This window comes from Stegostoma tigrinum, chromosome 44 (genome assembly GCF_030684315.1).
Source record: "Stegostoma tigrinum isolate sSteTig4 chromosome 44, sSteTig4.hap1, whole genome shotgun sequence".
NCBI classification, from domain to species: domain Eukaryota; kingdom Metazoa; phylum Chordata; class Chondrichthyes; order Orectolobiformes; family Stegostomatidae; genus Stegostoma; species Stegostoma tigrinum.
This window is the reverse complement of record NC_081397.1, coordinates 1,265,198-1,337,286: the sequence shown is the minus strand read 5'-3', so window position 1 is coordinate 1,337,286 and position 72,089 is coordinate 1,265,198. Positions and strand designations below refer to the sequence as shown.

Here is a 72,089-nt window from a genome sequence, read left to right as displayed (position 1 = left end):
TTGATGAGATGGGCTTTCTCTGAGAGCTGACGGTGCTAACTGTGACAGGTGGCGGACTGTTCTCTCTTTCAGATGGCAGTTGGCTGTCCCAGTTTTCCAAATGCCCCCATCTTATCTACCCATAATGACATCATCACATTCTTATACCAATATTAGTTTCAGGTTGTCAACACCATCAGGTTTAAATTTGATTGGCTTTGAATCGCTGTGTTTGTGTTTAAACATTTTTGGCCGAATACAACCTCGTTGCCACAACATCCGAACAAGACTGTTGTTTTGCCTGCCACCTGTAAGGCATTTTTAAAACACCCTTGTTTCACTTTTTAAGGCTGTCTTTACTGGCAACTTCAGCTGCTTCTTACAGACAATCATTTTTGTTTTAAATTTCTAAGCATAAAGCGCAAATCTCTTAAAGGAACCATACATTTTAGCTCAGAGATAATGGCAACTGCAGATACTGGAGAATCCAAGATAATAAAGTGTGGAGCTGGATGAACACAGCAGGCCAGCAGCTTTTGTGCTCCTAAGATGCTGCTTGGCCTGCTCTGTTCATCCAGCTCCACACTTTGTTATCACACATTTTAGCTTCTGGCTTTCCACCTCACAATTATCCACTCAACTTCGTAACATTTGTAGCAGAAATGTCTCAAACTTCGATCTTTCTATATGTCTTGCAATCTTTGAGATGTGAACCTCAAGGCTCCAATGAGTAAAGGGTTATTTCCAAACAATAAACTGAAAACCTACGAATTATGTGATTGTCAGTCTATTTCTCATTGAACTGATTTCCAATCTGGTTGAAGCAAACACGAGAAAACTTTATTATGTTACAGAAAAATCAAGCCAAATCAAACCAGCCTCACCCTAACTGGATTTGTTGTACAGATCAATATTTTCAGCTATGTTCCTGAATCGTTTGAATCAATGTACATGGAACTTCCATTTAACTCTACTTTCTGAGCCCAAATGCTGAGTCTCTCCACGAATAAGAGGGGTTCAGTTGATCGATTCTGTGCTGTTAATAAAAAGAAAACAATTCAATTCTAATCCATTTTCAACCAATTTACCCATCTGCATGGTCTGATTTCTTTTTATGCTTTAATTGTTATGATTCTACCACGCTGTAGGGATCTATGGTTCTATGATTCTAACTGAACAATTTAGTCTCAACACTGAACATTATTTGTCTCATCAGGGAATTAACTTCTTGACTTCATTAGCTGCGACATTTTGTTTTCAAGAATTCAAACTTCGTTGAACGATGTAACCTTTGCATCCCCACCGTAATCTCAAAGGGGAGAACATAGAACATTGTACATAGAACAGTACAGCACAGAACAGGCCCTTCAGCCCACAATGTTGTGCCGACCATTGATCCTCATGTATGCACCCTCAAATTTCTGTGACCATATACATGTCCAGCAGTCTCTTAAATGACCCCAATGACCTTGCTTCCACAACTGCTGCTGGCAACGCATTCCATGCTCTCACAACTCTCTGCGTAAAGAACCTGCCTCTGACATCCCCTCGATACTTTCCACCAACCAGCTTAAAACTATGACCCCTCGTGCAAGCCATTTCTGCCCTGGGAAATAGTCTCTGGCTATCAACTCTATCTATGCCTCTCATTATCTTCTATACCTCAATTAGGCCCCCTCTCCTCCTCCTTTTCTCCAATGAAAAGAGACCGAGCTCAGTCAACCTCTCTTCATAAGATAAGCCCTCCAGTCCAGGCAGCATCCTGGTAAACCTCCTCTGAACCCTCTCCAAAGCATCCACATCTTTCCTATAATAGGGCGCCCAGAACTGGACGCAGAAATTGAACTTTTCAAGAAAGTATCATTTTGGGACTTGGTACAGAGAGATTGAGAACACAGGGAAGGGACAAATGAATTAATGCTGAAAATGCATTTTGTAATTTAACAGCTGGTGAAGGTATACTATGTGATTCTTGCTGTCATTGGTGCTCCTGCTAAGTGACTGGAATAACTAAAAGTATGTGCAGTTGTGCATGAACTGCTCTGTATGTCCTCATTCTTCAAGGACTGCAAAATCCCCCCTGCAGTGATCGAAAACATCCTTGATGTATCTCCCGCATTTCCCGCCCCTCACCCCTAAGACCCCGTCCCCGCAATAACTGCCAAAAGAGAATCCCCCTTGTCCTCACACACCACACCAGCAACCTCCAGATACAACGCATCATCCTCCGACACTTCCGCCATGTACAATCCGACCCGACCACTGAAGACATTTTTCCAACCCCACCCTTGCCTACCTTCTGGAGAGACCACTCTCTCCACGACTCCCTTCTCCACTCCACACTCCCTTCCACCTCACCCCACCTGCCGCATTCCCCTGCAACCGCAGGAAGTGCTGCACTTGCCCCCACACCTCCCTCACCCCCATCCCAGGCCCCAAGATGACCTTCCAATCAAGCAGATGTTCACCGGCACATCCGCCAATGTTGTATACTGCATCCGCTGTACACAGTGTGGCCTCCTCTATATCGGGGAAACCAAGTGGAGGCTTTGGAACCACTTTGCAGAACACCTACGCTCGGTTCTCAATAAACAACTGCGCTTCCCAGTCGCGGAAGTGGCAACTCCCCTCCCATTCCTTGGCCGAGATGTCCATTCTGGGAGTCCTGCAGTGCCATAATGATGCCACCCGTAGGTTGTTGGAACAACAACTCATATTCTGCTTGGCAACGCTGCAGCACAATGGTATCACTGTGGATTTCACCAGCTTCAAAATTTCCACTCCCCCCACTGCATCCCAAAACCAGAGCAGCCCGTCCCCGCCTGCCTAACCTGCTCTTCCTGTCACCTATCTCCTCCTCCCACACAAGCCGCACCTTCATTTCTAAACTAGAAACCTCATCCCGCCTCCTTGACCTGTCTGTTCTCCCCGGACTGACCTATCTCCTCCCTACATCCCCACCCATACTCTCCTCTCCACCTATCTTCTTTTCTCTCCATCTTCGGTCCACCTCCCCATCTCTCCCTATTTATTCCAGTTCCCTCTCCCCATCCCCCTCTCTGATGAAGGGTCTAGGCCCAAAACGTCAGCTTTTGTGCTCCTGAGATGCTGCTTGGCCTGCTGTGTTCTTCCAGCCCCACAATTTGTTTTCTTGGATTCTCCAGCATCTGCAGTTCTCATTATTTCTGCTCTGACGCTTCATGCTGATATCGTAGTCAGTGTTTTACAAATAATTGATCAATGATATATTTTAATTTGACTATGTATGCTTGAGTTTTTCTGTGGTTTTGTAACTAATACTGAACTTCGCAAGTTCCCTGAGTGATGAAGATTGCACGTGTAGTGGAATATTGTATTAACATGTCACAGAAAATAGGAAATCATTTCTGGAAATAATGCGAGGCAGAAAGAAAAACGTCATGTGAAGAATTAGTCAGTCAACAGAGTAAAGTTTGCTTGTTCATTCGTCAGGGCAGTACAATTTTAGAGAGTCAACATGTCCAGTTATTTTTTTAAAACAGCAGATAGGATTATGAAGGGTCTTGAAGTGGGAAGTGCTGAGAGGATATTCCCTTCAAGGCTGTGCCTGGGGCAAGACGGGAAGGCCACAGTATTAAATAGCAGTAATACAAGACTGCAGTGAAGTGGAATTTGTTTGTGGTTACATCGTTCACATTCTGAAGCTGCTTGTGAGCCAGAGACATATTTCTTGGCAGGCAGATAGCTTTTGGAATAAATAATTTGTCACACATCACAGATCGCGCTACAGGCCTAATCAGGGAAATAGGAACTGGACCACGCAAAAGCAAATATTTTGGTGGAACAGATGCGATGGGTGAATCCTCACTGTGTCCCTCATCATTCAATGATACTATGATTAAAAACTGCTTGTTGTCAGCAAATCTTGACTTCTACAGACAGCACGTTCAGAAGTTCATTTGTGAAGATTCTGGTGAACAAGCAGCTGAGTAAACAGCACCTACAACATACGACAGGTAACTTTTTTTAAAATAGTGAAGCAAGCAATCTGTCACAATCAATGGCTTTTGGAAACAGTCCTTTTTCATGTCAGCCAAGGACCAACGCTAAGAAATGACATGGGGAAATTAGTGAAGCCAGAGATTTAGATGTTCTGTGTCTTGGATACTCCTAAAGATGATTGCTGAAAATGTTTGGGAGAATTTTGGGCCCTGTTCACCTCTTCCTCGTTCGTGTATGAAAAAAAGAAACTCAAAACATGCCCAAAATCTCTGAGTTGTAAAGATTAATCAGACAGACTAGAAATGATAATAAAATGTGAGGCTGGATGAACACAGCAGGCCCAGCAGCATCTCAGGAGCACAAAAGCTGAGGTTTCGGGCCTAGACCTTTCATCAGCGAGGGGGATGGAGTGAGGGTTCTGGAATAAATAGGGAGGGGGGGTAGGCGGACCAAAGATGGAGAGAAAAGAAGATAGGTGGAGAGGAGAGTAGAGGTGGGGAAGTAGGGAAGGGATAGGTCAGTCCAGGGAAGACGGACAGGTCTAGGAGGCAGGATGAGGTTAGTAGGTAGGAGATGGAGATGCGGCTGGGGTGGGAGGAAGGGATGGGTGAGAGGAAGAACAGGTGAGGGAGGCAGAGACAGGTTGGACTGGTTTTGGGATGCAGTGGGTGGAGGGGAAGAGCTGGGCTGGTTGTGTGGTGCGGTGGGGGGAGGGGATGAACTGGGCTGGTTTAGGGATGCGTTGGGGGAAGGGGAGATTTTGAAGCTGGTGAAGTCCATATTGATGCCATTAGGCTGCAGGGTTCCCAAGCGGAATATGAGTTGCTGTTCCTGCAACCTTCGGGTGGCATCATTGTGGCACTGCAGGAGGCCCATGATGGACATGTCATCTAAAGAATGGGAGGGTGAGTGGAAATGGTTTGCGACTGGGAGGTGCAGTTGTTCGTTGCGAACCAAGTGGAGGTGTTCTGCAAAGTGGTCAACAAGCCTCCGCTTGGTTTCCCCAATGTAGAGGAAGCCACACCGGGTACAGTGGGTGCAGTATACCACATTGGCGGATGTGCAGGTGAACCTCTGCTTAATGTGGAATGTTATCTTGGGGCCTGGGATGGGGGTGAGGGATGAGGTGTGGGGACAAGTGTAGCATTTTCTGCGGTTGCAGGGGAAGGTGCCGGGTGTGGTGGATTTGGAGGGCAGTGTGGAGCGAACAAGGGAGTCACGGAGAGAGTGGTCTCTCTGGAAAGCAGACAGGGGTGGGGATGGAAAAATGTCTGGGTGGTGGGGTCGGATTGTAGATGGCGGAAGTGTCGGAGGATGTTGCGTTGTACCCGGAGGTTGGTGGGGTGGTGTGTGAGAACGAGGGGGATCCTCTTTGGGCGGTTGTGGCGGGGGCGGGGTGTGATTATCACAGACTAGAAATGATAACTTTATTTCTTTCACCACAAGTGTTACCAGAAATATTGAAATTATCCAGCAAATATTGTGTTTCTTAGAGATTGCTTGCATCGGCAGTGCTTTGAATTTATTTCATTCGAATGCTTAGGTATAGAATTAAATGTTTTAACACTTCTAAACTCAGAAATCAATGTATTCCCGATGTTTTAGGATTAGAGCAGAGATGTTTGTTAAGAAAAAGCGTTTTCTTTCCTTTTGACTGTCCTCTCCCCCCAAAATGTGCATAAGCAGTTTGTTTGCTGACATTTTGGATTTACTGCCTAATACAGAAGAGTATAAAACTAGGTTATTAACGAACTGTCATGTTTTCCCTTCTCTCCTTTTCAGTGAATTTGCTATGAATTGTGATCCTGTCTCATGGGAATTGTAAGCTTTCTGCATGCATCACACAATATCTCATGGCCATGGCAACGGCAGATCTACTTGTCATTATCACAGAAGCCATATTGAGCCAAATTAGTAATTATTATTTCCAGTGGACTTTCCTGGACTTCCCTCCCAATTGCAGTTTTATTTCTGTCCTCATATTGACAACTACAGACTGCTCTGTCTGGTTCACTGTTCTATTCTTCTTTGATCGCTTTGTTGCCATTTGTTGCCAGCAGATGAAAACCAGGAAAATGGCTGCTGTGGTTCTAGCAACAACCTGAATTCTAGTCTGTGTGAAAAACATCCCTTTCTACTTTATATATAAACCTTGGCTAATATTTGATAATGTAGCTTTGTTCTGTTCTGTCAAGCCCAGTTATTACACTGATTCTGTGTGTGTGTGCGAGCGCGCGCGCACGTATACGTGTGTGTGTGTGTGTGTGTGTGTGTGTGTGTGTGTGTGTGTGCGCGCGCGCTCGCTTTTGTATGTATGACTCAGTGTGTGCATATGCCTGTGTGTGTTAATTATTCATCTGTGTATCATATGGATATGAATGCTGCTCCATCTGCTTGTCTGGATATGTGCTTGTTTAAAATTCTTTGCTTCCATGACAACCCAGGATATGAATCCCAAATTGAATATTGGGGAAGTGAAAATCCTCTGTCATTACCAAATTACTTTCACTATTCATTATAATTTACCCACATATCTATTCTGTTCCTCTGAGAATGTTGGCTGTCCTATTATATACTTCAAACAACATGATTGCTCTTGTTTTGATGTTTAAGTTCTATCCATATGATTTCATTTGAGGAAACTACTATAATAAAGTCTTTCCTCCATTCCTGAACCGATTTCATGACCCATATTGCAACACAGCTCCCTTCTCTGTCCGGCCTCAAGATCATGTGTCCTGGAGGATTGAGTATGTGCTTTGAACCATGTATCAGTGATAGCATAGACATCATGCCTCCGTCTTTTAATTTGTGCACTGAGCTCATTTATCTCTTTTCACAGTCTCGTCTGTTAAAGTAAACACTCTCCAACCTTATCAAACTCCCAGTATGTTACAAGTGTGCAGACTGATCAACGTATGTTAGATCTGTGACAGTATTTCCTTCAAAGTTCGAGATTTCATGCAGTCTGCTCCAGGAACATGCTTTGACTGTTAAGTTTTTGTTTTATTCTGTCTCATCCTGCAAGACTTCTCTTTCCCAAATGTGAGATTACACTTTCATAGCTTTCCTTCACTATCCTCCCTGAAAAGATCCAGTGGTGGTCCATTTGACCCCATGAGCATTATTACCCCTTTTCGAATGAGCCCACATATTTCTTTACTCCATCTTCAGGAAAGAAAGGAACAGGCAATGGCTATTTTTATGATAACTAATCTGTGGGGAGTAATCCACACATCAACTGAATAATGAGATTTTCATTAAGCTGATAGCTGAGACCATAAGACACAGGAGCAGAAATTAGGCATTTGGCACAACAAGCCTACTCTGGCATTCAATCATGACTGATAAGTTCCTCAACCCTATTCTCCTGCTTTCTCCCCGTAACCCTTGTTTTGCTTGATAATAATGAACCTATGCATCTCAGTGTTAAATGTACTCAATGACCTGCCCTCCACAGCCTTCTGTAGCAGTGAATTCTGTAGATTCACCACTCTCTGGTTGAAGACGTTTCTCCTTACCTCTGCTCTAAATGGTCTTCCCTTTACTCTAAGGCTGTGCCCTCGTGTCCTCGCCTGTCCTACCAATGGAAGCATATTCCCAACATCCACTCTATCCAGGTCATTCAGTATTCTGAAAATTTCAATTAAATCCCACCACCCCATCCTTCTAAACTCCAATAAATATAGTCCTGGAGTCCTCAAATGTTCCTCATATGTTAAGCTTAACAGAAAGGTTAAGTGGACAGCGTTAAATAAGACAAACCACAATTAACAGCCTGAGTCAATGACATCAGTTGCTTATTCATGAACGTACGGGAGAGTTCGATGGCTCTCTGCAGAGTCGCAAAGAATCACAACTTCTGTACACAAAGTAAAATTATACACCCATTCTAAATGTGCAATCGATCTATCAGTCTGACTGTTTGATGTAGTAGCAATTGCCTGATACACTTGTATACCTGGTTGCCCAGGAATCCGGAAAACATTAAACCAAACACGAATTTACGGCAATGAAGAAAGATAAACATTCACAGGTGTCCCTTACACGATATGTTGCCACCTAAACGCCCAACTTAGTAGTTAGTTATCCCAAAATATCATGCCCTGAAATAGAACAAAGAACTGATACTGATGGAGATCTGAAAGTGAATAAGCATTGGCTGTGAATCACAACAGGTCTAGCAGCTTCTGCAGTGAAAAGAAGAATACATGTTTCGAGCACAGCTTCCTTCTGAAGAAGAGCCACAGGTCTTCAAACGTTAATTCTGTTGCACCCACACACACAGATATTGTTAGGTCTGCTGAGATTCGCCCGCAATTTCTGTAATTTTCTGATGTGTCAGAAGACACAAGCATGAACCATGGCCTCATGAATTTGTCTTGACTTACCATAAACTTCGCCCTTAACAGAAACTCTCCTAGCTACCATTTGTATGATTTTGAGTTATGGCATGAAACAATGTATTGATATGCTCACCTCCGACACCAACACTGCACCTAACGTTATGTTTGAGAGAGCTTTGTGCCAAATTGCACCTTAGTACAACCAAATACAAACTCAGAGACTTAATTTCTTCCATCCGATCCTATGCATCCGTCAAATTGGGAAGGATCATTTATTGTGAATTGTAAAAAAAAAGTAAAAAAATTTGAAAACAAAACACACTGAATTGTCCAGCTGTGATCATAGCAGGATGGTTAAGAGGTACGGATATTACCTTGTTTGGAGGACAACAAATGTTTACCTCTGTTCCTTCAAATTGATGCAGAACAGCAGCTGGATTGTCCCTCAGGCCTGGCCACATTCTGGATCATAATGCAAATACTTGTACCTCATGTTACCAGATGTTAAATAGCCATTCACCAAGACGACCTCTCCAAAGCATTTTCTCTTTCCATCAGAGGCAACATTCGTTGTGAATGGCAGGTCTGCAAAGTCAGTGATCACAACGTGTTATCCCTATTTTGTTTTTGTTTGAGCAGAGGTAAGGTGTGCAGTGTTGAATCGACTGAGTGGAAGCGTCTGTCGCTGATTTGCTGCTGTTCCCCAGCCTGGAGGCTCGCTCAGCATGCCACCACCCCCACCCCGGCTCATAGCCCATTCCCATCATTGCTTCCTCTCTCTTCATTCTGGATGCGTTACTTAGATCTAAAATCAGACCTTACTTCGATTGGTTGAGGAGTGGAAACACAGGAGCAGGCAGCTTGCTATTTACAATACGATGTCTTTATTGGTGAATTGCTGTCAGTGGATATTTCACCGCACTTTTGACCTGTTTTCTGAGCTATGACAGGGTCCCTCCATAGATGAATGTGTTTGTGCAGCAATTTAGGGTACGCAGCATCCAACAGACTTTTCCAAATATATATCAAAACAGAACATAATTACTCCTTTCAACGCCTGTGATTCTGTAATATATGAAAAATATAACATAGGTCAGCCACAGCCGTATGAAGCTGCCAGATATAGTGAAGAGTAAAACCACAGATCTCCTTCTGCTCTCCAACTCTGGGTCTCTGAGACACCCGCTCTTGCTCTGCCCCTTCAGTTCCTTCCGAACCGGACTAGCCAATAAAATATGTCTGACTGTAAGGGTGTTAAGGAATAGAATGAGAACAAATGGGAGAATCGGTGTTTAAATGGTATCGAGTCAGTCCAAGACCAACCTTCCAGGATCAGTATAAAAGCTTGGCTTTGTGTAACAAAACCATGGTACATTATCAACAATCTTTCCAGGTTCGAACACAACATAGAAGGGAATATTCTTTAAAAAGAGGAGACTGCAGGTTGTTGAGCAAACCAGAACTGCTGTGGTCTTGGTGCAATATTTAGTCTTCAGTTTCTGGCAACAAATGGCCATAAATTGATCAATGGTAAAAGTGACAGTGAACCAGATGGAACAGTCTGCTGCTTCACGAGCCAGGAAGTATGTAATGCTGCACGTGGGAGTGATGTGCAGGAAGCATAATGGATAATAAAAAAATTGGAACTGTATCAATATGACCTCAGTGATGACGACCATAAGATCTGCCACTGCCATAGCCAATAGGTAATAAGTCGTGCAAATCGAGAGACTGCAGTTTCCTTGGGAAAGGATCACAATGGCCGCCAGATTAACTGCAAGACATGGATGAGGAAAGAGCAAGAAAATTGCTAGTCACAATGGTTTTCAAGTGGGTGAGATCTGCCTCATTTGGTATGTAAATTCTAGAGTTTTAAAAACAATGTCATCAAGTCAATCAACATCTCAACAGCTTCATGACGTGCCCACATTCATGATTCATATCTTACACACTGCTTGGCAGTTTTGTGAAGCCAGCAACAGAAAGCTGCAAGTGGCATCAGAATGTCAACTGTTGTAATGAGGCTGCCAAAAATAATTTTTGTGGAATTTCTAGTTTACCCACTACTTGGCTGATTTTCCCCAATCTCAAGAAAGCCCAGTGCTGAAGAATATGAGCACTAAATAAGGGATGCCTTTACTGGGCTGCTCGTAGGCCAGTCAGGGTTAGAGCGGGCCTGGACCCTCTGCTGAATCCATTTGGAAGCCTGAGGCAATGCTTCAAAGTCTATCTGAGCAATTCGACGCCCAGTTTTCTGAATAGGAAGATCCTGCCACCAGAAATAGAACATAGAACATAGAACATAGAACAGTACAGCACAGAACAGGCCCTTCAGCCCACAATGTTGTGCCGACCATTGATCCTCATGGATGCACCCTCAAATTTCTGTGACCATATGCATGTCCAGCAGTCTCTTAAATGACCCCAATGACCTTGCAACCACAACTGCTGCTGGCAACGCATTCCATGCTCTCACAACTCTCTGCGTAAAGAACCTGCCTCTGACATCCCCTCTATACTTTCCACCAACCAGCTTAAAACTATGACCCCTCGTGCTAGCCATTTCTGCCCTGGGAAATAGTCTCTGGCTATCGACTCTATCTATGCCTCTCATTATCTTGTATACCTCAATTAGGTCCCCTCTCCTCCTCCTTTTCTCCAATGAAAAGAGACCGAGCTCAGTCAACCTCTCTTCATAAGATAAGCCCTCCAGTCCAGGCAGCATCCTGGTAAACCTCCTCTGAACCCTCTCCAAAGCATCCACATCTTTCCTATAATAGGGCGCCCAGAACTGGACGCAGTATTCCAAGTGCGGTCTAACCAAAGTTTTATAGAGCTGCAACAAGATCTCACGACTCTTAAACTCAATCCCCCTGTTAATGAAAGCCAAAACACCATATGCTTTCTTAACAACCCTGTCCACTTGGGTGGCCATTTTAAGGGATCTATGTATCTGCACACCAAGATCCCTCTGTTCCTCCACGCTGCCAAGAATCCTATCCTTAATCCTGTACTCAGCTTTCAAATTCGACCTTCCAAAATGCATCACCTCGCATTTATCCAGGTTGAACTCCATCTGCCACCTCTCAGCCCATCTCTGCATCCTGTCAATGTCCCGCTGCAGCCTACAACAGCCCTCTACACTGTCAACGACACCTCCGACCTTTGTGTCGTCTGCAAACTTGCTGACCCATCCTTCAATTCCCTCGTCCAAGTCATTAATAAAAATTACAAACAGTAGAGGCCCAAGGACAGAGCCCTGTGGAACCCCACTCACCACTGACTTCCAGGCAGAATATTTTCCTTCTACTACCACTCGCTGTCTTCTGTTGGCCAGCCAATTCTGTATCCAAGCAGCTAAGTTCCCCTGTATCCCATTCCTCCTGACCTTCTGAATGAGCCTTCCATGGGGAACCTTATCAAATGCCTTACTGAAGTCCATATACACCACATCCACAGCTTGACCCTCATCAACCTTACTAGTCACATCCTCAAAAAATTCGATAAGGTTTGTAAGGCATGACCTACCCGTCACAAAGCCGTGTTGACTGTATTTGATCAAGCCATGCTCTTCCAGATGGTCATAAATCTTATCCCTCAGAATCCTTTCTAACACCTTGCAGACGACAGACGTGAGACTTACCGGTCTATAATTGCCGGGGATTTCCCTATTTCCTTTCTTGAAGAGAGGAATTACATTTGCCTCTCTCCAGTCCTCAGGTACGACTCCAGTGGAGAGCGAGGATGCAAAGATCTTCGCAAGTGGCGAAGCAATTGCATTTCTCGCTTCCCAAAGCAGCCGAGGACAAATCTGATCCGGGCCTGGCGACTTGTCAATCTTAATGTTTGACAAAATTTTCAGTACATCAGCTTCCTCTATCTCTATCCATTCCAGCATGCACACCTGCTCTTCAAAGGTTTCATTCACTACACAGGTCGTTTCTTTCGTAAAGACAGAAGCAAAAAACTCATTTAGGGCTTCCCCTACCTCCTCAGGCTCCACACACAAGTTCCCTATGCTATCCCTGATCGGCCCTACTCTTTCTTTGACCATTCTCTTATTCCTCACGTAAGTGTAAAATGCCTTTGTGTTTTCCCGGATTCCTTCTGCCAAGCCTTTCTCGTGCCCCCTCCTGGCTCTCCTCAGACCATTTTTGAGCTCCTTCCTTGCCTGCATGTAATCCTCTCTAGCTGAACTTGACCCTAGCTTCCTCCACCTTATGTAAGCTACCTTCTTCCTTTTCACTAGAAGCTCCACCGCTCTCGTCATCCAAGGTTCCTTTATCTTACCCCTTCTTGCCTGTCTCAGAGGGACATATTTACTCATCACTCCCAACAACTGTTCCTTAAACCATCTCCACATGTCTATAGTTCCCTTACCATGGAACAACTGCTCCCAGTCCATGCTTCCTAACTCGTGTCTAATCGCATCATAGTTTCCTCTTCCCCAATTAAATATCCTCCCATTCTGCCTAATCCTCTCCTTCTCCATAGCTATGTAGAATGAGAGAGTGTTATGGTCACTATCACCAAAATGCTCTCCCACCACAAGATCTGATACCTGCCCCGGCTCGTTTCCGAGCACCAAGTCTAGAATGGCCTCTCCCCTCGTCGGCCTGTCAACGTACTGCGTTAGGAAACCCTCCTGAACACACCTTACAAAAACAGCTCCATTCAAATCTTCTGCTCGAAGGAGGTTCCAATCAATATTAGGAAAGTTAAAGTCACCCATTACAACAACCCTACTGCGTCCACACGTTTGTCATGATCGCTAATTCCCGAAATTAAAAGAAAAATCAGAACTGAAGCATGCCATTCAGCCTGAAGAGCTTGATCCAAACAGCACTTACCCATCCTCTGTGATCTCTACTGCGCTATTAATCCGAAATCCATTTGTCACTGGGGAGGGGATCATGCCAGGGACAAATAAAAGAAACCACAGTGCAGCATAAAATGAAACTTGGGCTTTTAGATAACACTGTCAATGCACCCTACACAGATGCAGGAAATGCTCTCATCAGATCCAGGTTAAATTATTGACCAGAAGTTGAACACTGGAATTGCTGTCTTTTTCATAAATAAAAAAAAAAGAAAGTTCAAGAAAAAAATGCTATCATGTACAGTCAGAACTGTGAGTTGGATGCAAGTCCTGTCATACTAAATTACAACCATTGTTTCGTTGCCACAAGCCACGTCCGCGATAGTATTCTGCCCACTTCTTTGGATGAGTGAAGCTCCAACAAATATCAGAAAACTCCACACATGATCGAATAAAGTAGCGCACTAAAGAGACAGTCCAGTGACCAGGATAAGCATTCTCTCACTCTGCCGCCGATACAATGACAGCAAAATTAGCATCAATACAATTCACTCCTTCTACAGCAGGTTTGAAGCGTTTTCCATCATACATGAATATGCACGGATTGCAGATGCTTGGCAAAACCACGAAATCTGTTCCCAACTAAGGCAACATTCTGAACATTTCATCATTGTCAAGGGATAATGGGAACGGCAGATGCTGGAGAATCCAAGATAATGAAATGTGAGGCTGGATGAACACAGCAGGCCCAGCAGCATCTCAGGAGCATAAAAGCTGACATTTTGGGGCTAGAGCCTTCATCAGAGAGGGGGATGCGGTGAGGGTTCTGGAATAAATAGGGAGAGAGGGGTAGGCGGACCAAAGATGGAGAGAAAAGAAGATAGGTGGAGAAGAGTGTATAGGTGGGGAGGTAGGGAAGTGATAGGTCAGTCCAGGGAAGATGGGCAGGTCAAGGAGGCGGGATGAGGTTAGTAGGTAGGAGCTGGAGGTGCGGCTTGGGGTGGGAGGAAGGGATGGGTGAGAGGAAGAACAGGTTAGGGAGGCAGAGACAGGTTGGACTGGTTTTGGGATGAAATGGGGGGAGGGGATGACCTGGGCTGGTTTTGGGATGCGGTGGGGGAAAAGGAGATTTTGAAGCTGGTGAAGTCCACATTGATGCCATATGGCTGCAGGGTTCCCAAGCAGAATATGAGTTGCTGTTCCTGCAATCTTAGCGAGGCATCATTGTGGCACTGCAGGAGGCCCATGATGGACATGTCATCTAAAGAATGGGAGGGGGAGTGGAAATGGTTTGCGACTGGGAGGTGCAGTTGTTTATTGCGAACCGAGCGGAGGTATTCTGCAAAGCAGTCCCCAAGCCTCCGCTCGGTTTTCCCAATGTAGAGGAAGCCACACTGGGTACAGTGGATGCAGTATACCACATTGGCAGATGTGCAGGTGAACCTCTGCTTAATGCGGAAAGTCATCTTGGGGCATGGGATAGGGGTGAGGGAGGAGGTGTGGGGGAAAGTGTAGCATTTCCTGCGGTTGCAGGGGAAGGTGCTGGGTGTGGTGGGGTTGGAGGGCAATGCGGAGCGTACAAGGGAGTCACGGAGAGAATTGTCTGTCCGGAAAGCAGACGGGGTGGGGATGACGAAATGTCTTGGGTGGTGGGGTCGGATTGTAGATGTCAGAAGTGTCGGAGGATGATGTGTTGTATCAGGAGGTTGGTGGGGTGGTGTGTGAGAACGAGGGGGATCCTCTTTGGGCGGTTGGATCCTCCAACACTTCCACCATCTACAATCCGAACCCACCACCCAAGACATTTTCCCATCCCCACCCCTATCTGCTTTCCGGAGAGACCACTCTCTCCATGACTCCCTTGTTCGCTCCGCTCTGCCCTCCAACCCCACCACACCCAGGACCTTCCCCTGCAACCACAAGAAGTGCTACACTTGCCCCCACACCTCCTCCCTCACCCCTATCGCAGGCCCCAAGATGACTTTCTGCATTAAGCAGAGGTTCACCTGCACATCTGCCAATGTGGTATTATGCATCCACTGTACCCGGTGTGGCTTCCTGTACATTGGGGAAACCAAGCGGAGGCTTGGGAACCACTTTGCAGAACGCCTCCGCTCGATTCGCAATAAACAACTGCACCTCCCAGTCGCAAACCATTTCCACTCACCCTCCCATTCTTTAGATGACATGTCCATCATAGGCCTCCTGCTGTGCCACAATGATGCCTCGCGAAGATTACAGGAACAGCAACTCATATTCCGCTTGGGAACCCTGCAGACCAATGGTATCAATGTGGACTTCACCAGCTTCAAAATCTCCCCTTCCCCCACCGCATCCCAAAACCAGACCAGTATGTCCCCTCCCCCCACTGCATCCCAAAACCAGTCCACCGTGCCTCTGCCTCCCTAACCTATTCTTACTCTCACGCATCCCTTCCTCCCACCCCAAGCCGTACATCCATCTCCTACCTACTAACCTCATCCCACCTCCTTGACCTGTCCGTCTTCCCTGGACTGACCTATTCCCTCCCTACCTCCCCACCTATACTCTCCTCTCCACCTATCTTCTTTACTCTCCATCTTCGGTCCGCCTCCCCCTCTCTCCCTATTTATTCCAGAACTCTCACCCCATCCCCCTCTCTGATGAAGGATCTAGGCCCAAAATGTCAGCATTTGTGCTCCTGAGATGCTGCTGGGTCTGCTGTGTTCATCCAGCCTCACATTTCATTATCATTGTCAAGGGATTTACTTTCTGGAACATCTTTCCTGAGCACTTTGGGTGTCGCTGCATCACTCTTGCTGCTATGGATCAAGAGAGAATCTCACCTCTCCCTTCGTAAGGTCATGTCTGCATTGGCTGCACATCCCAAAATCAATGTTGCAGTTTTGAGCGCACTTTCTGACAACGATATCCATGAAAGTACTAACTGACAATAACTTGAAACATTTGAACTCTGCAATCATCTGAACACTGCAGATGGCCCAAATTTAAATGGACAGCAGAAAATTTCAGGAAAATTCTATTGGACAGTCAGCAACGCTGGGGAACATGAATGTCATTTCATTATTATTCACTCGTGGACTGTGGATATTAGGGGATGGACCAGCATTTCTTTTCAGTCAGTACTTGACTTTCAGAATGTGGTGGTGTCAGTGTGACGTTTTAAATCTCATTGTTAGATCGAGGAGAAAATAAATGGCTGATTCAATAAAATATTTACAGTAACGTGTTGATATTAAAACGTGAATATTTTAACAGCTTGAGCATTGAAATTATAATGTGCAAGCAGAATTAAATGCTGACATCATTGAATCTTTGTGGTTATGATTGCAATGAGATGTCATACAAAGAATACTATGATCGAGTGCTTTTGCATAAATCATCAATGTAAAATGTTCTTACTATAGACACTGATTACAGTAACTTGTAAGATAAACAAGAAAATCACTGTTTCAGCGATGTGTAGGAGAAATAAAAATTATATCAGAAATTGTTGGAGCAGCTCGCTGGTTTAGGAACATTTGTGGAGAGAAAATTATATTAACGTTTTGAGATCAGTATCCCGTTTTTGCACACGGGTTAATAGTAAAGAAGAGAGGGTGGTAACTTTCAGTGCATCAAGTTCTTGCTGTTTCAATGCTGCATTGAAGGGAGCCGATGGTGGTTTAAGATACACTCACCTTCAGTAATCATAAGTTACAAACTTGAAAAGGAGTGGGTGGTCCAATGAATAAAGGCGAGGAAAGAAAAACAGTGATGAATGTGTCTTCACTGATTCCTTTGCCTGTATTTGGTGAGGATGCTGAAGGATGGGATATTATATATGATGGAAGATCAAATTAAAGCTGTGCACAAGAGGAAAACTGTCATTGCCGTGTCAGGGAGGGCAGAAATGGAGCAAGATTACGTTCAGAATCAAATCCAGAAAATCTGTCACACACAGATTTAAAATGTTCAGCTTACTTGTATAAATTACCTGGAACACCGATTGCAGCAAGCACTGTGTAATATATTTTCATTATCCTGTCTAATGTTGGATACATGCTGTGAGAGAATTAAATGCCCCCTTTCTGTTCCAGAGTATCTCTCCTTGTTAAACTCGGGGGCAGTGCATCCTCAGATGATTTTATTCAGAAACTGGAATACCACTGGGACTTTGATTTGCAAAAGCTCTCATTCTCTCAGTGTTGAGCAAACAGGTTACATCATCCGAGCTAACTCCCTTTGGAATTCCCTGTAACAGTACCAGAGTCAGAGGATCACTTGTCGCAGTGATTGAGGAAATATCAAATCGTCATATCAAATTTTGATCGGCTGTTGTACAGCAATAATTCCATCCTGTCTCTGTTTTCTGAAGAATGTGCAGCTTCCATACAGGCTAAACCTTTGTCATCTGAACTTGTAATGGACCAGAGTTTCACTGGGAAAATTTCATCATTTAGTTTTCAAATTAAACTTTGTGAAACCCAAAATCCTACACTCACCATTGATTTCTGCATGTGACCATGTGCTGATGTATAATGGGATTGTTTGCCTTTTTGTCTGTGTGCATTTGTTAAATATTTCAGGAAGAAAATTGTTAAACGGTTATCAAAACCGTCAAATCGTGAAAGTATTGCATTACCTGAAACCAGTGCAAACTCCTTGGGGGTGGTACAGTGGCAGAATAGTTAGCACTGTTACCTCACAGCACCAGGGACCTGGTTTTGTATTACACTCTTGGGAGACTGTCTTGTGTGGAGTTTGTACATTTTGCGATGTCTAAATGGGTTTCCTCCGGTGCTCCGTTTTCCTCCCACAGACCAAAGATACACAGACTAGGTAGATTGGCCATGCTAAATTGTCCCGTAGTGTTCAGGGATGCCTAGATTAGATTGGCGATAGTGGGATGGGTCTGGGTAGAATGCTCTGAGGGCCAGTGTGACTTGTTGACTGAAGGGCTTGTTTTTACACAGTCGGGATTCTAACATGACCTAAACAAGGAAACGTCCACAAAATAATCCAAACCTCCAACAAACTATTGCCCTGAAACATTCCAGCCACTCAAAAGAATATTCGGTTAAAATTACATTGTCCATCATAAAAATAACCCCCATCAACGAAATACAGTGTCTCAAACTATCGCAGCCCTGTCACCTGAATCAGTCAGTCACTATTTTGAATGGAGGGTCTGGCATGCATTGCAGGATCTGCGATGTGTCTGTAAGCATGGAAATTTGGTAAAGGTTTGGGAGCGGAAGGGGCCATGGGTTGTTAGAGAACATATTTCACTTTGTCAGGTAGTCTGAACAAAGCAGGTCGCTTTGAATGAGGGAATAAGGTTAACTGAGTTGATCATATGTTGTGGCGGCTCGAACCAATGTCAGTTTCTCGATGAAGCTGCCACGGAGTTAGAGTGTCAACCACAGAGTCATGGCCTTCAACAGTTCAGGCAAAAGGCCCTTCAGCCTAACATATCTGTGCCATTCAGAAACATTTACCAAAACATTCTAATCTTACTTTGCAGCATTAAGCACACAGTGCCGAATGCCTTGGTATTGCAAATGTATATCCAGACAGTTCTGAAATATTGTGAGGCTTTCTGCATCTACCACCTGAACAGAGAATGAATTCCAGATTCCTCACTCGCCTGTGGGTGAGAAAAGCAACGCTCAAACCTTCTCCAAATCTGTGTCCCTCATAACTCGATACATTTAGTTCTGCCTCCTGTCAATTTCCTTTGTCCTGAGGAAAACGAACTACAGACCCAAACATTGAAGTTCAGGCAATATCCTTGAGTATCTTATGTGCACCCTTTCGAGAGCAGTCAGATGTCTCCCAAAACGTGTACTCCAGAACGGCACACAATATTCCAGACCTATTCCTGTTCATACTTAGAACGCTCTTCATTTGCATACAAGGACTGCAGCCTTGACAGCCTGTTACACTGGCCAACAAATTGTGTGACCATATCTGCATGTAAGACCAGGATTTTATCATTACGTAGAGAATTTTTTAGGGTTCAGTGTAATTTTCGTTACACTGGCCAAAGACAGATAAGAACTGAGAGCTGTGCTGTGAACAATTTGTCTGTGTATAGAGCAACTTCACTGGCAAGATTGTGCATTCAAGCACAGACACACGGCCAATCTGCATGTAGGAGTGACCAAATACATGCATCAGTTTTAAATTTCCTATAAGCCGAAATACAACAGTATTTACAAACTGCCCTATTCGTCTGCAGGTATCTTTTTGCAAACAACCCTGTGGATGTGAAACATTTACAAAAAAATGAATGTGCCAAAACATTCAAGTGCGCTCGGATCAGCATTGACGGGTATCAGACAAGAACATGCCCATTGCTGCAGAGCGCCTGTGATGCTTCAATATTTATCAGGCAGCGTGGATGTGTGTCAGTTCTTACAGGCTTCAGGGAATGTCTCTACAGTAAAACTGCTCCTCCGTTATTTATAGGCTGTCACCCAGTTAGTACAAGTTTCTCGTTGGCATGGGAGATATGCAGCTGATTATCTGTAGTTATTTTGTGACATGTAGGTATTGGCAGGTTTTGCAGGGTCACCCAGCCAGCGTTTGAGTATTTGCAGTCCTGCAGAGTATCTGAATGTTTAAAGATCTGCCGAGACCTGCATTGTTATTAATGGTGTTTGTAATATCTAGCAGTGTGAAAGTATCGGAGGCAAATTGCTAGAAATAGTCACCACATCAAAAGTTCTGTACTCGTGTGAATTCATTCAGTGCATTAATTCCAAGTTCATCTGGAGACACAGGTTCATCATTGTCATAGTCATTTGGAAGAGTGCTAGTCCTCACATGGAGGCTGAGAAGTATTCCAGGTCAAATCGAGGTTATTTGAATTAAATTTTCAAATATTGAAACAATCAAAAGCAATTTTTTTTAATGCTGTTTTGCATCAGTGTTGTTTTCTTATTCATTTGTGAGATGTGGGAATAGCTGGCTGGCCTGCATTTATTGCTTGTCTCGAGTTTCCCTTGAGAATGTGGTGGTGAGCTGCCTTCTTGACCTGCTGCAGTCTACCTGCTGTGGGTTGACTGACAATGCTGTTACGGAGAGAATTCTAGGACTGTGGCCCAGCGACAGTGAAGGGACTGAAATATATTTCCAAGTCAAGATGGTGAGTGGCTTGGAGGTGAAACTGAAGGTGGCAGTATTCTCCATTATCGGCTGCCCTTATCCTTCTTGATGGAAGTGGTCATGCATTTGGAAGGGCCGATCTGTGGAGCTTTGGCGAATTTATGCCGTGCATCTTGTAGAGAGTACACACTGCTGCTGCTGAGCGTTGGTGGTGGAGGGAGTGGGTACTTGTGGACCGAGTGCCAATGAAGTGGGTTGCTTTGTCCTCGATGGTGTCAAGCTTCTTCAGTGTTTTTGGATCTGAACCTCTCCAGGAAAGTGGAGACCATTCCATTACACACCTGACTTGTGTCTTGCAGATGGTTTTCAGGAGGCAGGAGTTGAATTAATCACTGCAATATTCCCCAATATAGTCCCCCAAAGCATCGAACCCTGACCCATCCCCTTATAGCCGATCTAATCTAGGCAGCCCTGAACACTGAAAGACAATTTATCATGGCCAATCCACCAAGCCAAAGATCTTTGGACTGTAGGAGGAAATCGGAGCACCCAGAGGAAACCCACGTAGACATGGGAGAATGTACAAGCTCCACACAGACAGTCACCCATGGGTGGAACACGAACCCAGGTTCCTGGTGCTGTGATGCTAACTATTCTGCCACCGTACTACCAGGTTCGTTTTCGGAGGCCCTCACGGACTTGCTGCAATATCAAGACACTGACCTGTTTAGAAAAACACAAATCCTTTTATTACCAAGCAAGTACAAGCTGTGGAGAATCACTGTACTCAACCCGGCACAGAGTGCAGAGTCTCGCAAGTAATTCTCCCCGAGCAGCGGACAGTCCCCGCTTTTTATACTTTACAAAAGACATGATACATAAAAAGATTTCACAATTTACAATGGCATGATACATAAAACAATTACTACAACAGACAAAAACAGGATGCCAAACAATTATTCCATCAAAAACCGAAGTGAAGTAGCTGCTAATTGCAGGAGGTGATTTCGAGTTGTTGTCCGGGACAGATTCTGATTTCAAGTTGCCAGTTTGTCTGGCTAGAACAAAGTCCGTGCCCTGGCCACTTTGTCAGCGACAGAAGTTACATGCTTTAGAGGTTTCACACCTTTACACATTTTCCCCACCTAACCCTATTTGAAACAGTTTGATTTTAATTTTAATTCAGTCAGGAAGCTTAAGACAGTGTCTGCATACCAACGTGTGAGAAGACAAGGACTTACAAAAGCTTCACACTGAATTCCTAGCTGGGCAGGAAGCTTCAGGGCAGTGCATGCATACCTATGTGTAGGTAGATAAGAGTTTACTTCTATAAATTTAAGTCTCTGTATCGAAATCAAAAGCAGATAAAAACTTTAATTTCTAGATGTATATAAATCAATGGGAGGTTATCACATTAGCAACTCATTGCCTCCTGTTATCATTCCATGATAACCTATAACGGGGCCGAGAAGGGAGCTGCCAGCCTATCAAACACAAATCTGCAGCATGGGTTCAGGCATGCCATAAATGTACAGCAGACAGCTATGACAACCACTAGAACAACTAATCCATGCAGCAAATATGAGCTCCAAGAACCACCCATAAGCCATTCCAACAAACCCTCCCCAGGCCGGGGTCCCTCACTGTACTGTTCCAACTGCCCCTGTATGGCTTGAATAGCCTGGGTAATGTTATAGGACTCGTTGGTGACGTGGGTAATGCACTTGTCCCCTATAATAGTGCATACTCCTCCTTGCGGAGCCAGCTGATAGTCCACTGCATACCGGGTTTGCTGAGCGTAGAGCCAAAGTTCAGCCAATTCTTGGTTGATCGCCTCCAATGCCGTCATTGTGCTGTTTCCCAGTGTGGTGAGTCCACATACAAGGTAATTTCGAATTTTCTTTTGTGGCCACCACCCAAGGGGAGCGTCCCAAGCCGACAGTTCCCAGGAAGCCGTGTCCTAAGGAAGAGCCCGGGGCAACTGCGTTCTGCCATGGAGTGCAAAACGCCCGGCTCAGGAAGCATGTGACAATTCACCATTGAGTTTGTGCTTGTTTTGGACAAGGGACCATGAGGGCCCCAATGGTCCCAACAGCCAACAGCACCAGCAGAGGTGGAGTGGCAGTAGTGAAGGTCCCGTTCAGGAGGAAAACTAATCCCATTTTTTAGTCCGGTAGCAGGTAACAGACTCCCGTATTTTTTGATAGCTCTGCCAGGAGGGCTGACCCTTATCTGGATGGAAATTTGAAGAGTTAAATGGAAATGACCCATTGTCTGTTTTTACATGAGTGCCATGGCAATCCCCACAGCTCCACTGTGTTCCCAGGGTCACGGTTATTGGCTTAGATTCTCAGCAGGGACAGTTCAACAATCCGCCTCGAGTGGTGCAATTTCTCTTTATGCACCGATGGGGCCAGGAAACATTTTAGGGGTGATCAGTGACTAGAGCAGGCACACAGCAAGTCCCAGCTCCATTAAAGCAAAGCGGATAGCTGTTGGGACCTGTACAGTTCTCCCCTTTCTTCCCATGTCCAGGCCTAGTGTCCCTACAACCAGAGCAGCCATTAACTACCAGTTTCACACATGTACCCTGCACACCCCTCGTCCAAGTTCCCCCTCCCTGCAGCAAGGCTTACTGGAATACTCTATTTCATAAATCTGACTAGGGTTCCAGGCAGGTGTCGCCACAAATAACGCTTCTACGGACCGTGCCAGTGGGTAACATGCTGTCGGATTCCCATGCAGCTGGATGTGTGTCCTATAAAACAGATTGTCCTGCTGGCCGTGCATAGGCAGAATAACACTCAGTCCAACGGTTCACTGCACGCTGATGAGGAAATCCATCGTTTACAGTCACTTAAGTAGATCCAGCGATTCTGTCCTTTAGCTTTAAGAGCTGTTGGAGTCTGAAGAAGCACTTCGTACAGTCTTTTCCAACTTGGCCCAAGCTTGGGGCGACCCCAGTCCCGGACAAGTACAAAATCTCCAATCTGCAGCCACGAAAATCGATCCTGAATTTCGAGGTCTTGTTCCAGTGTCTGCGGAGGTGGTCCGAAGGTGCACTTCACCTGCAAATGGAGAAACTTTAAAGATGATGTTAGTTGTCGGAAGTACCTTTGCATTTCTTCTCCCATCACAGTTAGGTCAATTTGGGTGGGTGGGCTAGTATTGGCATCCCATGGTGTTCTGCTGGGTCAGCTATAGACTATTTCTGCTGCTGAGAGCTGAGTAGTAGAATGGGGTGTTATTCGCATGTGATACAAGGCTAGTGGCAAAACCTTTAACCAATTAAGGCCAGCTTCTGATATCAACTTGGTTAGTTTAGTTTTAAGTGTTCCATTAGCTCTCTCTACTATCCCTGCTGCCCGAGGGTGGTAGGCACAGTGGAATTGTTGTTGGATGCGTAATGTATGACCCAGTTCCTTATTAATTTTCTCCACAAAGTGAGGGCCGTTGTCCAAACTATTTTGTTGCGGTACTCCAAACCTTGGTATTATTTCGGTTAATAACAGTTTTACTACTGTTGAGGCTTTGTTGTTTGTTGTTGGGAAAGCCTCTATTCACCTATGAATACATCTACAATGACAAAGACAATATTTGTCACAGTTTACGCGTGGCAGTTCAATAAAATCCAGCTGAATGCATTCAAATGGTCCACCCGGCAAGGGTGTTTTTCCTGGTGAGCATCTCACCCCCTGACCCACATTGTTTTGCTGGCATGTGAGACATGATGCGATACGAGACTGGGCTGCCTCAGTCAGTCTGGAGTGCCACCAGGTTCGGGCCACAATACCACTCATTCTCTTCTTGCCAAGGTCGGTGTCAGAATGCAGACAGTCAACAAGCATTGGTAATAAAGTATCAGATACACACACTTGGCCGACTGGGGTAACACAATGGCCTGAGGACGCAGAATGCAAACATCCATGCGCCTTCCATCTATTCTTTTCAGATGCAGGGGCGTCCCCCTGTAAGTGCCGAACAGTGGTGATATCTGGCATGCTCGCCTTGTCTGAAGGCGTGTGATTTACCACCTGCTTGTTCATAGAGGGTATAATAAAAATTTGGTCTGCAGCAGCCTGTTTAGCAGCCCGATCAGCCCCAACATTGCCCCGAGTAACTACAGGATCAACAGAGGCATGGGCAACACATTTGATAATAGCCAATTGTTTAGGGAGGAGGATTGCCTGGAGAAGGTTTTTAACATACAGGGAATTCTGGATGGGTGAACCTGAGGCAGTTAAAAATCCACACTGGGTCTGGAGAAGGGAGTGGGGTACCAGTAAGGTCCGGGTGGGGTGAAGTTAGAAATTGTTTCCTTAACAGGCAGTCATGTGGGGGTTGGCTCAGAAATGTGGCCGGGTTAATAGTGGAGCCGGAAGAGATAAGGAATAAATCGCAGCGAGAATCTGGGAACAAGGGGTAATCCCTGAGTTACAGTGTCCAGGCGAGTGGAGTAGTAGGCAACCGGTTGTTATAATTCAACTTTAAAGGGCCTATTGTAAACCTGTCAGTTTCAGTATGACGTATGTGTGTGTGTCAGTTATGTAGTAGACTGCAATAGTTATGTCCTTGATCTCTGAAGAATGGCGGCACATACAGAAGAGGAAGTAACAGGAATGTGGGGTTGAAACCACAATGAGATCAGCCATGATCCTAGTGAATGGCAGAGCACATTTGCAAGGCTGAACAGCATACTCCTGTTCTCAGTCTTACATTCACTATTGAGGAATAGCAGGACGGTTGGAGGGGTGGTGGCTGTCAGTGAATGCCTGCAATTCAAACACTGCCTTTACGGAGCTGTATGGTGCAAAGGGAAGTAATCAATTTATCAGCTGACAAATCAGACAAACACAGTAAAAATGCTACAGCACGTACTGGGGGTTCAGCTTGGCTGGCTTTAATCACGTGGCTTCACAGTCGCCCTGGTGTCTGCAGAAGCAGCAGATGAGAGTAGCATGACTGTCCACGTACAGGCAGTAAACATTGGGATGGGGCGGGGGTTGGGTTCAGAATAGGAACATTCTCTTTCTCACCTCGTGGACTTAAGGGGAGCACCAAGGAGTGTGGGCTCACGCATGGCAGCGATTACGCTAGTAGTCGTGAGGCAGATCCACTGACAGGGCAGGACAGCTTCAATACCTATTCCACATTATGATTACTATCAGTTAGGAGGAAGGGCAACAGGGTTAATACACAGGAGTATTCTCTGCTCTGTCTCATGTCTCATTTGCACAGTGCCACAATATCCCATTTGCCAATCTGAACCAGGGAGGCAGGATGGGCACTGACATTGCAATGGTGTCCTGAACTTAGAGACAGTGTGGGAGGTGGGGGGAGAAAACTCTAGTTGGTTTAAAAATTACCAAGCAAGAATTGGATGTTTTGGAGATGTCTCTACATCACCATCAGTCAAAAACTACTCAAGAATTATAATGTAAACACTGTTTGAACAGACCCAGAATGGTGTTTGAAAGATTCAACATAAGTGTTGCTCTTTAAAAAAAACAGCAGCAATCACCATTTCTGTCAAATAATTATGACCTAGCACAAGAAGGAAAATCATGGGTCCAGGGTTTCTTTCACTGGTTTTCGGAGAAAAATACAATGGATTGACCAAATTATACATGCTAAAAAATTAACCAAATTTACCACACACAAAAATCAGAAATTCTTGGCAAAAAGAGAGTTAATGTTTCAGGTCCAGCGACCCTTTCTCGGAACTAGAATGGATGAATGAATGGATTATGGGCCCTAGGATGCAGCGGTGCCACAGCTGTGGGAGAATTGGCAGCTGGCAGTTTCAAGAAGTATCAATTTCCTGGAAAAGTGATTGTGAATTTCAAAACAATGGCGCGTGCCATTGATGGAAAGGCTCTCTCCTGCCTTAATACGTTGGGTGGGGGGAATTCACAGTGCTGGATACCTCGTATGGTTTCTGGTCTGTCCTGGTTTGTCAGGAGGATCAGTACAAATTCACATTTACTTTTAAAGGACAACAGTACACATGGAGTTGTCTGCCCCAGTGTTTCCATAATAACATAGTGCATAGAATATAGAACATTACAGCACAGTACAGACCCTGCGGCCCTCGATGTTGTGCGGACCTGTCATACCGATCTCAAGCCCATCTAACCTACACTACTCCATGTACGTCCATATGATTATCCAATGACGACTTAAATGTACCTAAAGTTGGTGAATCTACGACCGTTGCAGGCAAAACGTTCCATTCACTTACTACTCTCTGAGTAAAGAAACTACCTCTGACATCTGTTCTATATCTTTCACTCGCAATTTAATGCTGTGCACTCTCGTGCTCGCCGTCACCATCCGAGGAAAAAGCCTCTCCCTATCCACCCTATCTAACCCTCTGATTATTTTATATGTTTCAATTAAGTCACCTCTCAACCTTCTTCTCTCTGATGAAAACAGCCTCAATCCCTCAGCCTTTCCTCGTAAGACCTTCCCTCCATACCAGGCAACATCCTAGTAAATCTCCTCTGCACCCTTTCCAAAGGTTCGACATCCTTCTTCTAATGTGGTGACCAGAACTGTACACAATACTCCAAGTGCGGCCGCACCAGAGTTTTGTGCAACTTCACCATAACTTCTTGGTTCTGGAACTCGATCCCTCTAGTAATAAAAGCTGAAACACTGTATGCTTTCTTACCAGCCCTGTCAACCTGGGTGGCAACTTTCAAGGATCTGTTCACATGGACACTGAGATCTCTGCTCATCTACACTACTAAGAATCTTAGCATTAGCCCAGTACTTTGCCTTCCGGTTACTCCTACCAAAGTGCATCACCTCACACTTGCCTGCATTAATCTCTCTTTGCCATCTCTCAGCCCAGCTCTGCCGATTATCTAGCCCCAACATTTTCCACCAGTGTAAGGCAGCCTGTTTAAAAGTTTTCAAAAAGCCACTCAGGCTTGTACAGTACGTGGACGACATCCTGTTGCTCGCAGACAACAGTGAAGAACATGGCCCCCTACTTAGTGAGTTGTTCTGACTGCTGTGCAAGAGCTGTTTGAAGGTAAACCTGAAGAAGGGACAGATAAGATTGAAGATAACAGAGTGTGGAGCTGGATGAACACAGCAGGCCAAGCAGCATCTCAGGAGCACAAAAGCTGATGTTTCGAGCCTCGACCCTTCATCAGATCCCCACTTTATTATCTTGGATTCGCCAGCATCTGCAGTTCCCATTATCCCAGATAGGATTGTGGGAGGTCAAGTTCCTGGGACTGACCCTGACGGCTGGAGAGCGCAGCATAGATGCAGCACAGGCTAAAAACTTACTGTTTTACTGGGGGTGGTTTGATACATTTGAATAGTGCCCAGGGTGTAATCTATAAAATCTCCAGGGTTCGTATTTTGATCAGGGCCCTTGACATAATTAAACGTACCTCTTGTGGCTTCCGAGGGGTATAGACTTGCGTTGTATTTTGCCCCCCTTGTGTTGAGTTCGGGTGATGGACGTGCAATTAGGAAATTGTCAGTGATTTTTCTTCCAGGGGTCCTTCTTTAGGGGATGGCGACTCGAGGGTCTCTCCCAATCTCTGTCCTCAGATTCACTATCCTCTGCCTGTGAATCGGGACTGTCATACTCTTCGCTACGTGTAGAATGGCTCGGGAAGACTAAACAGATGCTGGAGGGTCGAGTGAACTGCACACAGTTTTTCCGGGCTTTCTTTGTGGGTTTTAACAGAATCCTGCCGACCCTCCTCTTGTCCACTAATGGTCTGTTCTATATTCTGTTTCCTGTTCATCTGTTTAGTTTTAGGCCTAGTACAACAGGAGATAGGGTCTGTACAAGCCGCGGGTTTGCCAGGAGTTTCATCTTGGCTGATGACTGAAGGGCTTGGAGATTCTACAAGAGGTTTGGTTTGGTCAGCGTACGGTGGCGGTGATAGGGCTACGGGTGATTGCTTGGTCTGATGGCAGTGTTGGGGTGCCTGCAGATGTGGCTTGGCCAAGGATGGGCAGGGTTGTGGAGGGGGTAGCTATCCCAATGGGGCAGAGGGGTGCCTTCCCCAGTACTCCTCATCTTGTTCATTGTATCATTAATTTGGACAACATCGGCATGCCAGATTTGTCAGGAGGTACCTCCAATTTTTTTGGTTTCTTTCAACACGGCCTGCCGCTCTCGTCCCCGTTCTTTGTCTCGTTATTCTCTCTCCTGCCTTTCTTGTTTAACTCTTTCCCGTTCATTCATCTCATGATCCTCACACTGCAGTTTTTAAAACCTCCCAAATTTTAGGTTTCCCCTCGTTATCACAGGCACTGATCCCTTTCCTACGTGCATTCTCCACCCAACTGGCCAGTTTTGATTTTCAGTCAGGTTCTCAGCTCTCTTTACCCAGAATGACATTAACACTTTGCAGTATCTCTCCTGCTGTATTACATGGATCTATATCCCAGGTTTCCCATAATGGCCAATTCTCATTTCCCATTTTGTTGTTTAGGCATGCCGGCAGACGTCTGTACTGTGCTTCATTTTCAGGGTCATCCCGGCATAACCGATGTAAAGGGGTTCCGACACCCGACTCATCCAGCGCTTTCACTTTTTATTTCTTTCTATATACTGCACCAGTGTCCTTCATCTCACTACCCACCTCAGGTTCCTGACCTTCGCGTGGGGGATTTCCCCACTTCGCAACCGGTCTAAGGCAGGGTGGTTGAGACACATAGACACTGTAACTATTCCTTACTTATGTCTGAACACTTATACCTTCCCAATGTTACACTAACCCCCTGCCTTTTCCCAGTGACCTGACCCAGGGAATCTAACCGTGGCCACTGGAGGACTGTAACCTCCCGGATTTTTTCGCCCCATTTGCCTGACCAGGGACTCTAACCCCGGCCACCGGGGGACTCTTATCTCCCAGATTTCTTTCCCCAGTTCCACAGGGGAACTCTAACCTCCCGGATTTCTTTTCCCAGTTCCATAGGCGGACTCTAACCTCCCGGATTTCTTTACTAACCTGGGAGTCGAACCTCCAGGCGTTAGGATTTAACAGTGTTCAAGCCCGTGAGTTGTCTCCGGGTTCCACCAGTACAGAGCCACACAGTGATGAGGGGTCACACAGGTGGCAGGTTAGTGAGAGAGACCAACGTGAATCGTACCTTGCGGGCCCATCCGTCTCACTCCACTGATACTCAAATGATCATTTATTCAGCCCTCCATGTAAGACTGTTGTACATTTTGGAACCCTGCTTGCAACACCAAATGTTAAGTTCATTTTCGGAGACCCTCACGGACTTGCTGCAATAACAAGACACTGATCTGTTTAGAAAAACACAAATCCTTTATCACAAAGCAAGTACAAGCTGTGGAGAACCACTGTACTTAACCCGGCACATAATGCAGAGTCTCGCAAGTAATTCTCCCTGAGCAGCGGACAGTCCCCGCTTTTTGTACCTTACCAGGTGCATACTACTTCAAGCAATTTTACATCTCACAATGTTAAGATACATGAAACAATTACTACAACAGACAAAGACATGATACAAAACAATTATCACATCAAAAAACATAAAGAGAGCAGGAAATAGTATTGATCGTTCGCAAACTGACTGCTAATGACAGGAGGCAATTGCAAGTTGCTGAATTGACAGAATGTAATTTCAAGTTGCCGGAGTGTCTGGCGTGAACAAATGCTCCTCACTTAACCTTATTTGAGACAAATTCCACATACCCCTGTGCAGGAAGATAACGATTTGCATATTTTAACTCTAATTTTATTCAGACTGGAAGCTTAAGACAGGGTCTGCATACCTATGTGTAGGCAGGTAAAGGGCATTAATTCATAGAAATATAGAAATCAATGGGATGTTATCCCAATAACATCTCACTATGACCATTTCCTCATTGTTCTGTTGCTTAACTGACTCTTAATTCTCTATGTCCCGGTCATAGGTCGAGTCCAATTGACACCTGACTTATTGTTCTGTGGACTGTGTTTCCAACTACTCATGTCCTACTGTTCCTCATGAAGAATATCTAACCAGTGCTGGAAGTTGTCTGCTGTGAGGTTTCATCCTATTCACACCCGTTGTGTTGTACAATTCTCACTACTTCTACATTATCCATTTCTCTTCGATGTTGTTGATGCATTGTGCTGTCATATTGCTGATCCTCCAGTACTCCCCTTTTGCTCATTACGAAGTGCTGGTTGGAGATTTTCTTTAACCCATGCTGGCCTGTGCTTTATCATCATCCGGCACTCACATCTTGTTTATGCCGCTGGGTCTTTTGCCTGTTCTCAGTTGCTTTGTTTATTCAGGAGTTTATAAATTGGTATTAGGGTATATTTCACTGCGGCCTTCAATTGCTGTCTGAACTTGGACTGAGTCGCCACATAAATAAAAGAATTTGTGCAGCAACTTAAATTTCTCAGCATATAAGCAACTTGTTCAAGCACACCGAAAGGGTCAACTATGTAACCATCAAAATCGAAAAAATATAGGATGTAAACCAACCACAGGAGGATAAAGTTGCCTGATATGGTGAAAAGTAATACCATAGACTTCCTCCTGCTCTGCACCTCTTGGTCATTGTGATGTTTATGCATTTTCTGTTGCTTCAGTCCCTTGCGGACATGATTGGCCATCAAAATGTATCTGACTATTAGAGTATTGCACAACAGAATTAAAATGAATGGCAATAGTGGTGTTAAAACCTTCTCAAACACTCTAAATGCAGCCCACCTTGGATCTCTAAAGTAGCTTTGTGTATTAGAACAGCGCCATTCCACATTGTCAGTTATCCATCGAGGTTTATATCTAAAGTAGATAGGAATGCTTTTCAAACACAAGAGAACTGTAATTGTTGCTAGAACCACAGTCACAGTTTTTTCAGTACAATATTTAGATTTCAGCTTCTGGCAGGAAATGGCAACAAATCGATCAAAAGTGAAAGAGACAGTAAACCAGACAGAACAATCTATGGAAATACGGATAACGACATAGAGAGGGCGACATACAGCAGTGAGTTTCAGGACATTTAGTTGGAAAGTATAATTGTTTATTCGGCGGAGTATGACCTCAGTTACAATGACCAGGAGATCCGATAAGGCCATGGCTACCAGGTAACGAGTGATGCACTTTGAGAGCCCACACTTGCCCCGGCAGAGAATGAGAACTACGATTATGTTAGCTGTAAAGAGAGAAAAAGAAAAACACAGTGTGAGATGTCTGTATATTTTCCAGGACAAACAAACATCATTTCTGAGCCAGGAAGCTGAATATTTTTGTCCTGAAATCATTACTTGAGACCATCTCACAACAACACATGTAGCTACCACTGTGTTGGCTGTGATACTGATTGTTCCATGATCTGCGCAGGGTTAACATGCTGCCACAGAGTCATCGAGCTCTTCAGCATGATCCAAGTCATCAGTACCAACCATATAGCCTAAATTCACTGAGTCCAATTTGCCATCATTTGGGCCACATCCCTCTACACTCTTTCTATTCATAACCTTATCCAAATGGCTTCTAAATGTTGTAACTGTAGCAGCCTTCACTACTTCAGCTGGATGCTCATTCCATACATCAGCTAGCCTCTGTGTCAAAACTTTGCCCCTTAGGTCCGTTTTAAATACTTCATGTGTCTCACCTTAAACCCATGCCTTCTAGTTATGGACTCCCCCAACCCGGGGAAAAGCCCTTGGCTATTCAACCTATCCATACCCTCATGATCATATGAACCTCTATAATGACACCCCTCAAACTCTAACCTGACATGGAAAATAGCCCCAGACTATCTTTCCTTTCAATGTAATAGAGCCCTCTAACACTGGCAACATTCTTCGAAATATTTTCTGAACCCTTTCAAGTTTCACATCATTCCTCCTGTCACAGGGAGACAAGAACTGAACACAATATTCCAAAAGTGCCTGAGAGACTCTCCTGTACAATCACAACATTATGTCCCAACTCCTACACTCAGTTCACAGGCCAAGAATGGAAAGCGTACCAAACACGTGGTTCACGAACCAACCTGCATCCTCACTTTCAGAGAACCATGGGCCTGCCCTCCAAGCCCTCTTTTTGTGAAAAAAAAGTTTCAAACGTTATGTGAACAAGAATTGACCCTGCCTATCTCCAATTTTACAACCCCGGGGTGTACAGAATCAGTCGAACCACCAAAGAAAGCACGTCCACCGGCTAAATATATTAGTTAGGAACCGCGAAAACAGCAGTTTCCCGATCTGAATCCGTTTTCTTACTGCTGCTGGATATACACATAACTCAAACTTGTCTCATTTTGAGAAGAAGGACATGGTCATCGTGGAAAACCCTCTTCTTGAGTCGTGCAGGTTCCTTTCCACGCACCCACCCTGTGCTATCAGAGACTCCCTCTCTCTCCGGTCTTTGTCCCATTTCCTATTCATGTTATAAATTAGATACACTTAAACTGCAGTTTCCACTACTGGGACATCCAGTCCTTGACTCTTCCTGAATAACAGCAGCAGCTCAGAGCACCATTTCCAGCAAACTATCCACAGCTGCTCCAAAAACTTTCAAACAAGAGAATGAGCCAAACTGCTCTGGGAACCACGTTAGATGTCTATTACAGGGACCTTATCCTGATGCTGAACACATGATCATCTTGGAGTGAATAACAGAGGCATTCGGTAGACGTTTTAAAAACAAATTTTGAAGCTGTGTGCCAAACATGCTGTCAGCCCCTTTCCGATATGAAGCATCACATGGCTCACCCAGGGAAGTGAATGATACCCGAACGAATTCCATTCCATTATTTCTGAGATTCATAACACCAGCACTCGATAATCTCAGGTGATGAAGCCCAGGCACTGGAAAATATTGAGTGTCTAAAACTCACTATGAAAACGGATCAGCCAACTAGTTGCTGAAATATTCGTCAGGATCGCCACATCATTTGAAATGTTCAATTATATTATATTTTGAACCCAACTCAAATAACCAGCCAAGGTACAATAAACCGAGGCCGGATAGCAGCCCAACATGAGGAACGTTGCAATATAGTGCTGATTTGCTCAGTACCCACCTCGCGACAAGATGCCAAGCATGGAAAAAAATTCCAAGTCATGCTGCGTGTGACTGGAAGTAGTGCTTGCAAAAGTTCATATCTCTGTATCTACATTGCTATAAGGACAAGGCGAGTGACAGGAGTTTCAGATGTAAAACCTAGTATGAAGGAAAGAACAGAGGGGAGTCTGTTTAGGTACGCACAAGTGGCACGCGTTCCATGCAGCAGTGTTTTAAAAGCAGATGTGTTGATCTGGTGAATGGTATTCTGAAGGAGAAGGAGATAGGAGTTGAAAAGATCTGAACACAGATTCAGAAATCAGCTCAAGGTCAAAGGGATCAACACAGTTATGATCAGTCTGTTTCAAACCCGATATTACGCATCAATGGGATGGAGTTTGAGTAAGGGAACAGGGACTGTGACCGGAACACTCGGCATTTACCTCAATGTTCACAATATTTAAACAACATTGACAGTAATGTCCTGAATGATGCTTTCCAGCTGAGGTGAGCATCTAAACAGAGTCACACATTGTTCGCTATCAGAAACAAAAAAGGGGAGAGTGAATGAACAAGTTTTCTAATGCAGTGTACAGTGAATGACGGGATGCAGAGTTTCATCAGAAACAGTAACATGCATAAAGTAGGCTGAGTAAATGATATGAACAGTAATGCAGGTAAACTTGTTTTACGAAAATAATAAAAGAGCAATCAGTCTTACCAGGAACACCAATGATTGCCAGGATGGGGTAATAAAAAAATTCAATCATGGAAACGATATATTGGATTTGTATTGGTAATGGAAACATATAATAAAAAGTAGAAAGAGACAACATATCCCAGTAATAATCCCTGTCCATTGTTGTAACATTCCAGTCAATCACCATCAGGTTCCGGTCCATTCTTGGAAAATTACAGCCAATTGTTGTCAGATTCTGCCCTCCCAATCGGTCGATCTGGAGTTCCTGATCGCTGCTCGTGCTGGAAGTGATGTTCCTGCTGATTCTACTGGATCACACATTGAAAATGCCTGCTTCTAATAGAAGTGAGGAACCCTCCAGGGTCACAGTTTGAATCTATGGAGACTGACATCAATTAAAGACATCAAACAGACAACTTTCGTTCACCCTGTTCAGTCTAACACACTTTGTATCACAATAAATTACAAAATGTATGTATTGCGGATGGGATTTATGAGGGTTGCTGAGGTAAGGAATCGTGCAAATAGCTCAGAAATTAAACATAATCATTCAATCTTCTTTGTGGGAACAGTGCCACATAAGAAAGGCATATGATCCTGAGGGGTCTTGATGGGCAGAATGTTGAACGGGTGTTCATACTTCTGAGAGGTGTCTTGGAGATCATGATATCAGGGAGAACAGTTCAAAAACTAGGTGTATTCAACTCAGGAAAGTGATGAGAAGAAATGTATTCCGTCAGAGCGTGATGAGAATTACAGCCTGAGTTCCAGGGAAATTCTATGATGATGAGACTCTGAAGGTTTCTGGGGAAGACAGAAGAGTGAGGTTGAGGCAACAAACAGATCAGCTGTAATTCATTTATTGGTGGAGCAAGCTTCAGCGGTCAAATGACATATTTGACATTGAGCAGCAGTTGCGGGTGACATCTGGAAGACACACTGCAGAAGTTCAACACGGTTCCGACAACAGTACCTTCCTCAACCATGCCCCCACCAACATGTTCCCATTCAAACCACTCACTATCTATCTTTGGGTATTGTTTTCACATTCACTGATGGGGCATGGGCTTTGCTAGTTTGCCAATATGTATGCACGTTGTTCATTGTCCCCTGAGATGATGGTGGTGAGTGGCCTCCCTGAACCACTGCAGTCTACTTGTTGGAGGTGGACCCACAAATAGCAAGTTAATTCCAGTGTCTTCACCCAGTGAAAGCAAAGTAATTGTGATATAATTCCAAGCTAGAACAGTGAGTGCCTTCGTGAAGAATATGCAGAAGTTGATGTCCCCGTGTAGCCTCTGCTTTTCTCCTTTTAGACAAATGCAGTCGTGTGTTTGGAAGGTGCTGTGTAAGGATATTTGGTGAACTTCTGCAGTGCATGTTGCAGATAGTATCCACTGCTGCTATTGAGAGGCTGTTATGGATGGAATGGTTGCTTCTGGACTTGGTGCCAATCAAGCATGCAGCTTTCTCTTGGATGGCATCTTTTTGAGTGATGTTGGAGATGAACCCTTCCAGGGAAATGGAGAGTATTCCATCACAATTCTGACGTTTGCCTTCTGGATGGAGCATAGACTGAGGGGAATCAGAGTCTGAGCTACGCGTCGGATCACACATGATCTCACTGGCTCACTTGTTCACACAATGTCTGGTCTCACTGGCTCCTTCCTTCCAGCGATCACACCGTCTGATGTGCTTCTGTCCTCAGCAAAATTGCATATTAACAGTCTGATGATGAACAGGAAAGCTGTTTCGCACCCTCACTGAAGACTACTGATCATCAATCTTCTCTATTTCCTTTCAGTGTTCAGCCCTTCCAGGTCATCCATACGCAGAACATTTATATGGTGCTGCCTCACACCCATGCCTCACCTCTGAGCTTACACAGTGTTCGTTTCAGAGCAAGTCAGTGTGAGAGCCTACAGTGGCTTTCAGAGCAGGGCTTGACTCTCTACTTCTTCACAGTTGGTCAGAGCATCTGTGAATCATCTGCTACTCGGCAAAATTAAGGTAGGTATCACACAGCCTGTGTCATCTGGACTTGTCTGCAGTTGTATGAAGTTTGGTGAGTATGACCGCCAAAGATCATACACATTCACAGTGATCTCTCTCGCAGCACATTTTAACAACGACTGTTTTATACTGAATAATGTTTGTACTTTAATGACTGGGTGCGCCCAGTTGGGGAAATCATGTGTTGAACAATGCAGAACATTTGTCTTAAGTTCAAATCATCGGCTCAAAATTATGTCCTAGAAATGTTGATGTGAACACGAACATTCTGAGAACAGTGAAATTGAGTGATCTGTTTATCATATGATGTAGGAGAAGAATTCAGCAACTGAGGCTATCGAATCTGCTCAGCTATTCGACTCCAGCCAGTGACTCGCTTCTGGAATGCGCTGCCCAGGCTGGCCTGGGTTCAGATTGCCTTCAGCTCTGGGATCTGGCCCAGAACTTGATACTGGGACTCATCTCCTGGACCAGCCTGGGGTCAGACAGCCTTTCTCTACAGGCTCCAGCCATCAACCAAGTTCTGGGACTCGGAATGTTAGGGATACAAGATTTTGCATGACCACTCAAAATTTTCATTCATACTGAAGAATAATGAAGGAGAGAAGCTGGCAGAGTAAGTTTGTGTATCAAGGAATATTTTCCTGCTGATGCTTTCTGCCCCAATTATTGCAAACTATTACTGTGAACCTCTTTGACAACTTTAGAAACAGATAACATATGCAGTTTAAGATGCCCCAATTACAACTCACTCATCACATAAATACATGCAACTCAGCCATCATATATGTGATTGCTCAGCATTACATGTAAATGAAGCCACTGTGCCGACATGTATGATATGCTGTTAATCCAGATGAGAGCAAAAAAAAGCTTTTTATATAAAAACAAAACATGAGGAACTAATTTAGAGAAGGATAATGGCATCATTATGCATGTTTATAATAATCGTTTTACACTCCTCCGCAGACATTAACATTCCTTCACTGTTGGCACTCTATTTTTTTTTTCCTTTCATAAGTGTTATGACTGCTCATGGTTCTTAGTTATCAGAAATTGGATACTGCTGGCTATTCCTTGGTATTAAATGGTCGAAAAATATTGTTAACTGAAGTGGTCAGAATTGTGGCCATCGTAATATGATTAATAGATTTCTCACAACAAGGTCTTATTAATTTGTGGCGTAATGAGAGCCACTATTAGCACTGAAGCAGTCCTGGTTAGAGAAGAATTGACAGAACCCCTTTGTGTCAGTTAAATTAATCTTTTTCTGTGTAATGTGGGATGAAATGAAAAATATGCTTGACTCACAGAAACTCTTGTGATTGCAATCACATATACGCGTGCACATGTCTGCACACAATAATATTTTTATTTATTTGACATTGATGGATTTGATTGGATACTTGTAGAATCGTCCTCTGAGATTGAAATTATCTTGATGGGAGAACTCCCTTGAAAAACCTTCACTGGGGCCTCTTCTACCAGCTAATCCAAATTGTATTATTTTTTGATGTTCAAAGAAAATTCCTTCTCTCACATTAATTATGATCCTTCAGGTAATTGTCACTAATTATTACATCCATCCATTCTGATACACTGAAGGCCTAAATGATACGGACCAAAAGCCTGAGAAGGAGAGAGAAGCTCCCACCGTGCTAACAGGGAGGATTGAATAGTAGATGCAAAGGTCAGTGGTGCAGTAATGTGGTTGAGGAAGATTCATGAGGAAACTCCAAGGATGGGCAATAAGGAAACCTGGAGAAGGTCATGAGGTCATGCGATGAACTGAGGTTTTCTTCCATTGACCAGGCAGTCACGTGATTGCCTTGATTGGATGTGTGCTCAATCAATTCAAAATATGATTTGTTGTGATATTGAAAGATGGGTAAAAAAATGTAGTGTATAAATATTGATGCCTGAAGTTGATCAGTGAAGGAGATTCTTTGGCCAAACAAGCTTCTTTTCACCAGAGTAAATTTAATAAACTCTTTAACACTGTAAATGTGGTCTGAGTATTGACTGATTAATTTCATCGTCCCACCTCAACAACACTTTCATATCATTTAATTTCATTCTGATAGTTCAAAGCACTGACAGTCAGGCAGGTTGTAATCATCCGTACAGTTTGTGAAGGACTGAAGCATTAGAGCAAACGAGAGAATAGGGGTGACTGAGTTATAGACCCGACACAAGTCTATGGTTCTACTCTTTACTGTTTCGGGTATCTTCGTCCTCCTACCATTAGAAAACGTAGATTTGTTTTAGCTACGAATTTTCATGATCAGATCGTAATAATGACAATTTTTGTAGGCAATTCAAAAAATCTGGCCAATGTTGCAGAACTTATATCACTGTACAAGCACAATTATTTGGTGGTCTGATTCAATCAAAGTTCAGAGGCAAGTTGAAGATTGTGATGTCATACCCAGTGACTTCATTCTCGGCGTTAATTTTCACACACACTCCCACACTACCTAAATCGCTGTGGGTGTGCAGTCGACAGATAAAGCTCCTTATCGCGTTGGTTGGGAAACAAAATATAAATGATGTTGTAATAGTTTCTACTTTTCAGATTCTTTGGCTGTCTTCCTCTTTCTCCCTTCTCAATATGGCCAAAATCGCTTCTCCTAAAAAAAAACACATCTCTTCTTGCATCTATCCAATCAGTCTTTTGACCTCTAACGTCCTCAAATCTGACTCACTAAATCATGCTATTTTTGATTTAAGAAAATATGTATGACATTGCATAGCAGCAGAGAAGGACTTTTCATCAGAAATATTAAGCATCATAGCAGTGGGCTTTAAATGAATTATGATTGAAAATATGACACTATGAGAAAGCTTGATACAGTAAATAAATCCCAAGAAGCTGTGGATGCTGTAAATCAGAAAAAGAAACAAAGTTTGCTGGAAAACCTCAGCAGGTCTGACAGTATGTGTGGAGAGAAATCAGAGTTAACGTTTTGGGTCCATTGACTATTCCTCAGAGTTCACCCTGATTTCTGTCCATAGTCACTGCCAGACATGCCGACCTTTTCCAGAAAATTCTGTTTTTTTAGATGGTAGATATTCAAGATAGGACTTTCAACGAGGAAGACACTTCCGAACTGGCCAATCGTTCTAACAATGAAGCCTGTATAACTGACAGAGCAGTGAGGGAGTTTATTCTTTCTCATGGCTGTCGATTATTTGTATGTAAGTTGCCAGAATTCCACAACAGGGCTGTTTTTTTTTCGGGGGAGTATTATTGGGATCGGTCAGGGAACAGGCCATGATCAGGTTATCAAATGCCTTTTTATGGCAACACAGTGGCTCAGTGGTTAGCACTGCAGCCTTCCAGCTCCAGGGACCCAGGTTCGATTCCAGCCTCGGGCAACTGTCTGCGTGAAGTTTACACATTCTCCCCGTGTCTGCGTGGGTTTCCTCTGGATGGTCCAGTTTCCTCTCACAGTCCAGAGATGTGCACGCTAGGTGTATTGGCCATGCTAAATTGTCCACAGTGTTCAGGAGTGTGTGATTGTCGAGGAACGGGACTGGATGGGAAGCTTCAAGTGTGGACTTGTTGGGCCAAATGGCCTGTTTCCACACTGTAGGGAATCTAATCTAATCCAATAGCAGCTCAGCTTTGAACAGCCTTGGGACTCCTCTGGCCCCTATATCCATTATTGTGAACATTTCAATCGTGAAAACGGTGTGATCAAATTCCACGGAAGGAAAACAACAACAACAAAGAAGAAGAACAATACATTACAGGAACTGGCCCTTTGGCCCTCTAACCCTGGACCAACACATTTTTCCCATCCATACAAAAACGGCCTTCACTGGCAGAATCCGTACCCCATTCCTTGGAATGCTGCTGTTGTGCCTGCTTCCAGCACCTCCTCTCGCAACACAGTCAGTAACCTTTTGGTGAAAAACCTGCCCGAAACATTTGTTTTATACTCCCTCCCCCCGCCATTCCCCCTCATACATTGACCCTGCAATTGACTACTCCACTCTGTGAAAAAAAAACCTCACACTTTCCACTTTATCCAAGCCACTCACAATCTTATAAACTTCTATTAGTTCGCTCCCTAACTCCTGCATTCCAGTGAAAACAAACTGAATCTAGCCAAGCTTTCTTCACAGCTAAAATCCCCCATATCAGGCTATATCTTGCAAAACCTCTTCTGGATCCTCTCCAAAGCATCCACATCCTTCTGGGCATGCGGCGACCAGAGCGGGAAGCAATATTCAAAGTGTTGCCTCACTAAAGATTGATACAGCTGCAGCATAACTTGTCTATCCTTGTAATCAATGTTCCTTCCAATGCAGGCAAGCATTCCATGAGCTTTTCTCACTACCTTATCAACCCGTACTGCCAACTTCAGTGATGTATGAGGTTGTAAAACCAGGCACCACTGCACATTAATATTCTTGAGGATTCTGCCATATACTGTACAATTCCCATCTGCACTTGACCTTCCAAAGTGCATCAACTCACATTTGTCCGGATTCAAATTCATCTGCCATTTTGTGCCTATGTGCTGACTCAGATACAAGCCATCCAAGCGAACCGCATAAATATGATTTTCTTTAAAGCAATAGATAAAATCATTCAGCTGAACAATGCAAAAGCATCTGTCACCAACAGAAGGTAAACTTTAGGCCTCATTCTTTCTGTCCACTGACTTTATTTGTGGATTAGTGCTACTCCTTTCTGAGAGTTTACTACAGGCGTGGAGCTGCTACCACTTTCTAAGTCTTTCATATATAACCTGTTGGTGTAAACTTATTTGCGTACTTTTTTTCTCAATCTGAAATCAGTACCAATTTCCTTGTGCAATAAAGCTTTTGTTCTCCATTCTATTTGTACATTTTCATGCGGGAATATTACTGAGGTGAGTATTAAGTTTTCATAAGAATTGCGAATCAGACATTGATAACAAACTCTAATTAGATCCTAAATATAAACATGTGTGAAATATTCACAATGCCTCACATATGGGCACCGTGCTGGAACTGTGAACGGCTGTATGATATTTGCAAGCCCCAGCAAAGGGAGGTAAACGTGACATCGTCTGTGTACGGTTGAGTGATTTTCACACAAACACATTCACACAGTCCATCAGAGGGGGTTTAGGAAATGTGACAAGATCTGCGTGTGTGTGCAACTGTTGACACTGCTGAGATGAATATCCTCGAAATGAATATTTTTCAAGAGTATTCACTCTAGAAAATGACAATGTTGTCGAGGAGAATACTGAGATACAGGCTACTAGACTCGGTGGGATTGAGGTTCACAAGGAAGAGGTATTAGAAATCATTCAGAGGGTGAAGATAGATAAGTCCCCTGGGCCGGATGGGATTTATCCTCGGATCCTCAGGGAAGCCACGGAGGAGACTGCTGAGCCTTTGGCATTGATCTTTAACTCATCATTGTCTACAGGAATAGTGCCAGATGGCTGGAGGATAGCAAATGTGGTTCCCCTGTTCAAGAAGGGGAGTAGAGACAACCCTGGTAATTATAGACCAGTGAACTTTACCTCAGTTGTTGGTAAAGTGTTGGAAAAGGATTTAAGAGATAGGATTTATAATCATCTAGAAAAGAATAAATTGATTAGGGATAGTCAGCACGGTTTTGTGAAGGGAAGGTTGTGCCTCACAAACTTTATTGAGTTCTTTGAGAAGGTGACCAAACAGGTATATGAGAGTAAAGCGCTTGATGTGGTGTATATGGATTTCAGCAAGGCGTTCAATAAGGTTCCCCACAATAGGCCATTGTACAAAATGTGGAGGAATGGGATTGTGGGAGACATAGCAGTTTGGATCGGAAATTGGCTTGCTGAAAGAAGACAGAGGGTGGTAGTTGATGGGAAATGTTCACCCTGGAGACCAGTTACTAGTGGTGTACCGCAAGGGTCGGTGATGGGGACACCGCTGTTTGTCATTTTTATAAATGACCTGGATGAGGGCGCAGAAGGACGGGTTATTAAATTTACAGACGACACTAAGGTCGTTGGAGTTGTGGAGAGTGACGAAGGATGCTGTAGGTTGTAGAGAGACATAGATAAGCTGCAGAGCTGGGCTGAGAGGTGGCAAATGGAGTTTAATGCAGACAAGTGTGAGGTGATGCACTTTGGTAGGACTAACCATAAGTCAAAGTACAGGGCTAATGGTAAGATTCTTAGTAGTGTAGATGAGCAGAGAGATCGCGGTGTCCGTGTACACAGATCCTTGAAAGTTGCCACCAAGGTTGACAGGGCTGTTAAGAAGGCAGACACTGTTTTAGCTTTTCTTAATAGAGGGATCGAGTTCTGGAACAAAGAAGTTATGGTGGAGCTGTACAAATCTCTGATGCGGTGTCACTTGGAGTATTGTGTAGCGTTCTGGTCACCGCATTAGAAGAAGAATGTTGAAGCTTTGGAAAGGGTGCAGAGGAGATTTACTAGGATGTTGCCTGGTATGGGGGGAAGGTCTTACAAGGAAAGGCTGAGGCTCTTGAGGCTGTTTTCATTGGAGAGAAGAAGGTTGAGAGGTGACTTAATTGAAACATATAAAATAATCAGAGGGTTAGATAGGGTGGATAGGGAAAGCCTTTTTCCTCGGATGGTGGCGGTGAGCATGAGACGGCAAAGCTTTAAGTTGAGGGGTGAAAGATATAGGACAGATGTCAGAGGTAGTTTCTTTACTCAGAGAGTAGTAAGGGAATGGAATGCTTTGCCTGCGACGGTAGTAGATTCGCCAATTTTAGGTACATTGAAGTCGTCATTGGTTAATTATATGGACGTACATGGAATAGTGTAGGTTAGATGGGCTTCAGATCAGTATGACAGGTCGGCAGAACATCGAGGGCCGAAGGCCCTGTACTGTGCTGTTATGTTCTATGTTCTATGTTCTATGAGAGTTTAAACATACTTAAAACGATTTATTTCATAAGATCCTGATCAGCATTCAGAAACAAACTGTTGATGGAAACGTAAATCAATCATGTGATGTTCTTTCACCTGCTGTAAGTATTTAAGTACATTTGTTTAATAACCTGATCTAAAATCATGTAATACACTTCAGTTCACTTGTAAAGTAGATTTATGATCGTTTGTCGAGTCATTTTATGGTTACTGCCTCATAGGCTTAGGTTCAATTATTTAGCAAACAATATTCAATTGGATGATTGATTTGTGTTCATTTTCACAAATCCCAAAGTCTTTAAAGTCAAATTTCAGACCCTCCTCATTGCCTTGGCCTCCCAATGTCACATTTCACCGCCCATTTCCATCTTTGTCAGTCCTCCACACACCCGCAGCCCTGCCCGACCACCCACCAACGTCCTGCTCTGCGGCAGTCATGTTTGAGCGACTTCACCTGCATTATTTCTTGTTTTCTTTTCGTTTTTTTTTCAAATTTTGAAATCTCAAATCAACAATAAAATGATTTGGCACTTCCATGTCATCAGATGAGAGAGAGTTTGAGCAGTGCAGAGGTTGACATTAAACCAGAAGGAAAAAAGTTACTGACAGCGAAGAAGGCCTATGAGTTTCCCCCACTTTCCCATTGGTGACGGCAGGAGGTGACAGAAATACAGGCGTTTCACAGCCCTGAGAGTAAGGAGTGAAAGAAGTGCATGCATGATACCCACCATGCTGTTTTGCAAATTTATTTTGCCTGAGCATGGTCTCACAAGGATTTTGGCAAATTTATTTTCAACGAGACAATTCACTTACGATTGTCTCTTCTGTCAAAATAAGCAGAAAGCAGTCCGGTTGAAGAAACCTGGTGCAGCAAAAAAGGCGGAACAATTCAAACCTGATGAAATTTCATCATAACAGAAGGAAGCTGCAAATACAATGTAGTTTAAACCGAATGTGTCGGAATACGTCTCTTGGATAAAGATCAAGGTCAGTGAGGGTGAGTGCAGGAGTTAGACGCTGTCTTGAAGCAAAATCCAAAGACAGTTTACAAGCTCATTAAAAACAGAACACATGTTCACAGCTTTCTACTCAGCACGGTGCTTCTGACTGAAATTTTCGAGGGCGTGAACATGCGAGTAGATGAGGACAGTAGAACCGATGCAGGTTATGTAGATTTCAGCGCAACCATTGGGGTGAAAGAAGGATCAAGAAGGATCAAGACAAGTGCGTACTAAATGAATGCCAGAGCACTAAACAGCTGAGAGGAGCAAAGAGAACTTCGGGTGCTGGTCCAAAGATCATTTATTTCGGACAAAATGTTGACAAGATGTATCAGAGGACAAACAAAACATCTAACTTTTTTACTGTGGCACAGAGTATACCAGCACGGAGCGTACTCTGGAGCTGTACAATGTTTTAGAAGAACTGGATAGACTTGGATGGAGCTGGCTGAACACAGCAGGCCAAGCAGGATCTCGTGCTCCTCAGATGCTGTTTGGTCTGCTGTGTTCATCTAGCTCCACACTTTGTTATGTCGGATTCTCCAGCATCTGCAGTTCCTATTATCTCTGCATAGACTTGTGTTGGCTTATGTAGAGCAGATACAGCTGAGTGGTAGAGGTAGAGTTTCAGTGAGGTGTGTGAAGAAGGCAAGGAAGGGTCAAGGGACAACAGAGGAGATAACTTTAAGGTGAAGAGAAGGGGCTTTATGGGGCGGGTAGTGGATTATTCTGTTTCTCAACCACAGGCCTGAGAATGTAGTTCCATGGAGGGCAGTCGAAGCAGGAAACCTCACAAACGTTGAACCGAATGTGAATGAGTCCGACCAACATCAGAACAGACAAAAACATGGACAACGGTTTTGAAAATGCAATTACCGGCAACTGGACAGTGCAGATCCAATTTGCAACTTCTTTGCTGTCAGTGTCTGTGTCTCTCAGAGAAATGTTAAAAGATCCTGTGGTCAGGGAAACGCCTTCCGTTATTTTCCCCTCCAACACTAAGTTTTCTTTTGTTTCGTGTCTGTGCCCATGTATGTACAAAGACCGAGTTAATAAGATTGTTTTGAGCTCAAAGTCGCAGTGTTATGTGCGATGATTCATAACTGTTTTCCCCCCTTACACTGTCTGTATTTGCAAGCAATCGACATTCGTGTTAAATACAGAAACCCAACCTCATCCTTACATTTCACTAACCGAGGTCAGAATGGCATTTGGATTGTGGAAATTTGTGTACTTTCTACATTCGCTTTGTTTGCCGACAATACGAGGGAGAGTTGACTTGCATCCCAACAGCTCAGTGAGACATAACAACAGGGACTGGCTCACGAATGCCCCTGAGGGAAGAGGATACGCCGCCTGTGCCTGGTATGGTTTGTGTATGTTTGTGGACAAGCATCAATCTGATTGGATCTTAATTGCCACCTGGTAATTAGGGATGGGCAATGAATGTTGGCCTTGCCATTGACATCCGCTTCCTGTGAACGATGACCAAAAGACAATCAGTTCCCACCATATCATTTGAGAACCTGATACACGAGTCACAACTGCATCAATCTATGTGTCGTTTGCGACTGACCCCGAAATGTAATTTCACTCAAGTCCTGTATATGCGTCACAAACAGCAGAAGTAAGAAACGAGATCTGTTGAAGTGTCTTTGCAGTAGATGTGTAGCTAAGATACAAATCAACGAATCCGGGGATTTAGTGGGCAGTGGTAGCTTCTGTTGATACTACAAGTACTACTGTTTATCGAGTTCAGATCCATTCGACAGGTTTCAAGGTTGAGACAGAGAATTCAAAGGAGCGAAGGGAAATGCCAGTGGTGAAACAGGGAAGTGGAATGATCGTGGTTATGAAAACAGTGTAAATTAAACGTCAATTAAACATGTAATGATGAAGTAAATGCTCAAAAGTTATCATCAACATGGCAGGAATTATTTGGTGAACTTGGACCAAACAACATTGGACTCACTTCTGCGAAATACAGGCAGGACATCTCGGAAAACAACAGGCTCCTGGAAACAGGGCACTTGAAACGCAAACAGCCTTTGGTCAGGGAATGAGTTTAAGAGCTCGGATGTCATGTTGCTGTTTTGGTGAGGCCGTACTGAGTACTGTGTTTGATTCTGATCGTCAGGTTAGGAGAAGGAGGCAGAAGATTCGGAGACGGTGCAGAAGAGGTTTCCCTGAATGTTGCCTGGATTAGATGCGGAACAACACCACATTTACAGACAACTCCAGAGAGCTGTACACACCAACAGCATACACATACGTGGATTAGGATCAGGAACAGGAAACTGAAACAACATTCCTGTCCAAAGTAGGATCCTTGGAGAAAAGGGCAATAATTCTGAAAAAAAATTCAGCAATTCCAAATGTGCCGATCACATTTGTGTTTTAGATCAGCTGGTATGGCCTGGGGTTTGTAGCGGAGGCAGAAAGAGTTAATTCCAATAAAATTTAAATGAAAATCTGGAGTGCAGCTTGATATCAGAAGGGAGAATGTCACTCGTGTTGCTTGTGTATGCCATGGAGGAATGAACAAGTTGATGAAGACTGAGAATATAAAGAAGGAGGATAGAAACCTGTCGAATGGATCTGAACTCGATAAACAGTAGTACTTGTATTCAGACCTAATACTTGAGCACAATCGACATCCTCATTTGAAAAAGTGAAATAAAGCATCTGGTTTGAATGTACTTAATTGAATCATATTCAAAATCATAATAAGAGAAACCACGTGTCCTTCTTGCAATTGTAACATGAGAAAATGAGTATTGGATAGCTATTGTCATCCGCTTTTTGAAACAACATTGAGAACAAGTTGAAAAGTACAGATCACAGAACAAAATAAGAGTGTCAGGAAAACTCACGTGAAGAAAACAGACAATAGAATAAAACCAATCTCGAAACAGGTGACATAATACTGGATAGTCAGCGAGTCTTTCCAAAGCAAGATCATACGATAACAATTCCTTGGCTATGATAACATGGTGTGAAGCTGGACGAACACAGCGGGCCAAGCAGAATCAGAGGAACAGGAAAGCTTGATGTTTCGGGTTGGGACCCTTCTTCAGAAATTGGCAGGACACTTTGTTTTCCTGAAGGCCTTTGGTGAATTAACACATAACAGAACCCTATGTATTTGGACGGGAAGTGCTTTTAGGGGACAAGCAGCACAATAGACCGGCAGTGGCATATTAAAATAAACACAATGCAGGGTGCAGGCTTTAAACAGATCTGCTAAGACTGATGAAAGTTGTGAAGTGCAAAAAAATCACATGATTGTTCTCAACAGACACTATCCTGAGAAAATAATAAACTAAGATGAAGCAACCTCGATTTTCGATTTTGGTGCATTTTCCATACTCGTGATAGACTGAACAATACATATTTATTTTAACTCAACCCATTCCAGAACTGAAAGAAGTGAATTTCTTATTGTATTGTGAACATATGGAAATCTTTGTTCACTGTTGTTCGAAGCAGGTACAATATGAACCTTCTGTATTTGCCCCTCTCTCCTTAGTGTCTCAACGAAATGACACAACATCCTGTGGTAACAGTGTTAGGTTCATTTTTTGAGACCCTCACGGACTTGCTGCAATAACAAGACACTGACCTGTTTAGAGAAAAGCAAATCCTTTATTACAAAGCAAGTCCAAGCTGTGGGGAATCACTGTACTCAACCCGGCATAGAGTGCAGAAATACCAAAGTGTGGAGCTGGATGAACACAGCAGGCCAAGCAGCATCTTAGGAGCACAAAGCTGACATTTCGGCCCGAGACACTTCATCAGAAGAGGCGGATGGGGGGACGGATCTGAAATAAATAAGGAGAGTTGGTCAGGCGGAACGAAGATGGATAGAGGAGAAGATAGGTGTAGAGAAGAGTACAGGTGGGGAGTTAGGCAGGGCATATGTCTGTCCAGGGAGGACGGACAGTTCAAGTGGGCGGGAAGAGGTTGGTCGGTAGGAAATGGAGGTGTGGCTTGAGGCGGGAGGAGGGGACGGGTCCGGGAAGAACAGGTGAGGGAGGTGGGGACGAGCTAGGCTGGTTTTGGGATGCAGTGGGGGAGGGAAGATTTTAAAGCTTGTGAAATCCACAGTGATACCATTGGGCTGCAGGGTTCCCGATTGGAATATGAGTTGCTGTTCCTGCAACCTTCGGGTGGCATCATTATGGCACTGCAGGAAGCCCAGGATAGACATGTCATCGAAGGAATGGGAGGGGAGTTAAAATGGTTCACGACTGGGAGGTGCAGTCCGAGCGTAGGTGAGTCTTGTAAGCGATTCTCCCCGAGCAGTGCACAGCCCCAGCTTTTTATACTGTATCAAGTGCATAATACATAAAGCAATTATACATCTGACAATAGCGTGTTACATGAAATAATCACTACATCGGACAATGACATAATACACAAACAACTATTACATTGAAAGCATAAAGACAGCAGGGTAAAGCATCGATCATGCTAATGACAGGAGGCGATTCCAAGTTGCTGAAGGGACAGAATGTAATTACAAGCCGCCAAAGTTTCTGGCTTGAACAAAAGTCAGTGCCCTGGCCCCTTCAGCAGAAGCACAAGTTACATTATTTACAGGACCTCAGAAATCGCACACCATTACAAGCGCTGCCCAACGAATCTTATTTGAGAGTGTTTCCACATACCCCTGTGCAGGAAGATAATGATTTACAATGTTTACACCTAATTCTAGTCAGGCAGGAAGTTTTAAGGCAGTGTCTGCATACATCTGTGTCAGCAGATAAAGAGCATTAATTTATAGAAAATGTAGAAATCAGTGGGATGTTATCCAAAGAACATCTCAACAGCAGAGATTGATTCAGGTTTCAGAAGCAAATACATTGCAAAGTCTTAAATATCAGGTGTAAGGTTTTCATCATTTGCAGAAATGATTGACTGGCATGAGGCCAATTTTAATCCTCACTGAGACAAAAACTAATATTCAAAACTGTGGCCCTCAGGCTTGCAGGACTGTAAAGGTAGGCGTAGATAATGAAGACACCCAATATCCACAGAGTAAAAAAAAGACTTGAAAAATTATTTGATTTCTACAAGAGTACTGTCAGCTTCACTAATTTTCATAATTTATTAATATCTGTTTCTGTTCCATATTGTGATCACCAGAACAAGTTGAAAATGCACCAGTTTATTTGCAAAACTAGCATTTGGCTCTGTACGAGAACAGTGATGATCTGTTTCTGTTCAAAAGGCAGCAAACAAATGTGGATACATTTATTTTTACAGAGCTATTACAGCATATTTGTATCCAGCAAACTTTTTTGTTAAATCTATTACAGCATTGAAGACAATATCAGTTCCATGAAACAGAGAGATCACTCACTTAAGAAAATAGCATTCATAAGTAGAACAATTGAAATTTTCAGTTTAAGAAGGACCTGTTTTCAATCACCACTTGTGTGTTGCTCAGAAAAGAAATTAAATGTGGAAGATATTCAGCTTTGTCTCATCAGGATAATCACAGTTTGTACCAATACGCGTGGGAACCAAAAGCCATACTGCGTGGAAGGTGAGTTACAATTTGTTGGGAAAATGTGGCTGATTAGTAGAAAGTGCTATTGTTGTTGATGATTGATAGTTGACAGATAATTTTCTTGAGAAAAAGAAATTCGAGATGTATTGTTTGCGACTATTCACAACTTCTCCCTGAAAAAAAAATGAATGACCAAAAGGATGTCAAATGTTTTGAGGCATTCACACGGGACTGTCTGCATGCTATTTCTGCCTACAAAGAATCGTATTGTGTATTCATCTATTTCTTTCGAGGATACACAGTGCTTCACGTACAAACACAACTCATCATCAATGTTCTCATACAGAGCAAATGTTACTTTCCCAAATAAATTGTTACAATTAGTACAAACAAATTGGTACAATGGCAACTTGTTCTGATGATCACAATATGGAAGTCAGTTAAAACAAATATTTGAGAAAACTTTATTATTTCAGCTGGTTATCTATATCCAACACTGATAGATAATTCAAGTATCAGATAGTGGCTTATGTTAGCTCAACTACATAGTAACCAATACTCAGTCTGATTTCCCTCCTCTTGCTTTGAATTACTTTGCATCAGGGAATTTGGCTGAGCAGTGATCGACTGAATAATTTCACGATACATGCAATATTTTCATAATTCATGAACTTGAGACATTTAATCTCGGTTGAGGAAAACCAGGAAATGAAAAGTACACGTGAACCAATAAACTCTTATCATTATTCAAGTGTTCGAGTAAATGTGACCACTACATCAGAATGAAGCATCACAGAGTCAAATCAGCAAATTGTTTCTATAAAGGTTAACACAAAGTTAAGGAGAAACTGAGTTTTTTTATGTTGAGTTGGAACATGCATTTTTATTGTTATTTGTCCCTGATAGCTGTCTACAATTTCCGTGCATTCGACTCAGAAATAAAATGCCCCTGATGCATTTCATTTATACTCAATGTGGATGCCGAGGGAATATTACAGTTACAGCATTTGTTTCATTTTGCTGTATTTCTTAAAAATGAAACAAACACATTGCAGCAGCTAAGAAATTCACTGGTGTGATAAATTATATTCAACAGTGAGACTGAGATGCTCAGTCACAAATGCAATAATTATTCGGAGAGACATCGAGTATTACAACATATACAACATATTCTGGCATAGATTCCATCAGGACCCAGGCACTTGTCTACACTCATACTTTTTAATACACACAAAAACATCTTCCTTTGTAAGAGTAACTTGGCTTAGAAATTTGACCCTCCACACCTTGAGATCATCCTCCACCAACTTTGTCTCTTTTCTGAATACCAACACAAAGTATATGCTTAGGATCTCACCTAACTTTTCCGGCTACACACATAGGTTCCCTCCTTAGTCCTTCTATGGGCCAACCATTTCCCCCCTACCCCGTTGCTTTTTATATCGGTATACAAGGGCATCAGATTCTCCTTAATCCTGTATGCTGATGACTTTTCATGATCCATTTCAGACCTTCTAATTCCTGGTTTAATTGTTTTTTTCTGATTTTCCTCATATACTTCAAGGGCTTCGTCAGTATCCATCCTCCCGGACCTTATGCATGCTTCCATTTACTTTTTGACCAAAGTCATAAGATCTCTGGTCACCCAAGGTTCACGTTACTTGCTGTACCAATCCTTCATTCTCACAGGAACATGGCGCTCCTGAGCTTTTATCACTTGCCATTTGAAATACTCCCATGTATCCGATATGGGTTCCCATCAAACAGCTGCAACCAGTCCAAATTCTCCAGTTCCTGCCTAATATTGGTGTAGTTCACTTATCCCCAGTTTAACAACTTCACCTGCGGTCTGCTGTTATCCCTACCCATGAGTATCCTCAAACTCTCACAGCATTATAGGGTAGTTCCTGATGTTGATGTCGTCCATGTATATTACTGAATTCAGGCCATTTGAGAGCACATATTGATGGGGTAGCATATAAGGTGAGACCAGGAAAGGTTGGCCGTTCCCTTCCCTGAAGGGAATTAGTGAGTCAGAGAGTTTTTTTTAAACATGGTTTCATGCTTGTCATGAGATTTTTATTGAACTCCAAGTTCCACCACCTGCCATGGTGCGATTCGAATCCAGGTTGTTGGAACATTACCCAAGGCTCAGGATTAATACTCCAGTCACAATTCCATAAAGTAGTGGAATGAAACTTATTCGAAGGAAACAAATACTAATAGTGATATTGTGCTGGGAAAATGAATGAGATTAAAGTTCAATGAATTCCCTGAGCCTGATTATCTGTGTTGAAAGTCTTCCCTGAGGTGGCCGTAAAAGTAATGGATGCATTGGTGGTTGTCTTTCAAGTTCTATAGATTGTGGAACAGAAGAGGGGAGTTAATGTAACCCCAACGTTTAAAGTCAAAGGAGGCACAGAGAAAACAGGCAATTAAAGACAGACTGCCTTGACACTGGGTGAGGGGAAAATGCGAGAGCCCATTCTAAAATGATGAACAACAGAGCACTTGGGAAACGGTAACAGCGTTAGCATGGAGTTACAGAAGAGAAATAATGCTGGACAAATCCAATGGAAGTTTGGTTAGAAGAGATTAGAATACAAAATGAAAGTACATGTGATTGAGATAATGTTCTAACTTGGACAGAGAACTAGTTGGCAAACAGGAAGCGGAATGGGAATAAATGAACCTTTTTTTCTGAGTAGCAGCCAGTGACTGTTGATGTTCCACGGTGATCAGTGCTACGGACCCAGCTAATTGCAATATATGTATTGATAAAGAGCAGGAAGTGGCATGGGGAGAGAATGGGATCAGGGGACTGAGGTGGATTATCTGCCATGATGATATTGAATAATGAAGCTGGGCTTGAAGGACATACTCCGGCATCTATTCACTATGATTTATGTGCAGGACCAACCAATGCTGTTTGGGATGGTGTTCCAGCATTTGGACACTGCAACACCAAAGGAATGGCGACATAGGTCAAAAAGCTTTCTGAAAACTCCTCAGATGCACCAAGAACTGCAGAGTCTCTCAAGCAATTTCTGTTTTTTTTCAATTGGTACACACAGCTGCAACTGTCTACTGATAGTGTAGAAGGTGAATGTTTAACATTGGACCATAGGAACAGGATGAGGCCATTCAGCCTCTCGAGCCCACTCTTGCTTATTCTAGCTCATGGTTAATCAACTCCCGTGATGTCATATTCCCTAGCTAGCCCTCTATCAATGATGTAATGACGAAAAGGAAATCTCATCAGTCTCCATCTTGGAGTAAATTAATGATCAAGTTTCCATCGCCGTCTAGCATAGAGATTTCATTGGGGCCACCGTTGGAGTGAAGATGTTCCTGTTCTTCCTGATCTGAATGATTGTCTTTAATTCTGAGGCTGTGCTCCCTTACTTGAAGTCCAACAACCAGGCAAAACATACTTTCTACATCAACTGTGTCTGTCCTTTCAAGAATGTTCCAAGTTTCTGAGAACGTTGGCCATTCCGAAATCTTCTTGATGTGCACAGATTAAAATCAGCTAAATATTGAAACATTTCTTGATCATTATCTGCTTTCAAGTGTTTACCAATCAGAGATTTAATTGGAGATAAATTAACTGAAGCTCTGAACAAAATCTCCAACAATTACTCAACAGTAAATACTAAACCATGAAATGTTACTGAGGAATTTGCTATAACTGTACAGCTGACATGGAAAATCACTTTCTCTCTGTTCCAGTTGAAGGTGTCGAACAGAAATACAAAGACACACTCTGGATACAAGCAGAAAAACTGAATGTGAAAACTATCCAAATAAAGGTAAAGATTCTCCAGCTGGGTGATTGATGCACTCACTTCAGGCTCATCTCAATTGTACGAGGTCAGGCAGTTGTACAACATGTATTGCTGGTAAGAGGCTGAGACCATGAATAGTGGGGAGAGAAACATCTCCAGGGTGACCTGGAAAACATACAACCTGTTCAATTGTTTTTGGCGGAGAAATTTCATATCTGGGAGAGCGGTAGCAGTGATTGGTGTCCCAGGGATTTTAAAAACATCAATAGTACGAAGATTGTTTATGACTGAGAAACTGGCAAAATATACCCACAGTTTGTTTTCAGTTTTAAAATCAGGGATTTGAGCGCTATGAACTATAAAATAAACCTGACGAGTCTGATAGTTGGCCATGATCCTTATTATGGGAATATTCTGGGAGGGCACTGGAAGAATCCAGAGAGGTTGCTGTTTACATTTGACAGTATGATGAGTTTAAGGAGAATATAGAATTTGCCGAGTCGGAGAAATACAGAACCTGAGTTTGTGTGAACAGATCCCGAATGCTGGTGTGAAGTGTGTGTTCTTGTTTATGGTTTATTACAGCACAAGCTGTTCCCAGGATGTTCAGTGCCAGTGACTACCCGCTCCACTGCAATACATTTATTGGAAAAGGCTGAGATCCTGGGCTTTCTACGTGACACATGGAATGAATATTTCAACATGTTTTTGGAAGTTCAGATGGTGGCAGCAGCCATTTACAAACACGTGGAAGAGAACAAGACCGTCCACACCACGAGCGATATTCCTCTGTCCTGCTGGGCCCTTGGTCTGTCTCTGCATCCCTTTTTCACACAATCTGACAGGGAGTTCGCAAGGCCATCACCCAACTCTATTCCCACTATATTTAAACATTCTGAGACACCATGGCCGAGAGATTGAAAACCCCCACAATACGTCACTGAAACTTGGTGAGATGGCCTTCACAGCAGTCATTGAGGCGAAGATTGTGTCTAGTGATGGAAATCGAGTACGATCTGCAACATTCCCAGTTCCTGTCTGGATTTATGATGAACATTTTCGAGAAAGATGATTCTTTCCACAGTGTGGTTTACACCTTCCCACATCTCACCATTCAAGAGTTTGTAGCTTCTCTTGATGTATTCCCGTCTCCATATCCTGTGAATACCCAGAGCCTCAGTGAGGAATACAGTTGATTTGTGATAATTCTGCATTTTATTGCTGGTCTCTCCTTCTCACGAACAGCCTGGAGATTTTTATGGTTGCTCCAACCTGTTGAGAGGTTCACTGCGTGAAGGAGAAGGTTTGAAAGTCAGATTGGAAACACAGCAAGTCAAAACTGATGAAAGGAACCTTCTGATTATGTAGCACATTTTGTCTGAGATTCAGAAAAAAAGCATTGGCTCAGATTGTATCAGAGATAATGGGAACTGCAGATGCTGGAGATTCCAAGATAATAAAATGTGAGGCTGGATGAACACAGCAGGCCAAGCAGCATCTCAGGAGCACAAAAGCTGACGTTTCGGGCCTAGACCCTTCATCAGAGAGCTCTCTGATGAAGGGTCTAGGCCCGAAACGTCAGCTTTTGTGCTCCTGAGATGCTGCTTGGCCTGCTGTGTTCATCCAGCCTCACATTTTATTATCTTGGCTCAGATTGTACTTGGTTCTGCAGAAATCCTTACGTTTTGTGGGTTGGACCTAAAACCAGTTGAGTGTGTAGTCCTGTCACATCTCATATCCTATGTGATGAAATAAGGGAACATGATTTGGAATCCTGCAGTATTGAGATTGAAAGCTTTCCGCAACTGATACCTGCAGTTCACAAATGTCTGGTGTTGAGGTAATTCTTTACTTTCTCTAACTGGGAAGCAAATTGTCGAACGATCACAAAAAGAAACAAATGATTCACAATTTAGAGAAATTAAACTTTTACTTCTCTCTGAACTAATGCTGTGAGATTTAAGAATTTCGAACAGGCCAGAATATTGAGAAATTGAGTTTACAGCTACTACAGTAAAACACAAGCGGTGGGACAGCAGCCTTCGACTGAAATGCCTGAACTGAACAGCCTGCAGTAGGGACATGTTCCACAAACATGACGAGGCTTGTCAGTGTCTGCACAGAGATTAATTCTGATTGTCAGCATGAGACCGGGTGGAGGGACATTTAAAGGCTTTAAAGATGGTGATTTATTTAACAAACACATTTGCTCAGTGATCCAAATGCATGGAGAGTGGGACCTGTCAAAAACCATCATCAATTAAAGAAACTTTGAATATTAATTTGCTGTTTATTTTTCAGCATTTCCTGGCACATCCAAGAAGGAGCAAAGACAAGATCCTAGTTTGATTGAATTTGTTTCTCATCCTCTGAATGTTTCAGTTTCGACCGTGGGACAATTAACTGGGAGGTTCGGGAGTAATGCTCCTGTTTCTGGGTCTCAGGAAACCAGACTGTAAAATACAAAAAAAAATCAGTTAGTACTACAGTCCTAGTTTATATCTATAAAGGTGCATATTGAATGGTATATGTCAGTCTCAGTATCAATGATATGGAATTAACCCTGACTCTTCTTATTTCTCTCTCTCTGACCCCAGTCAGTGGGGTACTGGTCTCACAGCTTCTTGAGGTGAGGATCTCCCCTCTGCCATCAGTGTAAACCAGTCCCTCATTTTTTCTCAACCTACGATCAAACCCTTTCACACATCAATAAGTCCGCACTCTCTACCCACTCATAAAGAACTGCAGGAATCTGAAGCAAATCTGATGAGTGTGTCTAAAAGGCTTAGGTAACCAGAAGCATTTTAATGTTTTTGGCAGAACTATTGATTAAAGTTTTTTTTTAAATTGTTTTTGAAGTAATAAGATCACTGCCACTATTCCCACAATGCTGCTCAATCTGTTTATTTCTTTATTCATCTTCAATGATTTTAGTTAGGTCACCTAAACAAATGAAATCACTGCAGGCTACCAGGCCTGGACTGAACATGACAGTCTAAACATTTCAATTCATAAACACCACTCCTATCATTATAGGGACATTCCTATAGTCACTGTCACTTCCTTTAAATGGCTGCAGTCCAGGTTGAAATCTCACAGACTGTTTCCATGTCAAGCTCAGTGAGAGTGTGAGCGACGATTATGTTCAGTGCCTGTGAAGTATCCTACCATTCCCCATTGGGTATCGGAAAGTTACAGCTACTATTCAATCAGACACACTGATATAAACATCTCGGGGCAATTTGAGTTGAAAGTTACAATGACTTGACCAACAATATGTACAGCTGAGAAATGAGCAGAAACTAAGCTGACCATTTTGGTCTAAAACTGGTGTTTCAGATGCTTAAAATAGAAATGGAAAGGTTTCTGTGAGGCTGCTCATCTATAATGGCCGTTTCTCAGGAGACGAGCAAGTTGTGGAATAGATATACATTCAGACATCCTGATCATCATGTGTTCTCGCAGACAGCATCTGCTGTATCCACTTGAGCAGACGGATCGTACCATTGAGCAGCAACTTATCAGTGAAAGCAAATTGATAGCCTGAAGATAAAAAGCAAGGCCCATTGATTGACTGATTGATCCATTTGTGTCAGCCTGGATGGTGAGTGACTTTGAGGAGAAATTACAGCAAATGGACGATGCTGCCTCTCATTCATTGTCGTATTTACCCACCTATTAATTGTGTGCATTCCCAAAATGCGAGACAACGCTGTCATTTTTTTGTTATTATCCATTGGTATTGTCGACGTTGAAGACATAATGTTAATGTTAATGAATAAATTAAATATTACCAGGAGATGAGTTGCTCCCTCACTTGTCCTTTAAAGTATTTGACATGAAATTGTTGATAAATTTGAACATTTCTCGATCAAATGAGGAGATGAATAGTTCTCTCTCAAAGTTATACATTTGAGGAAGGTTTCAAGAGGATGTTGGTGGTAACACCTATTGGAGTTGAGGTCAAAGATGTTTTGTGGGTCTATCTCGAGCAAATGGACTGCAGTGTCACAGAGCGATAGAGGTGTACAGCTTGGAAACAGATCCTTCAGCCCAAATCACCCATGCTGACCAGATACCCTAAATTAAACTAGCCCCATTTGCCTGCATTTGTTCCATATCCCTCCAAACCGTTCCTATCCACATATCCAAACAGATGACTTTTTAATGTTATAATTATACCAGCCTCCACCAAATCCACTGTCAGTTCATTCCATACATGCACCGCCGTCTGTGTGAAAAAAGTTGCCTTTTAGATCCCTTTTAAGTCTTCTCTGCCCTAGCTTAAACATATGCCCACCATTTTTACCAGGAGAAAAGACCTTGACCCTATCCATGCCACCCATGATTTTATCAACTCCGATATGGTCACCCCTCAGCCTCCAGGAAAACAATGCCAGCCGACTCAACATCTCCCTGCAGCTCAAACCCTATAAACCCTGGCAACGTCTTGTAGATCTTGTCTGAACTCTTTCAAGTTTAAAAAAAAAACATGTTTCCTCTCGCAGAGAGACCAGAATTCAATACAGGATTCCAAAAGTGGCCGAACCAATGGCCTTTTCAACCACATGACCTCTGGTTGCCGATACTCAATGCACTGACTAACAAAGGGAGGAATTCCAAAAGCCTCCTTCACTAACCTGACCACCTGCCACTGCACTTCGACAAACCATGAACCTGCACTCAGGGACTCTTGGTACGGCAGTGCTCCCCAGGAACTTGCCATTCAGCGGATAATGTCCCAATTTGCGTTTCTAAAATGTGGTATTTTACATTAATCCAGATTAAATTCCATTTGCTGCTTCTCAGCCGATCTGATCAAGGTCCCATTTTATTCTGATGTGACCTTCTTCACTCTCAATTCCATCAATAATTTTGGTGTTATCTATAAACTTACTCGCCGTACCTCCGAGATTCACATTCACATCATTTATATAAAGGACAAAATGCAGTCAACATGGCTCTGATGCTTGTGGCACACTGCTGGTCGCAGGCCTCCAGTCTGATAAACAACCCTCCAACACCACTCTCTGTCTCCTGCCTTTGTACCAGTTCTGTATCCAAATGCTAGTTCTTGCTGTATTCCATGTGATCTAACATTGCTTACCAAGCTACCATGCAGAACCTTGTCAAACACCTTGCTGAAACTTGCCTTCACTCCTCTGTTACTTCTTCAAAAAACGCAGTTGAGCTTTAGAGACACAATTTCCTGAGTGCAAAGCCGTGTTGATTGTCCCTCATCAGTTCCTGCCTGACAAATTACATTTAAATCCTGTCCTTCAGAATCCCCTTCAACAGCGCACCCACCACTGATGCCAGGCTCACTTGTCTATAGTTCCCTGGCTTCCCCTCAACATCCTTTCTCAAATAAATGCACCACACGAGCTATCCCCAGTCTCTAGCACCTCATCCATGCCTGTCGATGATACAAATTGCTCAGCAAAGGGCCCAGCACTCATTTCCCTCGTTTCCCACAAAGTTCTTGGATACACCTCATCCAGTCCCTGTGATTTATCCACATTTATACATTTTAAGATGTTCAGGAGCTCCTCCTCTGTAATACGGACACTTTTTAAGATATCGCTAATAATTTAACAAAGGTCTCTGGCTTCCATGTGCTTCTCTACAGTGAACACTGATGCAAAATACTCATTTAGGATCTACTCCTTTCCATGTTTTTCCACGCATCAGCGGCCTTGGTGATCATTCGGGGGCCCTATTCTCACCTTCATTACTTTTTTCTTCCTTCACATATTTGTCAAAACCCTTTGGATTCTCCTTTAAACCCTATTTGTCAAATCTGTCTCATGTCTCCTTTTTGCACTGCATGTCCTTCTTAAATATACTCAGACAGCTCTTATAGTCTTATCAGGTTGACTTGTTTCCTTCATTTTCTGACTGGAACCTCAATTTTTCCAGTCTTCTGGCATTCCCGAAACCTGCATCATCTGAAGGAGAAAATTCTGTCTCTTTGCTCTTGTCTCATTTCTGAAGGATTCTCACTTTTCAGATATTCCTTTACCTGCAAAGACACATGCCAAATCAACTTTTGAAAGTTCTTTCCTAATAACATTAAAATTGGTCTTTCAAGAATTTAGAACTTCTGCTTTATGATCTGGCCTAATTTCTTTAATTATTGTAAAATGTGCCTCAAAATTCTGCCCCCCCCCCCCCCGACAACTCAGTCACTTGCCAGGCCTTATTTCCCAAGAGAAGTTCAAGTTTTGCTCCTTCTCTGGTCGGTAAATGTATACACTGAAGAAGAAAATTTTCTTGTGTGCACTTTAAAAAAATCCTCCCCGTCCAATCCCTTACCATGATGGCAGTCCCCACCTATGTCTGTAAATTTAACCAACTCGCAACCCCACCCACCGTGAACACACTATTGTTCTTACAGATAACTGGTATCTCTTTACAAATTAGCTTCTCATTTGCCTATATGGGGGTCTACATGCTTCAGGAAGGCAGCTTACCACCTTTTCAAAGGCAACTGTGCAGAAACAACCAGAAAAGGAAAATGTGTCACGCCCCCAAAGTCCCGCAGCCAAACGGAAAGAGGCAGTTACATGATGGCTACACCTACAGCTCCTATCACAACGAAAACATACAGAGGGATGGCCATCAACAAAAAAAAAACAGAGTACCATGAGGGAGATGGAGAGGACCACCCCCCAACCTGACGTGCCCAGCGAAGCCCATCTTCCAGCCATTGGGAAGCACGGGGTACACACCGCACAGCACCTTCGGGAAACCGGGAGCAGCGACACTCTGTCAGTCCCTCTGTCAGACTCAGCACTGGACCCTGCTGGCTTTGTTCTCACCCCGATGTTACCGGAGCTGGAATATCTCCCCCAGGCAGGAACAAGGCGGCTACCGCAGTGCAGAGAGTATCCAAAAGATCGCCCGAACCATGGGGTTTCAGGGATTCCCCCAGTGACAAGACTGGGTAAATGGACATTGGGTAATTTTATAAACTTTTAAAATGAGTGTTAAAATTTCCAGTGTTACTGTGTGTAGCTTTGAATCTATGACACGATGTGTTACCACATTGGCTTACCTGGGCAATGTCAAAGCAAGTGTCCTGTTTCTGCAGGAGTGTGGGATACCGCACCTCAGCAGCCACAGGAGTTGGTCGAGATTATGGACCTATGGGACTTCATATTTTTTTCAGGGGGAAATGACAGCCGTTCCTCCGGCCTGGGTATTCTGCTGCAAGTAGGCAACTTCCCCATCTCTGAGGTCAAGGAGGTGGTGGGTCGGTGCCTCCTTGCAGCAGATGTTACAGACAGAAATGCTCCCCTGAGATTAATTAACATGTTCACCCCCCCACCCCCACTGCTGCTGGCGATGTGTGGGCCGGTCATTCTGGCCGGAGATCCAGCTGCATCATTGATGTCAACAGATGACCCAGAAGGTTTGACAGTGAGCTGGAATCCATGTCCACATTCCTGGCAGAAATAGTTAAAGACCAAGCTGCATGACATCCCCAGCACCTCTGCAGGTGAAATGCACGCAGATACACATGGTTGCAGCCAGATGGGTCTATCGGCTCAAGGAAAGATTTTCTGTTTGCATCCCACATGTTCTCAGTCAGATCCAAAGACATCCAGCCGGTGTTGTTCTCTGATCACTGCCTCCTGCTGGCTCACTGTCACCTACAGGACATCCTATGGGCAGGCATGCAGATATCGAAGCTAAAAGTGTCATGCTGTCTCTCTGTGGTTGTACATGGGCAGGTCTGGATAAATTCTCCAAAACTGTGCTGTTTCTGTCACCTGAGCCAGCTTTCAATTCATCTGGTGGCATAAGATAAACCATGCCTGCAGAGACTCCACACACAAAACTCTGGAAAAAGCCGGGAAACGTACCCAACAACACCCTAATCCTAATGGTCATGTAGTGTGTGGGCGCATCAAGCTGTGCATAGACCCTCAGTACGCAAACACCCAGTGCCACTCTGTCATGAGATTCTTCTTGTACCCAGTGTTGCCAAGGATGGGACTGGCCTCGTTACCATGAAACACTCCAAGTAGAGTCGCAGGGTTACAAAGCTGGACAGCACGCAAGCAGGCCCTTTGCTCCTACTTGTCCACACTGACCATCGAACATAGAACATTTCAGCGCAGTACAGGCCCTTCAGCCCTCGATATTGTGCTGACCTGAGAAACCAATCTGAAGCCCATCTAACCTCCACTATTCCATTCTCATCCATATGTTTATCCAATCAGCATTTAAATGTTCTTAAAGTTGGCGAGTCTGCTACTGTTGCAGGCAGGGCATTCCACGCCCTTACTACTCTCTGAGTAAATAACCTACCTCTGACATCTGTCCTATATCTATCAGCCCTCAATTTAACGCTATGTCTCCTCGTGCTAGCCATCACCATCCGAGGAAAATGGCTCTCACTGTTCACCCTATCTCATCGCCTGATCATTTTGTATATCTCTATTAGGTCACCCTAACCTTCTTCTCTCCAAAGAAAACAGCTGCAAGTCCCTTGGCCTTTCCTCATTTGACTTTCCCTCCACACCAGGTAACATCCTGGTAAATCTCCTCTGCACCCTTTCCAATGCTTCCACATCCTTCCCAAAATGCAACGACCAGAGCTGTACGCAATGCTCGAAGTGGGGCTGCACCAGAGTTTTGCACAGCTGCAACATGACCTCATGGCTCCAAAACTCAATCCCTCCACGAAAAACACCTGACATACCATCCGCCTTCTCAACAACCCTCTCAAACTGGGTGGCAGCTTTCAGAGATCTATGCACATGGACGCCGAGATCTCGCTGTTCATCCATACTACCAGTACTCTGTATTCCTGTTACTCCTTCCAATGTGAATCACCTCACACTTTTCCACATTAAACTTGGGTTACACCCTCTCAGTCCAGCTCTGCAGCTTATATATGTCCCTCTGGAACCCACAGTGCTTCTTATTAAATTCCAGGAAGTAGGTCCAGTAACTTGATAGCCTTAGTTCTATCTCTTCCCATTACTTCTTCCCTCCTGTTATGATGATTATTTTAAATCCTCGTTAAAGCTCAGATTGCATATTTTATAAAAAAACCTTTCATGGAATCAAGTAATAAAGGGAGTTGGGAGGTGGATGGAAGAGAGGGCTTGAGGCACAAGAACAGCCACAATAATATTTTAATTCATTCACAGTACATGAGCACTGCTCACATTTATTGCCCATCTCTAATTAGCCAAAGTGTCAAACACATTTCTGTGGCTTTGGAGCAAGACCAGGTTGGGTTTTTCAAACAATTGTATAATCCAGATTTTTTTAAAAAAATGAACTGAACATCCACAATCTGATATGGTGAGGTTTGAGGCCAGAACACTGCATGGATCTCTGGATTAATAAATCTAGCTAATAGGCCCATTTGGCTATCGTCTCCGCATTAATTGAATGACAGATGATGTGGTCTAATCCTGCGCCGAGTTTTTAGGATTTTCATGCTGTGACTGGAGAGTAACGTCCGAGCAGAATAACAGATGGTTACAGTCCATTGCCTGACAGATAAGTAGATAAGACCCAAATGTGGCGTTGAGATATTTTTATTAATCATCGCTGGCCACAAGGGAGGTGCTAGAGGATGGGAAGATGACGAATATGATTCTACTTTGCAAGTAATTTAAAATAAGTAACAGCATGGAAACTGGACCTGTTGTGAAATGTACTTCCTGCTGCGACAAACAACTTTTTAATTCCTCCATTGCCCTCTTTTGCTTGGTTCGGTGTATCTCCCACATTGATTGCTTTGCGTTCATTCAGATGTTCCCAGTGGGTTCACCAATATTTAACTCTTCCCAGTTGTTGCCCTCGTGTTGGATGGTTCGCATTGGAAACAGTAAGAGTGGACTGTGTTGCTATGGCGTTTCATGTGGTGTGAAAATCATTGGAAAAACTGTGAGAGACAATACAAATGATCAAATGGAGAGTGAAAGTTTAATCCTGGAAAGTTAGCATGGATTTGTTTTGGGAAGATTGTGTCTGCTGAACATAACTGGTTTTATTTGAAGGGAGGAAAATGTTTGATGGAGGGAGTGTTTGTGACTTGAATCAAACTGATGGCTGAAAGAATGTTGCATATGCTGGGCTGAAATAGTAAAATTCTTAAGGTGCAGGAACTAAGCAGAAATTGATGGTAAATCTTTGTAGTCTGGTGCCTTTAGTGAGAAGAAAGCTGAGTTCACACTTTGGGTGCCATTCACCTTCATTTCATCGAATTATAATTTCTGCAGTGTAGAAAAAGGCCATTCAGCCCAGCAAGCCCACACCAACTCTCCGAAGAGCATCCTGCCCAGGTACACCCCCTACCCTATCCCTGTAACACTGCTTTTCAAACAGCCAATGCACCTAACCTGCAGATGTATGGACTCATTTCTCATCTGATCATTCAATGCCATGTCTACCTGGTTCAGTCGCTCGGGTAAAAAACAGTTATACAGTCATGGAGTTGGGGGTAGAGCAGTGAATCTGACCCTTGAATCCAATTCATCTGTGCCACTAGATTTTGTACATTGATCTCAATTTGATGAATTTTCACTGATGTTTGATTTGATTTATTCCCAGGCTACAGCAGTGGTCACCTGCTTTTTCTGTTATACATCACAGATCTGGCATTGGATGTAAGATATTGAATCTACAGATGACATAAACAATGTTGTGGGGAAGTTACCTATAGATTTCAGGGAGCTCAAAATCAGCTTGTCAGCTGGGCAAGAATAACTGTCAAATGGAATTCAAGCTGGAGAATGGTGAGATTCACTGAGGGATCACTGGCTACAGATCTATCCCACTTTCTGCATACTAGTCAGCTACAGAGAGATCTCAACCATCTCTTCAAAACAAATGTTGAACTGTTCCCAGAACACTGCAAGTAGATGTAATTTTGAGTTCCTTTATTTCAGTTTTTGTCCAGAATTGCATGTGACACAATCTATTTCACTGAATTTACCTCTGCCAAGGATGTGTTGGTGGGATGTTACTCCATCAGAACAGTTGCTGTTTATGACTTAAACAATCCATTATTCTGCTACGTTTTCCAATTGTAATTCCAGCTTTTCTTACTGTTGTTTGTATTTTGATTTTAATACTGTTGTCATATGTATTCAGTACAAAAGTGCGGTGAAAAGTGTATAATGTCACGACACAAGGTACCATCATTTGTGCAAGCACCTCGGTACAAATCTCCAGAAGAAGGTAGAAATAAAGAACAAGTTTTAAAACAAATCATGCACTAATTATTACCATAAAGCTTATGAGATATGATTAAATATGACACGTTGTAGAGCTTCTTAGTTTTAAGTGAAAAATAAAGAAATGAAGCTGAAAGTTCAAAGTTTACAGTCTTTCTTAAGTGATTGGCTTTGGTAGGACTCCTCTTCAAAGATTCGCCTTGAGATTGGAAGTCCACTCTGAGGCCACATCTGGATAAGAGACAACCGTGCTGGGCTGAGAGACCACACGCACTCAGTCATTGATTGATTGCCACGTCTGGCTCAGAGACAGCTCATGCTGATCCGTTGAGGGATAGCCACCCCAGGCCACTGCGAAATTGCCACACCAGGCCAGCTCCATCTAAATTTCCTTACTCGGCTGACAGCTTTGATTTATCCCTATTTTAAAATCACTATTGAAACGAGAGTGCAAGAATAAAGTGTACTCTATTTCAAGGCGATGCCTTAGCCCTGTCTTTAGAAAATAACAAATATTTGGGGTCGAGGTCATCTCCTGAATATATTTTTTAAAGGGTTTGTTTCAGTTCATGTCATCCACAATTTTGGTCAATAAATGTTCCCACACTCCTGAACAATGGCATTTACTGATCAGAGGAGATTAGACACAAATAAACTTTTATCATATTGGACAGAAGTCACTTGGGAATGATAACCATCAGACCATCGACTGCCAGTTCACCCAAGGATAAAAACCAGGAATCGGGTAAAATTGGGGACAGCATATTTCTGGGAGACTGAGGCCTCACTAACAGGGCACGAGCTGGGGAGTCAGGAACAGAATAACATGCTCTCCTTCAGAATAACAGTTCTGAAGAAGGGTCCAAGCCCGAAACGTCAGCCTTCCTGCTCTTCCGATGTTGCTTGGCCTGCTGTGTTCATCCAACTCTGAACCTTGTTATCTAACATGGACACTCTGCTCTGCTCACTGATCCTTCACCCCTCAACGAATCCAGTGTCAGGAATGCCTACTATTAGTCAGACTGACCGAGTGTTATCACATGCTTATATCCTAAATATTGCCAACCTCTTATCCTGTCTCAGATCATCTGCTCCTCTATCATCTTCAAAATTTTAATCAGTAGACCATTAATTGTCGGGCTTTTATCTGAGCAGTCTTCATGGCTAATATCTTCTTCAGTGAGTCAACGTCTGTTCTCTTTTAAACAAAGAACTGATGATACGGGAAATCTTAAAATAACTCGAAACTTACTGGTGAAGCTCAGCAGGACCAATATAATTTGTTGGAAGAGTCCAGTTATTTTTCCAAAGAGCTGAAGAGCTCTGCTGCTGACGCTACTAGACTGCTCGAGCTTCACCAGGTTTATGTTTTTATTTAAGCTCCACCCAATTGATCATAATCACGGTTTTGTTAAGTGTGTTGGGCTATAGCAGATTGATGGAGGCATCGTCGTGAATATAGTTGCCTTCCTAGCAGCTGACCCCGTCCGAGTTCCGGTCATCATACTGTTTATATTTTAAAGCGATGTTGAACCAAGAAGCCATAAGATGAAATTCACCTCTAGAATGTTCTGAATGTTTCCAAATCGCAACATGGGAAAAAGCTGCTATTATTTCCCAGTGCTGGGAAAACGATTCTGAAAAAACTCTGAGAGACAGTGTCGATAATCATTTTAAGATTGATTGATTAGCCCGGGAGAATCAGCGTGGATTTATTAAAACAAATGTGTATTTAATAGTCTTGATGGATTTTCTTTTTAATGAAGAAGCTGACTGAGGGAAAGAGTGCATGTGAAGTAGATCAAATGGATTACAGAATTAGTGCCCGTGTGCCTGGCTGAAATCATTCGTTGAGACACCATTCGAATGAAGATCTAACCTGGTTCAAAGCTGTTTGCTTCTCAAAGCGTCAAGCGTACCCTCAAGGTCTGTGGACAGCTAGAGAAGTGATTGCTGGGCCTTTCGCTGACATATTTGTATCATCTATAGCCACAGGTGAGGTGCTGGAAGACTGCATGCTGGTGAGCATAATGCCACAATTTCAGAAAGGTCGTAAGGAAATGCCAAGGAACTATAGATCAGTGGTGACTACGTTATTGCAGAAAATCCTGAGGGACAGATTTACATGTATGTGGAAAGGCAAGAACTGATTAGGGATGGTCAACATAGCTTCGTGTGTGGAAAATCGTGCCTCACTAACTTGATTGCTTTTTATGAAAAAGCAACAAAAATGATTGATAAGGACAGAGCGGTGGACATGATCTAAATAGACCTCAATACGGCATTCAAAAAGGTTCCTCACGTTTGACTGGTTAGCTCACATGGATAACAGGGAGAACCTGCCATTTGGGTACAGAACTGGCTCGAAGGCAGAAGACAGAAGATGATGATGGAGGGTTGTTCTTCAGACTGGAGGCCTGTGCTCAGCAGTGTGCCACAAGGATCGATATTGCACCCATTGCTTTTTGTTATTTTTATAAATGATTTGGATATGAACACAGGAGGTATCATTAGTAAGTTTGCTGATGATACCTGAATTGGTAGTGTAATGGATAACATGGAAGGTTACTTCAAAATACAATGGGATCTTGATCCGATGGTCCAATGGGCTGAGGAGAGGCCGAGTGGATATGGAGTTTAATTTCGACAGATGTGAGGTGTTGTATATTGGAAAGACCAATCAGGGAAGGGCCTATGTATTTCATAGGAAAGTCCTGGGGAATGTTGCTGAACAAAGAGACCTTCGAGTGCAGGGTCATAGTTCCTTCAACGTGGAGTGGCAGGTAGACAGGGCAAAGAAGAAAGCATTTGGTATGCTTGCCTTTATTTGTCAGTGCATTGAGTATAGGAGTTGGGTGGCCATGTTGCAGCTGTAGAGGACATTGGTTGCGCCAATTTTGGTATAATGTGAGCAAGTCTGGTCTACCTGATTTCCGACGGATGTTGTGAAAACTACAAGGGCTCAGAAAAGATTTACAAGGATGTTGCCATGGTTAGAGGGTTTGAACTATGGGGAGAGGCTGAATAGACTGGGGCTATTTACCCTGGAGCGCAGGAGTTTGATGGGTGACTTTACAGAGGTTCAAAAAATCATGAAGATCATTGATAGGGTAAACAGACAGGGTCTTTTCCCTGCAGTGGGAAGTCCAAAACGAGAGGGTATAGAGAGCACAGAGCAGAGTGCATAATGCGAGAGGGGAATGATTTAAAAGAGACCAGAGGAGCAACTTTTTCTCATGCATTGGTAGTCTGAGTATGGAATGAGCTGCCAGAGGTGGTGGTGGAGGCTGTACAATTATAATATTTAAAAGGCATCTGTGTGGGTTTGGGAATTGGAGAATTCAGAGGGATATGGGTTAAATGCTGGAAAACAGGGCCAGATTTTTTTGTTAGGATGCCTGGTCTGCGTGGACGATTTGGACTGAAGGGTCTGTTTCTGTGCTGTAACTTTCTATGACTTTATCTGCCATGGTGGAATTTCAAAAAGACATGACTGAACGAATAGTCTGGCAAAAATTCCAATAGGATATTACTTCACCAGGACCCCTCGCCATGACACTTGAGGATGGATCTGGAACGTGCAGCCTGAGAGTTTGAGGAAAGCATGTTCAATCAAAGGGTTAGGGTCTGGAACGTGCCACCTGGTAGTGTGGTCAAGGTGGGGCCAATCGAGGTGTCAGGGTCTTGAACACAGTGCGTGAAAGAGCCTGAAAGAAGACATTCAATCAAGAGCCTGTGGAGTGGAATTTCAGAAGAATTTGAAAGGCACCATGAAATGATGTGACTGACCCTCCAACAATGTGGCACTCTCTCGGCACTGACCCTCTGAGAGTGCAGCACTCCCTGAGTAGTGAACCCCAACAGACGGCATTCCCTCAGTACTGACCGACCGACAGTGCGGCAGTCCCTCAGCACAGACCCTTCAAAGCTGCAGTACTCGCTCAGCACTGAACTTCTGACAGTGCAGCACTCCCTGAGTACTGACCCACCAACAGACGGTACTCCCTCAGTACCTACCAACCGACAGTGCAGCACTCCTTCAGTACTGACCATCCGACAGTATAGCCCTCTCTCATGACTGACCATTCGACAGTCTAGCCCTCTCTCAGCACTGACCATCTGATAGCGCAGCATTCCCTGAGAACAGCCCATCCAACAGACGATACTCACTGAGTACAGACCCACTGACAGTGCAGCAGTTCATCAGGACTGACTCTTCAAAACTGCAGTTCTCCCTCAGCACTGATCCTCTGCCAGTGCAGCACTCCCTGAGTTGTGACCCACCAACAGACTGTACTCACTCAGTACTGACCCTTCGACAGTTTCGCCCTCCCTGAGCACTGACCCTCTGATAGTGCAGCGTTCCCTGAGAACAGACCAACCAACAGACGATATTCCCTCAGTACTGACCCACTGACAGTGTGGCAGTCCATCAGCACTGACCCTTCAAAACTGCAGTACTCCCTCAGCACTGACCCTCTGACAGTGCAGCACTCCCTGAGTACTGACAATCCAACAGACGGTACTCACGCAGTACTGACCAACCGACAGTGCAGCACTCCTTCAGTACTGACCTTCCGAAAATATAGCCCTGTCTCAGTACTGACCCTCCGACAGTACGGCCCTCTCTCAGTACTGACTCTGCGACATTATGGCCCTCTCTCAGTACTGACCCCCTGACAGCATGGCCCTCACTCGGCAGTGAACCTACGACAGTATAGCCCTTTCTCAGTACAGGCCCTCCGACAGTATGGCCCTCTCTCAGTACTGACCCTCCGACAGTATAGCCCTCTCTCAGTACTGACCCTCCGACAGTATGGCCCTCTCTCAGTACTGACCCTCCGACAGTATAGCCCTCTCTCAGTACTGACCCTCCGACAGTATGGCCCTCTCTCAGTACTGACCCTCCGACAGTATAGCCCTCTCTCAGTACTGACCCTCCGACAGTATGGCCCTCTCTCAGTACTGACCCTCCAACAGTATAGCCCTCTCTCAACAATGACCCTCTGGTAGTGCAGCGTCCCCTGAGCACTGAATAACAACAGGCGATATTTCCTCAGGACTGACCCACTGACAGTGCGGCCGTCCATCAGCACTGACCCTTCAAAACTGCAGTACTCCCTCAGCACTGACCCTCTGCCAGTGCAGCATTCCGTGAGTTGTGACCCATCAACAGAAGGTACTCACACAGTACTGACCAACAGACAATGCAGCACTACTTCAGTACTGACCTTCCAACAGTATAGCCCTCTCTCAGTTCTGACCCTCCAACAGTATCGCCCTCTCTCAGTACTGACACTCCGACATTTTGGCACTCTCTCAGTACTGACCGTCCGACGGCATTGCCTTCTCTCAGTACTGACCGTCCGACAGTATGGCCCTCTCTCAGTAATGACCCTCCGACAGTGTGGCCCTCTCTCAGTAATGACCCTCCGACAGTATTGCCCTTTCTCAGTACTGACCCTCCGACAGTATGGCCGTCTCTCAGTACTGACCCTCCGACAGTATGGCCCTCTCTCAGTACTGACCCTCCGACAGTATGACCCTCTCTCAGTACTGACCCTCAGTAGCTGTCAATCCTTGCAATTTATCTGCCCAGTTCACATTTGCTAATCCATGTTTTCTTTTATTTTCTTTATTTATGTTAAATAAATTGATCCAACTTGCTCCATCTCAAACCAAATCTTCCTCTCTTTCATGTTGTGATTGCTACTTTCTGCAAGATATTCCACCCAGAGGTCACTCCTTATACCTGGCCCATGACCCATTACACGATCCAATGTGAACTTCTTTGGGATCGAACAGCTCCTAAAATGCCCAGTTCGAACACCACCTCACACTACATCTCTATCTTATTTAGTTACATTTAAATTTTATTTAAATGTTTCTACTGCTGCATTTTAAAAATAAATTCTGCAAAATATTTCTCCGAATCACCTTATGTCTTCAGCTTACTTGTTGTTGTTATTTGTGAACTTACTTATGGCTTCTCTCATTAATATACGTAAAGTGAATTACTACACTTTTCATTGTGTTCTTTTTGTAAAATTATATATGGCAATAAGTTTGAAATTCTAAATTACTCTGAGGGTGACATGTAGTCGTCTTTTTTATTCATTTAGAGGATGAAGGCATCGCTTGCCATGTCATAATTTACTGCCCTTCCGTAATTGTCCAGAGGGCAGTTAAGCGTCATGCTGCCAGATAAGGATGGCAGTTTCATGCCCTAAAGGGCATTAGTGAACTTGATCAGTTGTATCTTCAGAGTTAGAACCTTCTTTCCAGACATTTATCAAATTAAAATTCTACCACCTGCCATGGTGGGGTTTGAATGTGTGTCCCCAAAACATTGCCACGGTCTCTGTATGAACAGGGAGACAGAGTGGCCGAGTGGTATTATTGCTGGACTGTTAATCTATAAACCGAAATAATGTTCTGAGGACCCAGGTTTGAATCCTGCCACAGCTAATAGTGTAATTTGGATTCAATAAAATATTTGGGATTCAGAATCATCTGATGGCCATTGTTGATTGGGGGGAAATCCATCTGCTTGAGCGGATGTAGTCGCAATGGAAACAGTCTATTTAATGTGGATAATATCAGGAATAATGCTCAAAGACAAATCGTACCCACATTGCAGTGGCAGCAGAATATTTCTCCACATAAGCATGTTTCAAATGAACGGATTGCAGTCCAATTGCACGAGCCTTTCGTGTGTATGTCTGTGTTCTGATGGTGTTGTTAGATATTGCCCTCCCTATCTGACAGAATCCACGAAGGTTTTCACCCTCCACCGACCCCTTGGCAGTGGTGTGGCGAGGCCAGCAAATGGTGGCAATGTAACACCTTCAACACATGGGAGCTTTGTTGCACAAGTGTGATGTTTCACCTCTTGACAGGAAATTTCTGTCCGGGACTGCAATGCTGTAGAAGCCATTGGAATTGGAAAGTTTTATGCTCTAAAAAGGAATCTCAGCAATTTAAAAAAAAACCATACATCAGTTTTATTTATTCACAATGCAAGGAATTCTAGTAACTTGATGTTTCACAGTATTACTGAACTTCGCTCTGAACCTAGATGATGTCGCTGCATTAATAAATGTTTGGTGCGTGGGTTCTGATAACTTCATATGCCTCAATTTCTCACATCAACACAGCTCATCATTGGTTGTTTGTAACTTTAGAATGGGATATTTTGAAGTGTTATTGAGCAATGGGGCAATGTATTTAACACTGCTGAGCTACTCTATTTACTTTCATCTGAAACCTTCAAAGGATTTGATTTTGATGGAGACCTACAAAGGGTTCCATTCTGAAACCAATTAGGCAGTAGGAAATTCCATTTCCACGGGCAATTCCTTTAGATTGTGCTACAAGGGGAATTCGCAGGATCCCAGCTCAACTCTCTCCCTGCACTGGGGTAAGGGCTCTCTGTAGGAGTGTGATGGAATACTCCCCACTTGCCTGCATGGACGAAGCTCCAACAACACTCAAGAAGCTTAACAGTGTCTGAGACAATGAATACAGCTTGATTAGCGTCACATCCTACAAGATGAACTGCAGAAACTCTTCTTCACCTTCACAACCCATGACCGCTGCCATCTTGAAGAACACGGGCAAATCAAAGGTTGTCCCCAATTTGACTTGGAAATATAACTGATTCAGCGTTGCTGCATCAAAACCCTGGAATTCCGTAACCGACAGCACATGGACTGCCGTTGTTCAGGAAGGCAAATCA

The 72,089-nt window shown here is 43.6% G+C and overlaps 1 protein-coding gene and 1 pseudogene across 1 annotated transcript; one reads left to right on the top strand and one right to left on the bottom strand.

Moving 5' to 3' along the window:
* Positions 1–30,485: 30,485 nt before the first annotated feature.
* Positions 30,486–34,228, bottom strand: LOC132206889 (probable G-protein coupled receptor 139). Its single transcript, XM_059641995.1, has 2 exons — positions 33,959–34,228; positions 30,486–31,378 (listed from the first exon to the last, which is right to left on the bottom strand). The coding sequence occupies exons 1-2, from the start codon at positions 34,137–34,139 to the stop codon at positions 30,486–30,488; spliced, it is 1,074 nt and encodes a 357-aa protein (XP_059497978.1). The 5' UTR covers positions 34,140–34,228.
* Positions 34,229–34,421: 193 nt separating this feature from the next.
* On the top strand, positions 34,422–54,343 carry LOC132206888 (uncharacterized; annotated as a pseudogene).
* Positions 54,344–72,089: the final 17,746 nt, after the last annotated feature.

Bases quoted from the DNA above. Each gene is read 5' to 3' on its own strand.
- LOC132206889 (XM_059641995.1), bottom strand. From the start codon at position 34,139: ATGGACCGGAACCTGATGGTGATTGACTGGAATGTTACAACAATGGAC. The intron at 31,379-33,958 runs GTAAGACTGATT...CTCTCTTTACAG, and splicing joins GGCAATCATTGGTGTTCCTG to CTAACATAATCGTAGTTCTC.